At 38.5% G+C, this 56327-nt stretch overlaps 3 protein-coding genes and 1 non-coding gene across 5 annotated transcripts; 1 reads left to right on the top strand and 3 right to left on the bottom strand.

The window, feature by feature from the left end:
• Positions 1-8873: 8873 nt before the first annotated feature.
• Positions 8874-15400, bottom strand: LOC111581135 (ribonucleoside-diphosphate reductase subunit M2). 2 transcript variants are annotated; one of them, XM_035956749.2, is made up of 11 exons: positions 15281-15400; positions 14091-14189; positions 13887-13955; positions 12617-12763; positions 12419-12535; positions 12153-12286; positions 11970-12064; positions 11751-11884; positions 11378-11482; positions 11148-11261; positions 8874-9387 (listed from the first exon to the last, which is right to left on the bottom strand). In XM_035956749.2, exons 2-11 carry the CDS (start codon positions 14178-14180, stop codon positions 9235-9237), a joined length of 1158 nt encoding a protein of 385 aa, XP_035812642.1. In that variant the 5' UTR covers positions 14181-14189; positions 15281-15400; the 3' UTR covers positions 8874-9234. The 2 variants fall into 2 exon arrangements, with proteins under 2 accessions (XP_035812642.1, XP_023144929.1); XM_023289161.3 differs by lacking the exon at positions 15281-15400 and having other exon boundaries at positions 14091-14315.
• LOC111581138 (small nucleolar RNA SNORD94) lies at positions 9512-9648 on the bottom strand. Its single transcript, XR_002747229.1, has one exon. It is a non-coding gene; the product is annotated as a small nucleolar RNA SNORD94 (small nucleolar RNA).
• Positions 15401-19305: 3905 nt separating the features above from the next.
• Positions 19306-46598, bottom strand: zdhhc14 (zinc finger DHHC-type palmitoyltransferase 14). The gene is made up of 9 exons (XM_023289162.3): positions 45719-46598; positions 40122-40282; positions 37275-37418; positions 36880-37017; positions 31795-31843; positions 30891-30993; positions 30646-30755; positions 24773-24878; positions 19306-22723 (listed from the first exon to the last, which is right to left on the bottom strand). Exons 1-9 carry the CDS (start codon positions 46015-46017, stop codon positions 22280-22282), a joined length of 1554 nt encoding a protein of 517 aa, XP_023144930.2. The 5' UTR covers positions 46018-46598; the 3' UTR covers positions 19306-22279.
• Positions 46599-48307: 1709 nt separating this feature from the next.
• tmem242 (transmembrane protein 242) lies at positions 48308-56068 on the top strand. The gene is made up of 4 exons (XM_023289163.3): positions 48308-48440; positions 50620-50720; positions 54708-54845; positions 55227-56068. Exons 1-4 carry the CDS (start codon positions 48356-48358, stop codon positions 55356-55358), a joined length of 456 nt encoding a protein of 151 aa, XP_023144931.2. The 5' UTR covers positions 48308-48355; the 3' UTR covers positions 55359-56068.
• Positions 56069-56327: the final 259 nt, after the last annotated feature.

The raw sequence follows: 56327 nt of genomic DNA, 5'->3' as shown, positions 1-56327 counted from the left end.
CAACATGTTGTAAAAACGTGCCATATGATGAAATAATATAAAGGAGGCCGTGAAAAACACTATAGTATGGTTTTCTTTGAAAAAAAACAATCATCATGAATTTTGGCCCAAAAAAAAACGCCATAGTATACTATGTGGAAAAATGCGATTTTTCAACATGTTGTAAAAACGTGCCATATGATGAAATAATGTAAAGGAGGCGGTGAAAAACACTCCAGAAAGGTTTTCTTTGAAAAAAAAATCGTCATGAATTTTGGCGCAAAAAAACACCATAGTATAGTATGTCGAAAAAAAAATGCGATCTTTCAACATGTTGTAAAAACGTGCCATATGATGAAATAATGTAAAGGAGGCCGTGAAAAGCACTATGGTATGGTTTTCTTTGAAAAAAAATCATCGTGAATTTTGGCGCAAAAAAAAACGCCATAGTATACTATGTCGAAAAAAAATTTTGATTTTTCAACATGTTGTAAAAACGTGCCATATGATGAAATAATGTAAAGGAGGCTCTGAAAAACACTCCAGAAAGGTTTTGTTTGAAAAAAAAAATCGTCATGAATTTTGCCGCAAAAAAACGCCATAGTATACTATGTCGAAAAAAAAATGCGATTTTTCAACATGTTGTAAAAACGTGCCATATGATGAAATAATGTAAAGGAGGCCGTGAAAAACACTCCAGAAAGGTTTCTTTGAAAAAAAAATCATCATGAATTTTGGCGCAAAAAAACGCCATAGTATACTACGTCGAAAAAAAAATGGGATTTTTCAGCATGTTGTAAAAATGTGCCATATGATGAAATAATGTAAAGGAGGCCGTGAAAAATGCTCCAGAAAGGTTTTCTTTGAAAAAAAAAAAAAATCATCATGAATTTTGGCGCAAAAAAAACGCCATAGTATACTATGTGGAAAAATGTGATTTTTCAACATGTTGTAAAAATGTGCCATATGATGAAATAATGTAAAGGAGGCCGTGAAAAACACTATGGTATGGTATTCTTTGAAAAAAAATCATCATGAATTTTTGCGCCAAAAAAACGCCTTACTATACTATGTCGAAAAAAAAATGCGTTTTTTTAAACATGTTGTAAAAACGTGCCATATGATGAAATAATGTAAAGGAGGCCATGAAAAACACTCCAGAAAGTCTTTCTTTGAAAAAAAAAATCATCATGAATTTTGGCGCAAAAAAACGCCATAGTATACTACGTCGAAAAAAAAATGCGATTTTTCAGCATGTTGTAAAAATGTGCCATATGATGAAATAATGTAAAGGAGGCCGTGAAAAATGCTCCAGAAAGGTTTTCTTTGAAAAAAAAAAAAAATCATCATGAATTTTGGCGCAAAAAAACGCCATAGTATACTATGTGGAAAAATGTGATTTTTCAACATGTTGTAAAAATGTGCCATATGATGAAATAATGTAAAGGAGGCCGTGAAAAACACTATGGTATGGTATTCTTTGAAAAAAAATCATCATGAATTTTTGCGCCAAAAAACGCCTTACTATACTATGTCGAAAAAAAAATGCGTTTTTTTAAACATGTTGTAAAAACGTGCCATATGATGAAATAATGTAAAGGAGGCCATGAAAAACACTCCAGAAAGTCTTTCTTTGAAAAAAAAAATCATCATGAATTTTGGCGCAAAAAAACGCCACAGTATACTATGTCGAAAAATGTGATTTTTCAACATTGTGTAAAAACGTGCCATATGATGAAATAATGTAAAGGAGGCCGTGAAAAACACTATTGTAAGATTTTCTTTGAAAAAAAAAAATCATCATGAATTTTGGTGCAAAAAATACGCCATATATGTCGAAAAATGTGATTTTTCAACATGTTGTAAAAATGTGCCATATGATGAAATAATGTAAAGGAGGCCGTGAAAAATGCTCCAGAAAGGTTTTCTTTGAAAAAAAAAAAAATCATCATGAATTTTGGCGCAAAAAAAAACGCCATAGTATACTATGTGGAAAAATGTGATTTTTCAACATGTTGTAAAAACGTGCCATATGATGAAATAATGTAAAGGAGGCCGTGAGAAACACTATGGTATGGTTTTCTTTGAAAAAAAAAATCATCATGAATTTTGGCGCAAAAAAACGGCATAGTATACTATGTCGAAAAATGTGATTTTTCAACATGTTGTAAAAACGTGTCATATGATGAAATAATGTAAAGGAGGCTGTGAAAAACACTCCAGAAAGGTTTTCTTTGAAAAAAAAATCGTCATGAATTTTGCCGCAAAAAAACGCCATAGAAAAAAAAATGCGATTTTTCAACATGTTGTAAAAACGTGCCATATGATGAAATAATGTAAAGGAGGCTGTGAAAAACACTCCAGAAAGGTTTCTTTGAAAAAAAAAATCATCATGAATTTTGGCGCAAAAAAACGCCATAGTATACTATGTCGAAAAAAAAATGCGATTTTTCAACATGTTGTAAAAACGTGCCATATGATGAAATAATATAAAGGAGGCCGTGAAAAACACTATAGTATGGTTTTCTTTGAAAAAAAACAATCATCATGAATTTTGGCGCAAAAAAACGCCATAGTATACTATGTCGAAAAATGTGATTTTTCAACATGTTGTAAAAATGTGCCATATGATGAAATAATGTAAAGGAGGCCGTGAAAAACACTATGGTATGGTTTTCTTTGAAAAAAAATCATCATGAATTTTTGCGCAAAAAAAACGCCATAGTATACTATGTCGGAAAAAAAATGCGTTTTTTCAACATGTTGTAAAAACGTGCCATATGATGAAATAATGTAAAGGAGGCCGTGAGAAACACTATGGTATGGTTTTCTTTGAAAAAAAAAATCATCATGAATTTTGGCGCAAAAAAACGGCATAGTATACTATGTCGAAAAATGTGATTTTTCAACATGTTGTAAAAACGTGTCATATGATGAAATAATGTAAAGGAGGCTGTGAAAAACACTCCAGAAAGGTTTTCTTTGAAAAAAAAATCGTCATGAATTTTGCCGCAAAAAAACGCCATAGAAAAAAAAATGCGATTTTTCAACATGTTGTAAAAACGTGCCATATGATGAAATAATGTAAAGGAGGCTGTGAAAAACACTCCAGAAAGGTTTCTTTGAAAAAAAAAATCATCATGAATTTTGGCGCAAAAAAACGCCATAGTATACTACGTCGAAAAAAAAATGCGATTTTTCAACATGTTGTAAAAATGTGCCATATGATGAAATAATGTAAAGGAGGCCGTGAAAAATGCTCCAGAAAGGTTTTCTTTGAAAAAAAAAAAAATCATCATGAATTTTGGCGCAAAAAAAAACGCCATAGTATACTATGTGGAAAAATGTGATTTTTCAACATGTTGTAAAAATGTGCCATATGATGAAATAATGTAAAGGAGGCCGTGAAAAACACTATGATATGGTATTCTTTGAAAAAAAATCATCATGAATTTTTGCGCAAAAAAAACGCCTTACTATACTATGTCGAAAAAAAATGCGTTTTTTTTAAACATGTTGTAAAAACGTGCCATATGATGAAATAATGTAAAGGAGGCCGTGAAAAACACTATTGTAAGATTTTCTTTGAAAAAAAAAAAATCATCATGAATTTTGGTGCAAAAAATACGCCATATATGTCGAAAAATGTGATTTTTCAACATGTTGTAAAAACGTGCCATATGATGAAATAATGTAAAGGAGGCTCTGAAAAACACTCCAGAAAGGTTTTCTTTGAAAAAAAAATCGTCATGAATTTTGCCGCAAAAAAACGCCATAGTATACTATGTCGGAAAAAAAATGCGATTTTTCAACATGTTGTAAAAACGTGCCATATGATGAAATAATATAAAGGAGGCCGTGAAAAACACTATAGTATGGTTTTCTTTGAAAAAAAACAATCATCATGAATTTTGGCGCAAAAAAAAAAACGCCATAGTATACTATGTCGAAAAATGTGATTTTTCAACATGTTGTAAAAACGTGTCATATGATGAAATAATGTAAAGGAGGCTGTGAAAAACACTCCAGAAAGGTTTTCTTTGAAAAAAAAATCGTCATGAATTTTGCCGCAAAAAAACGCCATAGTATACTATGTCGAAAAAAAAATGCGATTTTTCAACATGTTGTAAAAACGTGCCATATGATGAAATAATATAAAGGAGGCCGTAAAAAACACTATAGTATGGTTTTCTTTGAAAAAAAACAAACATCATGAATTTCGGCGCAAAAAAAACGCCATAGTATACTATGTCGAAAAATGTGATTTTTCAACATGTTGTAAAAATGTGCCATATGATGAAATAATGTAAAGGAGGCCGTGAAAAACACTCCAGAAAGGTTTTCTTTGAAAAAAAATCGTCATGAATTTTGCCGCAAAAAAACGCCATAGTATACTATGTCGAAAAAAAATGCGATCTTTCTACATGTTGTAAAAACGTGCCATATGATGAAATAATGTAAAGGAGGCCGTGAAAAACACTATGGTATGGTTTTCTTTGAAAAAAAATCATCGTGAATTTTGGCGCAAAAAAAACGCCATAGTATACTATGTCGAAAAAAAATTTTGATTTTTCAACATGTTGTAAAAACGTGCCATATGATGAAATAATGTAAAGGAGGCCGTGAAAAACACTCCAGAAAGGTTTCTTTGAAAAAAAAATCATCATGAATTTTGGCGCAAAAAAACGCCATAGTATACTACGTCGAAAAAAAAATGCGATTTTTCAACATGTTGTAAAAATGTGCCATATGATGAAATAATGTAAAGGAGGCCGTGAAAAATGCTCCAGAAAGGTTTTCTTTGAAAAAAAAAAAATCATCATGAATTTTGGCGCAAAAAAACGCCACAGTATACTATGTCGAAAAATGTGATTTTTCAACATTGTGTAAAAACGTGCCATATGATGAAATAATGTAAAGGAGGCCGTGAAAAACACTATTGTAAGATTTTCTTTGAAAAAAAAAAATCATCATGAATTTTGGTGCAAAAAATACGCCATATATGTCGAAAAATGTGATTTTTCAACATGTTGTAAAAACGTGCCATATGATGAAATAATGTAAAGGAGGCTCTGAAAAACACTCCAGAAAGGTTTTCTTTGAAAAAAAAAAAAATCATCATGAATTTTGGCGCAAAAAAAACGCCATAGTATACTATGTGGAAAAATGTGATTTTTCAACATGTTGTAAAAATGTGCCATATGATGAAATAATGTAAAGGAGGCTGTGAAAAACACTATGGTATGGTATTCTTTGAAAAAAAATCATCATGAATTTTTGCGCAAAAAAAACGCCTTACTATACTATGTCGAAAAAAAATGCGTTTTTTTAAACATGTTGTAAAAACGTGCCATATGATGAAATAATGTAAAGGAGGCCGTGAAAAACACTCCAGAAAGTCTTTCTTTGAAAAAAAAAATCATCATGAATTTTGGCGCAAAAAAATGCCACAGTATACTATGTCGAAAAATGTGATTTTTCAACATTGTGTAAAAACGTGCCATATGATGAAATAATGTAAAGGAGGCCGTGAAAAACACTATTGTAAGATTTTCTTTGAAAAAAAAAAATCATCATGAATTTTGGTGCAAAAAATACGTCATATATGTCGAAAAATGTGATTTTTCAACATGTTGTAAAAACGTGCCATATGATGAAATAATGTAAAGGAGGCTCTGAAAACACTCCAGAAAGGTTTTCTTTGAAAAAAAAATTGTCATGAATTTTGCCGCAAAAAAACGCCATAGTATACTATGTCGAAAAAAAAATGCGATTTTTCAACATGTTGTAAAAACGTGCCATATGATGAAATAATGTAAAGGAGGCGGTGAAAAACACTCCAGAAAGGTTTTCTTTGAAAAAAAAAATCGTCATGAATTTTGGCGCAAAAAAACACCATAGTATAGTATGTCGAAAAAAAAATGCGATCTTTCAACATGTTGTAAAAACGTGCCATATGATGAAATAATGTAAAGGAGGCCGTGAAAAGCACTATGGTATGGTTTTCTTTGAAAAAAAATCATCGTGAATTTTGGCGCAAAAAAACCGCCATAGTATACTATGTCGAAAAAAAATTTTGATTTTTCAACATGTTGTAAAAACGTGCCATATGATGAAATAATATAAAGGAGGCCGTGAAAAACACTATAGTATGGTTTTCTTTGAAAAAAAACAATCATCATGAATTTTGGCGCAAAAAAAAAACGCCATAGTATACTATGTGGAAAAATGTGATTTTTCAACATGTTGTAAAAATGTGCCATATGATGAAATAATGTAAAGGAGGCCGTGAAAAACACTATGGTATGGTATTCTTTGAAAAAAAATCATCATGAATTTTTGCGCAAAAAAAACGCCTTACTATACTGTCGAAAAAAAAATGCGTTTTTTTAAACATGTTGTAAAAACGTGCCATATGATGAAATAATGTAAAGGAGGCCGTGAAAAACACTCCAGAAAGTCTTTCTTTGAAAAAAAAAATCATCATGAATTTTGGCGCAAAAAAACGCCACAGTATACTATGTCGAAAAATGTGATTTTTCAACATTGTGTAAAAACGTGCCATATGATGAAATAAAGTAAAGGAGGCCATGTAAAACACTATGGTAAGGTTCTCTTTGAAAAAAAAAAATCATCATGAATTTTGGCTCAAAAAAACGCCATAGTATACTATGTTGATAAAAAAATGCGATTTTTCAACATGTTGTAAAAACGTGCCATATGATCAAATAATGTAACGGAGGCCGTGAAAAACACTATGGTAAGGTTCTCCCCCCTATCACAATGGAAGCTCAGAGGTCTTTTCCACACACACACAAGGACACACACACATACATTCGCACTCACACATATATATACTATATATATATATATATATATATATATATATATATATATTTTTTTTTTTTTTTTTTTTTTTTTTAAATATATTAGAGGATTGTTTAGCTGAGAAGTTAGGCAAAGTATATATGTTCATTTGGACAGAATTCATTCAAAATTAGAATTAAACTCTCTTTTCTCCAGTTCCCTTTTGAGGAGGGCAAAATTTGAGGAATTTGGGAAGCGCTACAACATCACATAATACTCAAGAGCAGGTAGCAAGGTAGAAGGAAGAACAATCATGACGTTTTTTGGACGACATGCTATACTATGACATTTTTAGAGCCACATGGTATACTATGACGTTTTTTGGACGACATGCTATACTATCATGTTGTTTAGAGTGACATGCTATGCTGTGACGTTTTAAGAGCGACATGCTATACTATGACGTTTTTAGAGCAACATGCTAGACTATGATGTTTAAAGAGCGACATGCTATACTATGATGTTTTTAGAGCGACATGCTATACTATGATGTGTTTTGGATGACATGCTATACTGTGATGTTATTTACTAAACAAACTAAACTTCCTTTGTATATTTGGTTGTTTCTTATGTTGCCGCTGTTTCATTGCAATTATATCTTAATATCACTTTAAATACAGATAATTGAAAAGAAAAAAACTGGCTCTGAAATACTCAATGAATTGATACGTCATCTAGTGTTAACCTGAATAAGAATTCTTAATAATATAAAATGTAACTGACTGAGCTGTATTAATTAAATCGAGATATTTCAAATTGAAAGAAACACAATACTGACTGAAAGATTTCAGTCAATTAAACCTTAAATTCATTTACCTAAGAAAACCATCCTTTACTGTCTTACTTTAAAATGACCTATATTCTTAAAAAATATAGGTGCAAAGTAAAAGTTTCACACTTAAGATTAATCACTGATGAACATTTCATTGCTCAGCAGATATTCTGGACTACTGACAAACACAGAACCTTAACCTCACCGTTTTAATCACGTTTAGGTTTTCTAAACGTTACATTAATGTGAACCTGCGTCTTCATGAAACGTTTTATTAACTAAATGCACTACATTATAGTAACACACACATCATCGCCATCAACACACTTCAGCTGTTTACATGAAACACAGCACAAAAATCTTTAGCTTAATGCTACGTTAGCTTTAATCAGGCGAGCAGCTAGCTCGGATAGCATGGCTAACATTAAAACTAATATTTACTGGATGCTAACTTTCTTCTCTGGTCAACACACACAGAAATAAACTCCACCAACATCTGGAGTGCATGGCACACATTATATCTGACACTAAAGCTGCATATAAAGTGCATTAAAAGCGGCACCGATACGAAAATAAACATTAACTTACCAAACTATCAGAGTCCTTTCAGTGTCTGCTGGTAGAATCAGTCGAAGCCAGAAAACTGGTTTAAACAAGCCAACAGGCAGGAATACTGTCTGTGGAAAATGTTCTGCTGCTCCACCGATAAATAAACCAAAAGTTATTATATCAGAATTAATCCAAACGAGGAGAGCAGAGTCTCTGCTGCCTCCTCCATTGGACCTGTCAATCATTCCAAACCGGACTGTCAATCAAGTAACCCCGCCCCCTGGCTTCGCAAAACTTTAAGGTTCTATAAAAAAAAATCAATATTGATTTATTTTAAGATCAGCCACCTGATCTCTCATTTTGACCATGAAAACTAACGAAAAAAAATTATATACAGTCTATGCACCGTACTGTTTGGCTCGGCACTTGCTGATGACCACTTCCGGTCTCAGAAAATCAAAAAACGGACTTTTGTTTCGTTTCTGTCGCTTACTGATTTTACTTTTTTGTTATTCTAAATATAAAATTAAAATCAAAGCATTTTTAAAATTTCGTATATCCCGTTTGATCATGAAAAGGAAAAACGTCTTATATTTCAATTTTAGTATTTTAAAACGAAAATCAAATAGGCACTCGTTTTTTGTTTTTCAATACCCGTTTCAGAACGGAAAATTCAATTGCCAAAATATACACGGACCCTCAAGACTCTTAGAGGCAGTTATGATTTTATTACAAAAAACTACACAACTCTGTACAAATTTAATAGAAAAACCTAAAAACAGATTTGATAAAAAATTAACTCTACAAAGTTAGTTCATGTACAGAGGAATAAGTTGAACATGAACCAGGTACTGATCCAGGACTGACCACTTTATCTGTCAGCTGCTGCTTCAGTCTGTAGTTCGTGTCTCATGTCGTCTCCACATCAGTGTCGTTTTCTGGACTGTGGCGCTCTTCCTGTCTCTGCTCTGATTGGCTGCAGTCACAGCGGGTGGAATGAAAGGAGGCCAGCAGCAGCTCCTGGTTGGAGTTTTGCTCTAATGAGTGTCTGTGGTCCAGCTGTGAGCTCAGAAGTCGGCGTCCAGCCTGAAGGTGTTGTCTGTGGTGCCGGACATGACGCCCATCCTCTGGTACTCGCCCACCCTCTTCTCAAAGAAGTTGGTCTTTCCCTCCAGAGAGATGTTCTCCATGAAGTCGAAGGGGTTCTCCACCCGGTAGATCTGCAGAGACAACCCAGAGAAGAGACACTTTATTTTCCATCAGCATCAACCAACAAACCTGCTGCTTCCTGCTCAAGACCTTTGAAAGACCACAGTTGTGTTGCAGCAGTGTTGTGAGTCCAGGTGAGCTCAGTCAGGCGTCTGCGTCGTGCTGCTGCTGCTCTGTCAGTGAACCACTCGTCCTCTGATCACAGCCTGCAGCAGCACTCAGCCCCCATCATCGGCTGAGGTCCGTACCCCTGCGCCTCTCATCATCACACACCTGCTCATCGTCCACAACAAACACAACAGCTGGAAGTTCATCTGCAGCTCTGGTCTGAACGAGGAGCAGCACAGTGGAACCTCAACATCAACACTTCTGCTGCTCAGATGGACTTTATAACTTCTCTGATCAGGTCAGGTTTTAATAGCTGGTTCTTCATCACTAAAACACCTGGATTCATTAAAGTGTGACTCTAAAGAGTCCCTGCTGGTTGTTTCCATGTTGGACATCTGCAGGTTTCATCAGCAGATGGACCAGCTGCAGCTCACTGATGTTACTTCAGTGTGGACGTTTCAATCACATTTCCACACATTTTGCTTTTGGACATTTGTTTGTAATGTTTAACATTCAGCTGAGTTAGTTGAAAGAGTTTGTAAAGAATCAGCTCAAAGAGTCAGTTTAATCTATCAATCAATAATCATTAATTCAGCTCCTCCTTAGGTTGTAATTAATTAATTCATGTTAAAGATGATTAACTTAGTAGCTGCAAATGAAACCAGGACATCTTACTTCAGGCCAACAGCAGATCTCAGACCTGATCTTTGAATTATTACTTTAATTCTAATAAATGAGAATCAGTCAGTGATGTAATAAAACATCTTTGCTGTCAGGTAATAAAAAGCTTAATTTTGGTCTGTTGTGTTTGATAATAATAAAATTAAAGATTGCAGAGACATCAAAGTGTCAAACTTTGTACCAGCAGAGCTGAATTAACAACAATGCTTTTGGTTGTATATATTTTTTTAGTGTGTTAATATTGCCTCATAGTTTATTTTAATGCTGCTATACAGAGAGTGCTAAACAGTTTTATTGTTTTCTGTAACAGTGACAATAAAGACCTATTCTATTCTATTTTTTAATCTGACAACTGGACCTTTTTTCTGATGCTACATTTAATGAACACCAGTTTTTTAAAATAGCAGCTACAGAGTTAGAGTGAAGTCTCCAATATGTCTGATTATTAATAATACAGATGCTGTGGCTTTATGAGGAGTCGGTGAGAATGATGAGAATTCACAGCTCAGTCTGACATTAAACACTACCTGCTGGTTACTGCAGCTTTTAAGAGCCGAATGTTTGTGATCTGCAAACACTGCAATCATCATCATCATCATCATCACATGGACGATCTGCCTGCAGGCTGGAAGCAGCTGATCTGACTGCAGCTGACTGGGATCCAATAATAAATCTCGGTTTCTACACAACAAACAGCTCCAACAATCTGCGATCAGTCGCCTCCTCCACCTCTAAAAACATCACACTGAGCTGAGATCATCCTGCAGATGTGACGCTGGAACTCCTGGTGTCTCCGTCTGGATGAATGTGAGCGTTTAAAGAAGCGAATCTGTGCAGACGCTGTAACTCATCCAGCTGCTGCAGATGAAACCCTGCAGCTGTCAGTGGAGCCACAGCTCAGTGACTCAGCTAAAAACTAAAACTCCTGTTTCTCCACCAGAAACGTTTCAGCTGAATTCAACAGCTGTGGTTTTGTTTGTACCTTTGAGAAGCCGAGCTCCAGCAGCAGTCTGTCGGCCACAAACTCGATGTACTGCTTCATCAGCTCACAGTTCATCCCGATGAGCTTCACCGGCAGAGCCTCAGTCAGGAACTCCTGAACACACACAGAGCACCAAAACCATTCAAACCATTAAAACCATTAAAACCATGAAACTAGCAGCAGAGAAACCAGAGCAACACATGGAGGATCAACCTGCTGCTGCAACTCACCTGTTCGATCTCAACAGCGTTTCTGATGATGGTGGTGACGGTTTCAGTGGATGGTTTGTTCAGCAGGTGTTTGAACATGAGACAGGCGAAGTCGCAGTGCAGACCCTGAATGCAACACACACACATACAGTTTTAGAGCAACAGTCTGAGTCTGAGCAGCTTCAACACTCAAAGAAAAGCTGAGCGACGTGTTTTCATGATTAATGTTTAAAGTCAGCGCTGTGAGGAAATTAAGAGCCGAATATGAGATGAGCTGCAACAAACTGACAAATTCATCAAACACCTCACGTTACAAAAAATAGACATTTATGGCCTGAAAAGTCAACTGAGCTGATCAGTTATTGATGCGTCTGGTGTTTGTGTGGGGCGTCACCTCGTCTCTGCTGATGAGCTCGTTAGAGAAGGTCAGGCCGGGCATCAGGCCTCTCTTCTTCAGCCAGAAGATGGCAGCGAAGGAACCAGAGAAGAAGATTCCCTCCACGGCAGCGAAGGCCACAACACGCTCTCCTGGGTGATCAGTAAGAAATAAATGATCAATATCAGCCCCTGGTAAAGCAGGAGCATCATGTGGAGTCTCAGTCGGCAGGTTTACCGTAGGTGGCGTTCTTGTTGCCGATCCAGTTGAGCGCCCAGTCGGCCTTCTTCTTCACACACGGCAGAGTCTCGATGGCGTTGAACAGGTATTCCCTGAGGGTCAGTAAACGCATCGTCAGACACCAGGACACACCAGCAGGGACCAGTACAGACCAGTATAAACCAGCAGAGAGCAGCTCACCTCTCTTTGGGCTCCTTGATGTAGGTGTCGATCAGGAGGCTGTACATCTCTGAGTGGATGTTCTCCATGGCGATCTGGAAACCATAGAAACAGCGGGCCTCTGTCACCTGCACTTCCTGTGTGAAACGCTCCACCTGGTGGTCAAAGTCAAAAAGAAGATGAGGAAACAGATCAGCGTTTAATGGCAGCAGATGAGTGTAAAACGTCCACACTGACCCTGAACCTACCACACACAACTAACCAGTGATCAATAATCAGGTTCTCACCAGATTCTCGTTGACGATGCCATCGCTGGCAGCAAAGAAAGCCAGCACATGTGAGATGAAGTACTTCTCTTCTTCCTTCAGAGTCTCCCAGTGCTGCAGGTCTTTGGACAGATCCACCTGAACAGAGACACAAACTTAAACATCACGTCGTCCGCCTGTTTCTAATCTGACGTGTCTGAGAGCAGCGGCTGCTGTTACCTCCTCTGCCGTCCAGAAAGAGGCCTCGGCCTTCTTGTACATCTGCCAGATGTCGTGGTACTGGATGGGGAAGATGACGAAGCGACGAGGATTATCTTTCAGCAGCGGCTCCTCCTCCGAGCTGCTGCTCTTCTTCACGGCTTTGGGCTGAACAAAAAACAAACAACATCTTTAAGCTTTTTCTAATCAGCAGAACACATTCAGGGACCCAGACTTAAGATTTCAAAAATCCTGCTACAGCCCTGAAAACCTCTGGCAGCTCAGTGTCTGTTTTACAGTGAAAATTTACAGTCGTTTACTATTAATCTGCAGATTATTTTCTGGATCTATTTAGCAAAAAATGAAAAATGTTTCTTACAGTTGTCTGACAACAGAGAAAGCTCATGAGATACTTTTGTTGTTCCATTACTGCACAAAAACAACAAAATTTCCACTTTCGAGCAGTCAAAAACTAAATATCTGGACATTTTCTCTAAAATGTGTCCAATTAACTAATAAGTGATCAAAACAATTCCTCATTTCCTTTCTGTCATCAACTGATTAAGTGCAGCAGCTCTTCTTTATTTTCATTTAATAACAGTTTACTGTAAATTAATGTAGAAATCAATTAACTACTGATCATATCACAGTGAACCACATCTAATGAATGTTTCAGTAATAGAATACAACAACAGGATCAATCTAAATACACATCATGTTTGACTGTCTTCTATTTCAAAACTCAGAATAAACCTCTGGATGAAGAAATACGGAGACGAGAACTGAAGTAGCAGGAAAATAATCAGCAAACTGAGACATGAATTTAGCCGAAATTCTGGTAAAACTAAGAAATATATCTGCAGATTTTAATGTTTTAAAAGAAGATTTCATGCTTTTCTTTGTCTTATATCAGTTTAAACTGAACATTTTCAGATTTTGGACTTTTAGTGAACCAAACTAAAGATCTGTATAAAGTATTAAATGTAACTGATCAGTGAAGTAAATATTAATCAGCTGCAGCCATGTCTGACTAAAGTGTACATACAATAATCGATGATGTATTGATCATAGATTAAATCCTCTCTCATGGAGGAAAGTAAAGGCAGTAACAGCAGTGAGCAGCAGAGGCAGCACTGACAGCTGACTGTTGGCGCCACATCCGCAGTTTAGGCGCCACATCGCCGCATTAAAGGACACAAAATTGCAATCAGGTGATCGATCTGCCACATTAATCGTTTATTATCCGAATCCGCTGAAACTCTGAAGCTTCAGCAGCTTTTCTCTCACTCACCGCAGCATCGTCGAAGATTCTCCGCGCGGTTTTGGACGCCAGGATGCGGCTGCTGCTCAGACTCGGAGGCTGGAAGGAAACAAAGACTGTCAGCAAACTGAACAGAACACTTATCATGGATCGTTTAAAAGGCTCCTGGAGCATCAGTTATCGACATTCATTGATTCCCGCTATCTTCAATTATTGATATTTGTTGATTCTCACCGTGTTTTCTTTGTCCAGCGACATGTTGTTCATCTGACTGCTGACGGTTTTCTCGTTGAGTTCGGAGAGAGGAGAACGAGCAGAGAGCATGGTGGCTGCCTGGTTCACACGGAAAAATAAATTAAAGAAGTAAAGGAACTAAAAGTAGGTTAAAAGCAGCAGAAAGCTAAACTAACTAACTAGCAGCAGACAGACGGAAAGCAGAGACTGAAGCGGCTTCTTCTGGCTGCTCGCCTTTTATTGAAATCTTGGCGCTAGAACGCAGCCAGCCAATAGGACCGCAGCTCGTGCAGTCCCTTTAAAGCGACGCCGCGACGCAGCCAATCACAGGGAGAGATGTCGTCACGTGACTAGAACGGGACTGCGGGAAATTCAAACGGCTTTGTTTGTGCGGGGTTACAAAACTGAGCGCAACCGCTGTTACAAAACTATTAACAATGAGCGCTTATAAAACGTTCAGATTGTATGTAAAACACATATTAGTTTGCACTGAAACTGTGATTCAAAAATGCTGACGTACAGTTGAGATAAATATTGAAATCACCTAAAGTCAACTGACTTTCTTAATGAGCTATTAGCTTGTAAATCGCTGAAATTTGCATTTAAATTATTGTGGAAGACTTGAACTGTTATATAAACACAAAGTAGTCTGGATACTTAATGATTCGGGGCTTCACAGCTGTTTACATTCAATAAAACTCAACTGAATTACTCATCAACACAGAATAACACCAGTAAGTACAACGGCTAATATCTTGTCTAATTGCTTTTATATTAGGACTTTAGTGTGTCTGACAGCAACATGCTTTTATTTAACTTCTTATTTAAGCGGCCTAATAAATATGAGATGCTGTTTAAGCGGTTCTTATCTGTTTTGCTTCCCTACCGCGCTTTTTGTTGTTTACTTTGATAAAAAAAAGGCGTTGTCCCCATGGTAATTTAGCACCAAGCCAATTTTTTACAAAATATAATGATTACTGTGCATTTCAAGCTGTCGTGCATATTTGCATATGTGAGAGCTAAAGCTGACATTTGCGGTTTTAAAATGAATCTGGCAAGATGTCAGAAAAAAAAGAATACATGCCCGGTAATTTTCCCGTTTATATATTGTCATCTCGATTTAAAAGATAATACATTTGAAGACTAAATCATTGCGTTTTTCTGTATCTAATAATCTGAACGTGTTGTACCTTTGATCTGATCACGGTTCAGCCTCTGAAGCAAAAATTTTGGCTTCATTTTTCCCTCTAAAATCAGATGTTATTTAAAGGACTTCGTCTTTCACAGCTGTCGAGGGTCACAGAGGAACTGTTCCAGGTTACTGCCGAGGCGAGCACTCTGATTGGCTGCTGAGGAAGACAACGACAACAAACGTGGATGCGTCACAATCAACCACGCCCCCTGGCGGCTGGGATGATTTGGTTTTATTACAACACTGATTACAACACCGTTGTTTTTTTTTTTTCAAAACCTTGATTACACGAGTTAAACTTTCGGCAGTTTTATATAACCAAAAATCTCCTCCCTCATTTCCTTGTGAAGAATGAGGCGAATATATTTTTCTTTTTGGTTATGCTTCTCGGGCTGCACAGTGGTGTAGTGGTTAGCACTTTCGCCTTGCAGCAAGAAGATCCCTGGTTAGCGTCCCGGCTTTCCCGGGATCTTTCTGCATGGAGTTTGCATGTTCTCCCTGTGCATGCGTGGGTTTTCTCCGGGTACTCCGGCTTCCTCCCACAGTCCAAAAATATGCTGAGGTTAATTGATTATTCTAAATTGCCCGTAGGTGTGAATGTGAGAGTGCTTGTTTGTCTGTATATGTAGCCCTGCGACAGACTGGCGATCTGTCCAGGGTGTCCCCTGCCTTCGCCCGAGTCAGCTGGGATAGGCTCCAGCCCCCCCCCGCGACCCTAGTGAGGATTAAGCGGTGTATAGATAATGGATGGATGGATGGATGGTTATGCTTCTCATTTCTGCTTATGTACAAGTGTCCTACATAACAATTGGGAACCAGATTAGTTAAAAATGATTTTTTTAATCTGCATGATTTCATTTGTCACACAGTCAGAATCACTATTCTAATCCGTTTCTCACTTTGCAACAGCTGAAAATGTAAAACCTGTTCATAACAATCAGTAAACAGCCTAAAATATACGCTTTCCTTTGTGCTAATTTCCCATGTTTTCATTTCAGTGCTTTTAGTTTTATATCTTACATTGTACTGCATTTGTTGTACAATGCGCTCATCTGCAGTGTGCACTATGTTCTTGTAAAATAACAATATTCAAGTAGTTTATTTAATCATTATATTCATCTTTGATTTTCTGATTGAATTTCTTTTCATTAGATTGTATTTAAACAACAACCACAAGCTTTGTAATGTTTTTGACTACAAACAAGAGATGATTTCATTTTTCAAAAGTGTTTTTTAATTGAAATCTGCAATTGTTAATGCAGCATTTGGAGCTGGATGATAATCTGCACGTTTTTAAAATTATTATTATTATTTTTGGACTGAATGCAAAGTGACATACAATCATTCAATCAGCCAGTTCAAAGAGAATAAAAGTCCAGCAGTTGCCTGGCCTCCCATCGACATCTGTACACAGAGTTGATCTCTGCTGCCTTCTGATCCACTGGAGCTTTAAAGCTGCACTGTCATTCTTATTTTCTTCTTGAGAAGGCAGCACTCAGTTTTGCATCTGAGACCCATCAACAAAAACAATGACCATATCCATCATTTTGTCTTCCCGTCGTTGCTTTTAGATGATCTGATCTCCATGTGTCACAGTTGTGCCGACACACAGATGGTACATTAAAATAACTAATAAGGCATTTATAGTTTTGGATTGAACCTCCTCACTGGCAGCTGCTGGAGGGCTTCTGCTGGGTTCACATAAATAAAGTCAAGGCCTTTTCAGAACCACATTGAATGCAATATGATACCCGGAGAACACATGGGGATGATTAAAACCTGCGATTATTTTCATACACATATTTATTCACATTCATGTCACATGTTTATTTCTAACTTCATTTAGTAATAAAAATCATTTCTGGTAATATAATTTGTCAACGTACATGATGCAGATAAGCATCACATAACTGATTGAGAAATTAACTAATTAAAAAAGAATGAATTCATTTGTTGCTGCTGAAATCAATACTTCACCCTCACTGAGAGTCACAGTTCATTATTTCTACAACAGGGAAGACAAATTATTTAAGACCTAAGTAAAATCCAAGTGTTTTTTAAGTGCCATCCCAGATATTTTCTTTTCTTTTGTTGAGGAACTGGATTTGCTTCATAAGAACATTTTCCAGATCTGCAGAAACCTGATTTTCTCCTGGAACTTCCTTGCAGTTTCACACATTTAATGATTAGTCATTACTGACTCATCTGTCAGTTTCTGCTTCATTTTAAAAAAAAAATTTAAAAATTTCAGCGTTATGTATTTAAAAAAAAAAACTTTAGTGCTGAGACACTCATAGGTTAGTCTCAGCTGGTGATCACATCAGTATGCAAATTTAATGCCAGTCGTACAGTTTCAAAATAAGTGACAACATCTGTGTGCAAATCAACTTCATATAAACCTGGACAATCAAAAACATTCAGACACACAAGAAGTTCTGACATGTAAACTGAAGAAAAATGTTACTGATTCTGATCTACTTCTCTGATAACATTCGCAGTATTATACCATGTTAACTCTTTGTACAAAGGTGAGATTTCCTTGAACTGTATCCTTCCATTGATGCAGCGTTCAGATGGCATTTAGTTGGATTTAACTGACTAATCAAGGCTTGTTTACTAAGTCAACCTGCAGCCGTCGTTTATCTGGTATAAATCAATCTGTTCGTCAAATTTCCAGCAGAATTTTGCTTATTAAGTAGCACAGTGATGGTGGGAAACATGGCATGAGAACTAAATTCGACTGATTGTTATTCTGAGCAAAGAGGAGCTTTATCAGTGTCACATTGTGGCTGGACTGAAGGTTTCCAAAAGGTCACTGCATGGAGCTCTGAAACACTTTGTGGAAACTGGATCAGTTACATCCAGACAAGATCAGACAGAACAAGAGTGAGAAAATCATCAAAAGGATCAGGTTTCATCAAGCTACATCAAGCTTTTTTCACTGAGCGGTAGAACTGCAGCTTCATGATAGACACAGAATTGACTAAATAAAGAACACAAGACTCCAATCAGCTAAAGTCCTGTCAAAAGAAAGATGTCTAGTAATGTTCTCAGAGGATCAGGAGCGTCTCTAAACCACTTCTCAGGAGGTGAAACAAGGCCAAATGCTTGGGATTGGCAAAGACGAAGCAGCATTTCACTGTGGATGATGGAGAAAAAAAAGTCCTATTTACTGATGAATCCCAGTTGGAAATTAGTGACAATAACAGAAATCTGTATGTAAAGAGACCAATAGGAGAGAGAATGATACCACAGTGGATCAAACTAACAGTGAAAGTCTGGGTAGATTTGGAGACCTGCAGCGAATAGACTTCAGTGTTGTCAAACCAGCAGAAGCTTACATTCGAGCTAATCTTAACATAACTGTGGTTGACTTAGCCATTAAAGTCAGTCTAATCAATCATTAAGTCATTCAGAACTAAAGTAGGCATATGTAATATGTATTACTTACAATCAATGTTTTATATTTAATCAATCATGTGGTTGTTCCTCAATGATCAAACAGTGTAATGCAATTTGAGTTCCATGAATTCAAATAATACGTTTACAGCTGCTTGGGTGGAAGCTGTAATACACGTTTCTGCTGTATTGACAACGATTTAATATTACTTCACATAAAATATATTGAAATGACATCTTTGGCATTAAAATTACATACTGTTGTGACAGTCGGAGCCCAGAGTGGTCTACTAGTATAAAACTGGTCCTGCTGTTGGAAAGCGGTTCATGTTGGTGGAACAGTAGCTGATGTTACCGATTGTTATTCTAAGAAACGGCGAAAAAATAATCATCACAAGCACAACTGTAATCAGGATAATAGAAATATTGAGGTTGATACTTCTAATATCGCCCCAAAAGTTGTCTTTGATCTTTAAAATTTTAATTTTATATCCCAACGTGAAAATGAAAACCTAAAGCAGCTTCAAAACTTTTTCAAAATTGCCACCAACAAAATTCTATTAAATGAACCCCAAATCTTTTTTTTTTCCCCAGTGTAAAAGTCCAGTTAACTTTGACACAGCCTCCTGAGGATCTTTTATTGCAAACAATGTCGGCATGAAATCAACAAACTGCTTACAAACTGTGAAATTTGAAGGACAGGATCTGGAATATGCATGTGACCTTCAGAATAAAAGCACAGACCTGGTTTTGGGAATGATTATACAAATTCACCTGTAAACAGCCATTTAACTGGTTTCCATCCAGTTGCCTTATGTCTAAGTAGTAAAGATGTGCACACACAAACTATTATGATATTGTGAAAACGTTTCTAAATTATGCTGTGTGAAATAAAGACAGATTTAGTTCATCTCGCTGGCTCCTTCTTCAACCAGAAACCTGTCTATAAAAGAGGACAGTGACATATAACAAAAAAAGTAAGTCAGATTATTTAAAGAGGTGAACTCCAGCTGAACATCTGGCAGTGTTGCTGCTTTGCTCGACACAAACTGATCCATTCAGGTTTTTGGAAAACTCACTCCTGCTTCGTGTTTTTATCCACAGAATCCAACAAACACCTGAAGACCGATGCCGTTTCCGTCAGCTCCCACAGGAAACAATCAAACGTCCTGGATCAATCACTTGATTTGTAATAGCAAAAAACAAAAAAGTCAGTGGTTTTGGTCCCAATCCGACTGCAGCTGGAGGCGGACGTCCATTTGGCACTGAAGTAGCTTATTGTGGATTAAATGTTCACTGTTTTAGCAGAAATTTGACTTCATCAGGACCAAAGAGGGACATGAACAAAAGCAGAGTCAAAACATTAAGGTAAAAAAAAAAAAACAGACTAACTGGGAGTGAACGAGGCTGAAAAGGTAAAGCGATTCAGACTAAATGAATATATGTCAGAACATTTATAATACTGTATTATTTCTGTTTAAAACCCTCTGGAGTCCATAAACATTATGTAGAGACGAGCTAAGAAAAGGAAAGAAATGTTTAAAGCCGTAAACTGTTAATATTTTTAGTGATTTGCAGGCACAAAACTGTGAGGGAAGAAATCACTTTACATGTAAACAGACAGTTTCTACTGTGTATTTGTGTGTAAAAACCACAGACTGTATGTATAGATGGACAACAGAACAAAGGGGAAGACAAAATGTCAGAAACTGGCGGCTATTTTGTTTTGGTATGCATCGAGTAGAGCTGCATGAAACATCGCTTCAGCATTGACGGCGATATGCTGGATACAAAAGGAAAACTTGACTAACCTACAAGAGAAGTCTGTCTGATAGAACATTTACTCTGATTTAAGACTTTTTAAACTTTAAACAGAGTTTGTTGACATGCAGGCTCCAGAGCAAAATGAATGAGCAACAGGAGAGAAACCCTGAAAAGGAGGATTTGGTTGCAAAAATAGATGCAACACAGAAAAGACGAAGTTGACCACAACTACGTAGTCTGTCTTGCAATTGCTGCCTAATATGTTCGATCATTTAAACCCGCAACACAAAGCTCAGTATGATGAATGTAAAGCCAGACCACAATGTTATTCAAAGCAAAAAACTAATCTGAATTGAGAACGGTTCAAAACAGCAGAAATCACTGATGAGGCAACTTTTCATCTTGCAATACATGATACCAATTAACGGTTACCAAAAATTGTTTTAAAGCGTGATCCGGTCGCTCGACATGCAGTAGGATCACCACACACCTGTCTTTCTCAAGTTTCCGTCTCAGAGCTGTTTGAAAAATGCAAGGCACAAGTTGAAACAGAGCTGTCACAAGTGGATATAATGCAGCCACAACAGGCTTCTGGTCCAGCTGGACATAAGAGTGACGCAACAGTCTTACTGCTCCCCGCACTAAGAAGGACTAACAACTGAAAAGTCACAGTTTGCAAACTGGTATTTCCCTGGATGATCATACATGTGACAAAACCACAACGGTAACGAGTGAAGCATTGGATGACTGAGAGACGTTAAGCCTGTATAAAGACAATGTTGCAGTCCTGAACAAGTGGACCAGACTGTACCTTGCAGTTGGTAAGTTGCTATATTTACTAAAAACAAAACATCACAATGCCAGTTTTTTCCAATAATCTGCAGCTATAGTATGAGATCCTGCCTCCGACTTCACCATCAACACCAAACTATGACCTCAACCAGTCTATGGGTGAAAAGAGGCAATATGTAGCTAGCTAGACAGCCAGCAGTCACTAATATATTGTCCAGAAGATGATCAGGTGTTCAATCTTCATATCACCCTCCAGTCACTGGCTGAAAGTAGCATGGCCTGTTTCTGTCAAATTGTGGCTTCACTTTTGTGCAATATGGCAGCCATTTTTATATGCCGGTACAGTCTGTGGAAATAATTTGGAAAACTGTATTTTAGTAGACTAAGGATTTGTGAATTTTTTGAGGCGCCCGTGTAATTTTTTTGTATCAAAGTTTTACAGTTGTGTTTAAAATAAAGATATCATACATTTTTGTTTGTTTAAAAGCTGACAAAAATGAACCAAGATGAACTCCATGGGGTTTTAAAAAAGCAAATAAAATCCAAAACTTTGTCATGAAGAAAATAATGATTCTGTTCCTGAACACAATTCTTGGCTTGTCAAAGTAATTTGGAGATTTTCTTCATTTATATTTCAGAGAGATGCACTGTTACTGCATAACATGGGTGATTTGCAGTTAAAAAGAAGAACTAGCCAATTGACACATTAAGTTTCCATCAAAACAAAACTCAGATGTTACTCGGAGCTTATTTGACATTTTGTCTGTTCACTGGAAGCGTCAGAGTACGTTTAAAAGTGTCAGGCTTCATTTATTCACTGATGACATTTCCATTTGTTCTGTTTTTTTAATCCGCACAACAGCGTGTGCTACTGAGTCATTTATTTTTCTACAATATAATGACTTTGCTTTTTAAATTCCCAGGATTTTTTCTTCAAAACTGAGGGTGTATATAAAATCGGACAAATGGAAAACTATTAAAATCAAAGGTCACATTGAAGTCAGATGAGTCGAACTGAAATCGAATGAAAGAAGTGGTTTGTTCAGACGGAGCTGAGCTTCACCAGCCCTCTCACCGAGTCCTCATGCAGAGCGTCCTGACTGGCGGGGTCGTACAGGGCGGCAGGGGAGGGGACAGGCGGGTGAGGTTGGGGGTGGAGGTGCAGGTGGGCGGGGCAGGGCAGGGCGCCCTGCGGCGTGGTGCAGGGCGTCTCCTCTGGACTGACAAAGTGGTGGTGGTGATGGTGGTGATGGTGGTGGAGGTGGTGGTGGCAGTGGGAGTCGACGGCGGCGTCCCTCAGGGTCAGGACGTCTCCACCGCAGGACGGCAGGGATGGCTGGGTGGGGGCCAGGTAGGCGCAGGGGCCCCCCAGCGTGGTGGTCTTCCCCGGCAGAGGGGCCAGAACCACAGGGTCACTGTGCAGCAGAGGGGTGGCTGCAGCCTGGAGGACGAACTTGGTGCTCTGGATACACTGATCCTGATCACACTGAGGGTTCAGAAAACATTCAGAACGTTGAAGCTTCAGTTATGCAGCTAATTTACAACAGCAGACACATTCTGATGGAAAGACCGGATCGTGTTTTCTACCAACATAACGATAAAATATTGTTCATTTATGTATTTAGCAACTTGTGAACTGCCCAAACATTTGATCTTTCACTTCAATATCCACCTGAAGAGGTTAACACTCAAAGCGCTACTGAGGAACAAATGTAGAACAACCTGATAATTGATGGATCACAAATGAGAAGCTCTGTACAGCAGGAAAAAGACAATAGCAACAACACCATGGGTCCTGTATGGACATATTTAGTGCTTAAGTTGAGGATCGGAGGTTATAAGTTACAGTTGACTAAAAGTCAGATAACAAAAAATGTCGTTCAAGAACATTAAAGAAGGAAACACCTTAAATTGATCAATGCTTCTCTAAAAAAAAAGACAGCCAAACTCGTGTACAGCTAATTCAAGCTGAGTTTCAGTTGTTACTTTACACTGACAACATGTTCAGAGTTCGCATGCTGAAATCTTTCTGGTCCACCACACGCAATGTTAACAAAGGCTAACATTAGCTTGTTCAGGCTAATGTAGTGACTAATGTCATCCTGGGTAGATTAACCAACCAGCTAATATTAGCTTGTTCAGGCTAATGTAGTGGCTAAAGTAATCCTGGGTAGATTAACCAACCAGCTAACATTAGCTTGTTCAGGCTAATGTAGTGGCTAATGTCATCCTGGGTAGACTAACCAACCAGCTAATATTAGCTTGTTCAGGCTAATGTAGTGGCTAAAGTCATCCTGGGTAGATTAACCAACCAGCTAATATTAGCTTGTTCAGGCTAATGTAGTGGCTAAAGTCATCCTGGGTAGATTAACCAACCAGCTAACATTAGCTTGTTCAGGCTAACGTAGTGGCTAATGTCATCCTGGGTAGACTAACCAACCAGCTAATATTAGCTTGTTCAGGCTAAGGTCATCCTGGGTAGACTAACCAACCAGCTAATATTAGCTTGTTCAGGCTAATGTCATCCTGGGTAGACTAACCAACCAGCTAATATTAGCTTGTTCAGGTTAATGTATCAGGTAACTTTGTCTTGTTTCGGCTAATAGCGTTTAGTAGTGCTTTCCTGTTTAAGGCAATGGTGCATGTAATGTTATCTTGTTTTTGCTAATGTCGTGGCTAACGTGAGCCTGTTTAATGCACATTCTTATTTTATCTTTATAGGCTAACACACCAACTAATGTTATCTAATTTAGGCTAATGCCCCAGCCAACATTGTCTTGTTAGGCTAAGCAACAAGTTAATGTTATCTTGTTTGGCCTAACATTACAGTTTATGCTATCTTCTTTAGGATAAAGCAGTGATAGCTCATAAAATTAGCTTGGTGCTACTCGATTGGACACCATCATTACTGTTCAAGTCTGTCAACATATAACTTTGTGAGCAGCAGGTCATTTTAATGAAGTTATGTTTCTAATACATCAATCTGACATTTTTATTTGCTTTTTGGTATCAAATTTGGTGTCAAAAACGATGGACTTTCAGTAGTTTTGGAAGCAACTAGCACCTTGCTGGTATCAAGACAATGCAGCAGAAAATGATTAGTTAACAGAGAACATACAAAGTGTCAGATACTGTGTCAATTTCATTAGGTACTGATTAATTCATAAATATCTTTAAAACTGAAAAACAATCACTCTCTTCATAAGTTGTTTCGTATCAACTCTAAATCAGCTGCCGAACAACACAATCTAGTTTTAAATATAACTATAGATATTTTTTTTTTTCAATCTAACACCACTGGAACCAGTTGTATCTTTTTATTATATCGAATGTTTTTGATTTTATTATGAAGAGTGGTAAAAAGCAGCGTTGACTTAACTTGCTGCATTACAAAAAGCATTTTTTTGTTGCAATCCTGATGCTGCATCAACGCAGACTTCAGACAGATGTGATGTGACTGCAGCTTCCCTCCATGCTCCGATGATTCACATGATGTCTGATGTGTCGGTATCGATCGGCAGTGTCCTCCACCTACCATGTGACTGTGGAGCTGAGTGGAGGCGTAGCTGCTGCTGGTCCCATTAGACTGGGAGACGGTGTGTGGTGTGTCACACTGAATCAGACCTCTCCTGTCAATCAAACTGGGACACAGAAGAGAGAGATGGAGATGAGTCACTTCGCTTCAGATTCCAGCCTCACCGGCAAAAAAAGGAAACAGATACACAATATAAAAGCAGATATACACAGTGCAGGGACCCAAACACCTAGTTACTGATATAACTTGGTACTGTGCATTAAAGGACAGAAGCTAAAGTTAGCGTAGCTTAGCATAGATTCAAGCTATTAGCGTAGTTTTATACAGTGTTCAAAAACACACCTCTGATGAAGGTGCATTCCAAATCACATATTTTTTTCTTTTTACTTGCAGTACATGCTACAGCTGCCCTAAAAAAAATCTACTGCTTTACACAGTTTGCATACAACTAAAACATAATACTTCTTTTAAAATAATATGCGTTAAACTTTGGCTATTGCAGTCTGCTGTGTGAAATGAGCTGTCACCTGCGTGGGAACTTTAATTGGCTCAGGCTTGTTGATACTCACATGAGATTTAACTTCGCAAAAGATTGTGGCTTGGAATATGCAAGAAAGCATGCTGGTTTACATACTGCAAAACCTACACGGGTGTCGGGTGTTTTTGGCATACTGTATTTGACATGCTGTACATTGGGATATACCTAATCTTCTTTCTGGCATATTATATGATATGAAAGTGTTGATTATGAAATATACACTCAGATACTGTCATCATACATGTATTTCAAGAGCACATCTCAGCCCTGCTGTTAATTTTTCCAGAGGTCAATCATGGTATTGCAAGAAAAAGAGAGAAACTGATCATGTAGTGGAATTAAACAACTACAAAGATGCGCAAAATGACGCTAAAGATGGACAAAAAGACAACAAACATGGATCTTTAAGCCTCGTGAGGGGTCTCATTCATTCACTGCTAACTGGATGCCCAAACCAGCTCCTGTTACTGTTTCAGATACTGAGGTAGAACTCGTCTCCAGCTACAGATACCTATGAGTAAAGCTGGATAACAAACTGAACTGGCCCACCCATATAGAGGCGCTATGTAAGGAGGAGTAAAAGTGTCTTTTCTGTTATTTATAAGATGGCTGAGGTCTGTTAACACCCGCAGACCTCTTGTATGCACCCTCTACTCGATTGTAGTGGCCAGTACTATGTTCTTTGATACTGGGGAGACAGTGGTCCCTTAGCAGACAAAAACAGGATTAATAAACTAATCAGGAAGGCCAGTTCCATCATCAGGACTGAAACAAACACTATTCAGAAAGTTACAGAGGTGAGGTTGTTCTCAAAACAGAAGTGAGTTTTGAGAAATCGTTCACACCTACTTTACACCTTAGAGGTGATTCAGCAGAGCACCATCAGTTAAAGACTAAATAATATATGTATACATCTTAACATTTTTAAATATGCAAGTCATCTTTTCTACACTGTATTTTGTTTTTCACATGAATGTTTTTTTTTCTTAGAGTTTGCACACTGCATATTTTATCTCCTGAATATTTTAACACTACATGTCACAAATATTTTTATTACCTCGCTCTTCAGTACGTTAGAATAGTTTTTGTGCCAGAAATGTTTTATTCATGTTCAGTGTGGGAAACTGCTGCTGTGACAAAGTCGTTTCCTGCAAAGGATCAATAAAGTATCTTAATCATTTTCTGCTTGTGTGGGTGAATTAATGGCACATTGTGCTCAAAAGTTAAAACCGTTACGACAAGCATTTCCATTTCTGTTCAAACTGAACTCTGAATAAAAGTCAATCAGTTGAGATAAAAGACGTGCATTTTGCCAGCAGGAACCCCCGACGTCTGCGATTCCTTTGCTGCTTGACCTAAAAAGCCTTTTCCTGTGTGTGGGTGCATGCAGATGGATGCTACCACCTGTCGAAGTGTCAGCAGGTGCAGCCGACATGTTAATAAGCTGCCACCAGCCAGCCATGAACTAACAAGCAGACTGTGTAATGGATCTCCATATGTTCAGCCCTGGAAAACAAACCTCCCCTCTTCGACTGACACCAAGCTTTTACTTTCAAAACACAGCTCTCATATCGAGCCCCCGGCAGCACCCTCTCTGACCAGCATCATTTTCAAAAATCACTCAAGAGGTTTGTTCTATCTGTGTCACCCCCAGAAGGCCACAGCTGACCCATCAATCAATCAATAATCAAACAAGCAATCTGCTGTAACAGTCAGGCAATCATAAGTGAGTGGGGTGAACACAATGCAATCACAATTACAGTATAACTAAATATTACATTTTTTATTAGAAACAGTAATAAAATACAAATTTAACTCCCTATTTCAGCGTTTTTTTTTCACATTTAATGCTCTGTTCTCATATAAGCATCACAGAACCACAGTTAATGGCCTAAGTGAATTAAATTGACAGACTGTTGAAGACTGTTGTACTATTAAGTTTATTACCATAAATTACTGCATTTATAAATCTCCCTAAAAGCCTTGGACAATGAATATCAATATAAAGAAGAACAAAGTGACCTTACTAAAGAATGAAAAAGAATGCTTGGCTCCAAAATCTCTTAAAAAAGGCTAAAATACATCCTAAGTTTTTCACAAAATAAGCTCTTGGATCTAATGTCAAAAATGAGGGAGTCTGAAATTGCATCAGTGCAAGAAGAAATAAATGTGCAAATTTAATGGAATTTAAGCGTAAAACTGTTCAGAACAGACAATAAAAACAGAAACACAATCACAATATAAGAACCAATATATACATACTATATAGCTATAAGTATGAAGCCACCCCAGTCGACACATTTATGTGCAGATTTGGTCGGTTTCTCCTGGTTTATCTGAAGCTTCTTAGTTAAAATGCAGGGAAATATTGACAACAGTGTCTTTACTGCTTTGTGTCAACAGAGACAGATGCGTAAAGAACTTAGTCTGGCGACCACATGGTCCCAACCTCGACTGGATCCAACAGCTGTGGGATGAACTGGAACCCCGACTGTGAGCCGGATCGTGTCAGCCAGAATCACTGATGCTTTTTTGGATGGAAATTGGAAGATGGGAGGCTGTTACAATTAATGCCCACGGTGATGTAGTCACCATGACAGAATATTCAGCTGTCAGCGTGCGGCTGGCATGCCATCATGCAACTAAAAAATGTACCCCAAATCCATTGCTTTGCTCAGCTGTTCGAACCAAACCTCGTTTAATTAAAGCGTCACTTTGTTCCCATTTCATTTTAGGCCCATTAGTGAAACACTACTAATCGTCTGCTTTGACAAAGCAGTAAATAAACTTGCCCTGAGTCCTGATCTCGACCCTCAAACCCAATCCAACACCTTGAGGATGAATAAAATCTCTGATTGTGATCCAGAACCTGTCACCCAGTCTCGGTGCTAGACTTCATGAATGCTCTTCAATCTGTGGAAAAGACTGACACCAAAAAATTGGAGGCTGTTTCAGCAGCACATTAACGCATCATGGTGGTACAGCGGCATGTTAATCCGTCACATACGGAGAGAATATTAAACTGTCCGCATATTTTTGGCATGCACATATGCATACTATGACAAAAACTGCAAAAAAAAAAAAAAATCCAACCGAAAACCACACTTTCGCTCAGTTTTCACAACCAAACCTCATTTAATTAAAGCTCAACCTGGCTGCCATTTAATTTGAGGCCCAGTGGGTGAAACAGTATTAATCAGCTGCTTTGACAAAGCAATAAAGACTATCGGCAAACTGTCTCAGAATCACCACCCAGGTCTACAGACGGACTGGTCCTCCCTCAGCCTCTGTAATGATGATATATGACACAGGAGTCGTGTGCAGAGAAACATAAGAGCTGATGAAAGCAAAGAGCAGGAGGCTTACATGATCAACTGTAGAAACTGCTGCAATCCATACCCTGACTTTGATCGCTTTTTTGATAGATTTTTCAGGGTAAATGGTAGAGAAGTAAAGCTGAGAGATAAGAAACTCTGAAGGCGAGGATAAGGGAAAAGAAGAAGCGTAATTACTTCAAGGAAGGTCTCAGCTGAAAACTGTCCTCATTAAACACAGGAACGTACCGTCTGCTGAGAGTGGGGGTGGCAGAAAGGAAGAATGAAGGTGATGATGGAAAGAGTGAGAGAAAATAAACACAGAGGAAGACAGGAGTGAAATAAGAATGGTTTAGACAGTTTTATGGCCTGAGGCACATTTGAAGTTTGACATTTTATATATTTTGATACTCAGAAGCCAGTCGAAAGAAACATAAAGCAGATGTGACAAAAGGAGCAGCAACGAAGCCAAAGTTTTCAGGCACACACTAGGAAGTGAAAGATAAACGTGTTTGTTCTGGATTGTTTGCAGTTTGAAATATAATCTGCGGTTCAGCCAGAGATTATTTCTCAACACTATGCTATTAATGAGTTAATTCAATTAGTGTCTACTTAATATTTTAAACACTTCAGGTTTCAGCACCATGCTGTCAAAAAGGACAAGATAAACAGCATGCTGGCTGTCTGTAAACTAATTAAATATTAGGTAATATATTAATATTTTAAGCAGAAAAGCTGTGAGTCATGTGATATAACTTGGATTCAGTCGACTGAGTTTCAGCCCTGCAGCTGGAAGAACAAATGAATCTGAATTAACTGTGAATACAAGTAAAACATGTTTAAGACTCCTGAAATACATTTTCTGTGTCTTCTTTGATCTATTAAACGTGAAATTGCGATTTTATGGTGATGTTGATGTAAACTTTAAGAGAGAATAAGAGGTTGTAGAAGATTGTAAATCCCCTAAATTCATGGCTGACTTGACCTGATTTCAGTCCTGATTTCAGTACTGAAGTTTGTCTTGAGTGTAGTGCTGAGTTTAGTCCTGAGTCTAGTCCTGAGTTTAGTCCTGTCTGTCAGCTTTAGTCCTGGGTGTATGGATGACTTTGGCTTGAGTTCAGTGCTGACTTTAGTCCTGAGTTTGTGTTGATTTTAATGCTACTTAAATCTGAATTTAGTCCTGTTTAATCCTGACTTCAGTACTGATTTTAGCTCTATTTAGTCTCGACCTCAGACCTGAGTTTAGGGTTTATTTTAGTCCTGATTTCAGTCCTGAGTTTAGTCCTGTTTTCACTGCTGACTTTACTCCTTCAGTCCTGAGTTTAGTACTGAATTTTGTCCTAGTTTCATTGCTGACTTCATTCCTGAGTTTGTGCTGATATTGGTGCTGCTTAAATCTGAATTTAGTCTTGTTTAATCCTGACTTCAGTGCTTACTTTAGTCCCATTTAGTCTCAAGTTCAGTGCTGACTTTAGTCCTGAGTTTGTGTTGATTTTAATGCTACTTAAATCTGAATTTAGTCCTGTTTAATCCTGACTTCAGTACTGATTTTAGCTCTATTTAGTCTCGACCTCAGACCTGAGTTTAGGGTTTATTTTAGTCCTGATTTCAGTCCTGAGTTTAGTCCTGTTTTCACTGCTGACTTTACTCCTTCAGTCCTGAGTTTAGTACTGAATTTTGTCCTAGTTTCATTGCTGACTTCATTCCTGAGTTTGTGCTGATATTGGTGCTGCTTAAATCTGAATTTAGTCTTGTTTAATCCTGACTTCAGTGCTTACTTTAGTCCCATTTAGTCTCAAGTTCAGTGCTGACTTTAGTCTTGTGTTTAGTTCTGAATTTAGTCCTAAATTTAGTCTAGTTTAATCCTGACTTCACTGCCAACTTAAGCTGTGTTTAGTCCTGATGTCAGCGCTGACTTTTTTAATGTTTAGTGCTAAACTTAGTCCTAATTTCACAGCAGACTTTAGTCCGGTTTAGTCCTGATTTTAGACCCATATAGTGGTGCAGATGATGTTACTGACCTGGGCGGCAGAGGTCCACACAGGGCAGCACAGCAGTTGGTCAGGATATTTCCATAGCTGTAGGGGTTGTAGTTATCCTTCCCTCGCTTGGTGGACCAGGACCCTTTAATCTGGACCAGATCAGACCAGGACAACATCAGGACAGACATAACGAGGAGTGTTTGTCCACTGCATTAGAACCAACAATATTTTTCTCTTTTTTTTGTCCTTCGACTACAGTTTTAGGCCCAAATAAATATACTTACATCCTCATTGGTGGTCTGGTTGGAGCTGATCAGGTAGGTGTGGAAGCCTGACAGGCCCACAATGGACCAAACAGAGAAGAAACACACCACCACCTCCAGGACGGTGCAAAACAGAGTCAAGGACAAACTCCGCTCTTTGATTCTAAGGATATTTTGAACCACCGACTCTACAGTCCACTACAGTGTTTTCATTTAATGTGAATACTGTGATTCATATCTGGTGCCTGGATCCATGGACACTGAGATGGATGAGCCCTGACTGTCACTAACAATTTGCTTGTAGTAGAAACAAGTAGAAGACAGAAGAATTTGCGTGGAGCTGAATGTAAATACGTGCGTGAGTGTGTGACAAGGGCAGTTAGTTTGACCTTGGTGGTGCATTATGGGACATATTGACCTGTGGCTGGTGACAGCGTGAGTAATGGATTTATCAGAAACACACTACAGAGAGGGGGTGCATGAGGGGAATTAGTGCTTCTGTTTGATTTTCTCTGTATGCTGCGGACTGTATTTAAAGGCAGTTTAACATACTGCTTTTGCTTTTTTTCTTTTTGTCTGCCCATCAGTCAAAGAATGCCAGAGTCTGAATTTATAACAATAAAAAACTGGAACTTGAGCAAAGATTCACATCTGAAGAGTTGGAGGATGGGGAGGGATGACAGTTTTGCTTAAAAAAAACTACTTAACTTACTATCAATAGTGTTCCATGTGAGCTCTAGAGGATTGTCTAGTTTCTGGATGACGGGGGAAATAATGAAAATCACTTGTATAATGGGGTCCAACAACAAAGTTTTTCCCAGAGGGGATCTTTTGAGGTTAATCTAACCATAGTTGTGGTGAAATACTGTGGGGTGATTAAGTCATTCTAGCTTTTTAACCGTGAATTCTCCACAGTAAAGGATATCTGGCAGGGCTGTCTTTGAGCGCGCTCAGGAAACCTGTCCGGTTTGATCCTGCAAGACACACAGACAAGAAACAGAGTTAGATTACTCAGTTTAGCTTTTTATTCGTCAGGACAAGATATATAAAAGTAGGATTAAGTTTTACAGCAGCAGCACAGAAAGGTTATATAAACCAGCTCTGACCTATAAGATATTTACCCCTACTAGGATGAAAAATTAAATCTGTGCTCAAGGTGGGACCAGATAAACTGTGTAAATCATATACTGCATAAGAAAAAAAGACTTAGCGACTGTGACATCACCTGCTGTTTTGTGGACTACCACTTTAAAGCTTTGAGTTGATATCTGACCATCACCATCTTGGTCGTTTGAAACCGATGTGCGGAGTGAATCTGACTCAGAACATCACACACAGCCATCTATTGTATTCTAAACAGGGCCAAAATTTACAAAGTGAACATCATGTTTAATTAAAGGAGACTTGAAACTAGCGATTGAGATCATAACCTCATCAGGAATATATCTACTGAGATAACAAATCAAGTAAGGAGTGCTTTTATGCAATCAGAATTTATTTTGCACCCAGAGTAGTTGCCCCTCTGCTTGCTCTTAGAAAGAAAGCAGATTTAAGGCATTTCCACATTGGCCTCACCTTTCAAACCCAGCCTTTGATCTAAATGCTAATGACAGCATATTAACAAGCTAGAACTTAGTTTGTAATGTTAAGCATGGTTAGTGCGTTCATATGCTATAATCCATCCATCCACTATCAATGCACTGCTTAATCCTCACTAGGGTCGGGGGGGGGGGGCTGGAGCCTGACTTAGGGCAAAGGCAGGGGTCAAGCTGGACAGGTCACCAGTCTATTGCAGGGCCACATGCTAAAATGTTTAGCAATAATTTTGCATACAATGTTAAACTACTAAGCCAACATTAAGTGTCTGACTGTTAATATGCCAAGTTTTACACGTCCCAATTTGTCATATAATGATTAACATATTTGCTGGCTAGCATTTTGCGTGACGATATCAGCACCATTTCTCATTTGAGCATGTTGACCTGCAGCTGTTTAGTGTGTATCAGTACGGAACATTACCATTTATGAGATAGTAATGACATAGCGTGCTAGTATAAACAATGATTAGGCAGCGCTAAGTATTTAGCATTTCACTATGATGTTATTAGCATGGTGACATAAACTGTTTAACAAGCTAGCTTAATATGTTACAGCATAACTTTTTATCATTTCGCTTTTAGCTCATTAGCATGCTGACATGCAACATTTACTAGTTAAATGTGAATGCTAACGTTTCGATGATGGCATGCCAATGTCAGCATTAATCTGAGTGTACAGCAACTTCAATGTAAACATTTCACAACATCTGTTTTTATTTATTCTCTCAGCTCTGAAGATGCTGAGATATAAATTGAAAACAAATACAAGAACACAGCATCAAAAAGGGGAGTAAAGCAAAAATGGCTCAATTAAGAAAATCACAGCTAAAGTTTGTGGTGGTGAATGAATCGGTTCCAATTATAACTCCACATCTGACTGGGCCATGTTATCCTAAAGACACGCTAAGATAAACCAGAAAACTTCCTGACGAGTAAACATTACCAGCAACAAGAGTAAACAAACAATAATGAGCTGAAGTCTTCAGAGTAGACAGTTACTGCTCTCTAAATTTACATCCTGTAGATCAAAGTCATGACACCGCCAGATCTTTTTATAGCTCCGCTGCTAAAAACAGCAAACAAGCAGCGTAGTGTTCAGAGGAAGGCACGGGTTTATCTCAGACAGTCTGCTGGTTGTTAAGAGTTTTAGTTTAAAGCAGCTCAAGGCTCCAGTTTTCTGACAGTTTGGACCTGCAGGGCAGGAAAACAACATCAGCAGCCTGAGCAGAGAACTAGGTCAATGAGCATGACAGGAAAGAATCGGCAGGCGGCTTTAGATCCTGAAATATATAATCAATGATCAGTGTTAAATTTCCTTACAGGCAGCCACGCTCAAGCTAATTTCAACGAAATGCAACTTGAGGAGAGACCTGAGGAGAGTCAACATGTGATCGTGCTGCTCTTTAAGACCAAGTTAAAAAGCAAAAGTTCAACCAAAAACACCCAGAACACCATGACAAATTAGCGTCAAAAGAGCTTTAAAATCATGAAATTTAGACACCCATGATGCAGAGACACATTTAAACAAATCCATTGACTTGATAAATTCCGGTTCATACATCCACAAGACCAAAACAAGCACGAGTCAAAGCAGTCACGAGTCCAAGACAAGTCAAATTGAGAGCGTATACTGAGTATAATCCACAACTCCCATGGCTCAGGCAAATCATGTAACAAGCCGAGAGAAGGACAAGTCAAAATACAAACCAGACTGAGTCAATGTGAAGCGCCCCATGTTCAAGACAAGTTTGAGTCAAAGCACCAAGACAAGTAAAAACATTTAAGATAGGCAGAGAAGTCTGAATCACAAGTCAAAGACAAGTCAAACATACCCAAGGAAAACCACCCATGACATAGATAAGTCAATGGAGCCCATTTGTCCATGAGATCAATAAGTACCAGTCAAAACACCCCTGAAAATTCAAGTCCAGGACAAGACAGACAAAACATTCATGAGTGAGTCCAATCAGACAAGGAAAGGTTTGATCACAGGACTGAGATAACTCGAAACTCCCAAGAAACCAAGACATGTCAAGGTCACAATACCAACCAGACTGAGTCAAGTTCCAGTTAAATACAAATCAGATGAGACAAGTCAAATCATCCACAAAGCTGAGACATGTCCAAGCAAAGTCAGTCATCGGACAGAAAACAGTACATATGCCCACAAGACCAAAACAAGTCAAAGCACCCACAAGTCCAAGAAAACACAGACTGAGAGAATGCAAAACATTTACAAGTGAGTCAGATCAGAGACCGAACAGTCTGACCAACAGAAATCCATGATAAGTCTGAGTCAAGTCATCTTTAAAGCTGAGACAAGGAGGCAAACAACACTTCAGGTTGAGACAAGTCCGAGACCCAACAATCAAAAAGCCTGACAGAAGTTAAAACACCCACGAGGTCAAACGAAAACACTAATGAGACTGAAAAAGCCCAAAACTGAGGCCATCTGTATGTAAAGTAGTCAAACCGAATCATACGTGATATAATTTCAGTGTGATTGCTTGATTTCTCTCAGCTATCGGGTTTTTGTTTTAAGTCTCATTCAGCAGAGTTCATATGACGTGCAGCTCTCTGTCTCGCTCTGGTCTGATTGATCGATGACAGGAAGTAGGAACAGACTGCAGCCTCAGCCTCCCTCTGACAGCCTGTCAATCAAATGACAGTGGGTGGGGCTGCGGACGATCAATGGCCGAGCGTTGCTTCATCCATTACACAGATTAGGAAGCTGCCGCAAAGCTACAATGCACAGACTTCAAAGCAGAGACCCAAACAGGCCTGAAGTAGAACAAGTTTACCCACCAGGTTATTCAGCCTCAATTTACCAAATGCCCAAAGCCTGAGGATCTTCAGAATGACTGATTATTTTTTAAAGTGGTGAAAATTGATTGAGTTGACCTTGTGTAAAATCTGGGGTCAAAGGTAACATCAATGTTGGAGGTAAAAATTGTTAAAGAGGAATGGGGTTGTGTTGTTTTCGTTGCATTAATCTATGGAGGAATGTGCCATAACTTGAGAAATAAGGTAGTCCTGAAATTTCGTAGGCTCATCAATATAAACGAACAATCTTGGACAGCTGTGAACATATATTCGGAGATCTAAAATGAGTCAACAGGGAAGTTGGTTCCTGGATTTAAAAATTGGTCTATGAAGGAGCAAATTATGAGAAAATGGGTCCCTCAGCACAGATGTGAAAAAGGTCCTGCAGCCATTCTTCATAGTCACTTAATGTTTGATGTTTTGTCTTTTTATGTTGGTCTGCTATCCCACAGTTGCTTTGTGGGCTCTATAAGGTTCCTCACTCAGCCCCGTTCTATTTTCAATACTTATCTAGAGAACCTCTTTTAGAAAGGACAACTTTAGTTTTCACTTTTATGTAAACAATACCCATCTCTATTTCAGCTGTGATCCTCAATGATTTCAATTATATTTTCGTGCGTTAAGGATTTCGTTTACAATGAAACCTGCAAATAACTGATCCTTTTAACTGGCGCAAATGTTACCAACCCCTAACTTAAGACTGACACCAACCTCAGTTTTATTAATGTTGTCAACTTAACAGTGCAGTCATTCCTGTCCACCATGAACCTGCTAGTCATGACATCATTTCATAAATCCTCAAACTTCATCAATTCTGCAGATGCTAATTTTGAATGACTTGGATCGTATTGGCAGTAAAAAAAAACAAACAAACAAAAAAAAAAAAAACAACTTGATAGGGATATCCCAACATCATCCAAGTGAGGTGGCCTAAGGTACATCTCAGACCTTTCAACAACATATCTGCCAGTCGGGTAAAATTTTAACTTAAGGAGTCAGAGCTTGCAGACTTTGCAACTGCCTCCTTGGAATTTGTTTTCATTTTCATTTTTTTCCTGTGTGTGTGTGTGTGTGAAGCACTTTGTGCTAAATTCTACTTGGATAAAAAGTTTCTTACACTTTAAGTCTGACTGATAAAGTCAGAATACATTCTTCACCTCTTTTTGAATCTCATGAACACTGCCGTCGACAATCTGTTTCCATCTAAAAACAAGGTGCTCGTTAACCAAAACCAACGTCTGTATCGCACAAATGTGGGTCTAAGAATTATCAGCTTATAAAGAATTTTAAGTTCTAAGTGTTGCTGTTGTATTTTAATCTGTGTCTTTATTTTGTTTCACAGCATTTTCTACTTTTATTCTTTCTTTCTTTTGTATGTCAATAGTCTTTTGTCTGTTTTTACTCTGAAAAACCAGCAGAGTAAGACCTGAAGGTGTGTACCAGTGTTTCACAGGAAAGACTCGAGTGTATTGCAATTTCAAAATGACTTAGAGAGGTAAAGAATGAGTGCGGCAGGGAAGTCTTAGAAAGGAAGCAATAAGTGAATCACAGCAGAAACAGTGTGTGGAGGCGGCAGCAGTGTTACTCACTGAGGATGACATGTGTGATGACAAAGGCGAAGATGAAGATGGTGAGGAAGGAGAGGGAGAGGATGAACAGGTAGAAGAAACGATAGTTCCTCCGTCCGACGCAGTTCCCCACCCAGGGACAGTGATGGTCGAAACGCTCTAAGGGAGAAAAAAAAGGATCAGAGCTTCATTGTATTAAAACAAAAACTTCCAATCACTTTGAAACCAAACAGTCAAAGCTTTTGTTAATGTTTTACTGCTATCGTGTCCATCTAAAGGTGTAATTATAACTGGTGACAATTGTGAATTTGCAGAACTGTGCAAGTTGAGTGAGTGATGCTAGCAACATTAGCTTTGTCCTAAGGGATGTCCTGCAACAGCAATACACCTCAAGGTTCACGGAGACACACACTGACCCACACAATTGTCACACAGGCTGCAGTGTGACGCTCGAGGCGGCCTGAAGATTTTGCAGGTGAAGCAATACTTCAGTTTGACTGTCTGTCCGTTGATGAGGACCTCTCTGGTACGAGGCGGAGGTCTGGAACAGCCCGCTGAGTCTGGAAACACACAACTGATAGTTAATGTTCTAACAGTTGCTGGATTGGCTAATACATGCTAACGATAGCATAAAGCAAAGCTTATCCTCAAAAAAAAAAAAAAAAAAAATTGTTGATCGTATGGCAGAACACAGGAAATAAAAACAGCTGACAGGCAATAAAGTTAGTATTTTTGTCCATTTTAGAAAAACAAGAATGCAACCTGACTTCCTTTAATATGATTTATAATTATTTCATTATAATTTACGCTCTGATTAGCACTAATGGGCAAGCTTTTGCTAAAATTGAACCCTATTAGTTCTTGTATTCTTGCTTACCCATTGGTCAGTGGAAAACTGCAGTTCATTTCAGATATAAAAATCAAGTAATCTGCACTTGTGGAAAAAAGTTTTCGGATACCCCATACATTTGTATGTATATCGCATTAAGAATCAATCTTAGTGCACTCTTCAAGTGCAATGTCTTTTAGTACAATCACAGTCATAAAACTAAACAAATCCTAAAAAAGCCATTAAATACTTAAAATTGATTGGTTCCATAAAAATTTGACATTTTTAGTATTGGGTCATTTTGGTAGAATTTAGTTTTGTTAGTTTTTCTTGTAAACATTACACACAAAAAAAATAATATCATTTGTATTTGTTTGTCTAATGCAGCCACACCTCTTGAAACACAAAAAAGATTTTTCCACAAACATTCCACGGTAATAGTTGAGATTGTGTAAAATTTTAAGGGTGTCTGAAAACTTTTTTCACCACTGTGGTTTACCCCCACCCCGAACTGGTTGAGGTAGATTACTGCCCTCCCTGAGTCTCGTTCAAGTGCCCTGACTTATGCTGTGAGTTGGCGCAATATAAATAAAACAGTGTTAAACTAAACTGAACTGAACTGTGTTAATCTGGTAAAGCTTTCACATTTGTCATTACATTTATCATTTTATGGTATTACAGAATTTACAAAAATGCAAATGTGACTTTGGGATTGCTTTTCTTTTTTTTTTGTTTGTCAGACAGGAAGTTAGGATGTTATTTCAAGCTGTGCGTCACAGAATAAATTCCTGACCACCATCAGACAAAACAAACAAAACACAGTAAAAAATAACTGCCTGCCATTTCTATTTCTATCTTTCCTCCACATGTCACACACACTGAGCTCAGCGTGTTTAACATCCACAGCGATGCCCAAATTTGGTCATTCTCTTGTCACTCCACAGATTCGGCATCCAGGATGAAAATTAATTAATTAATCAGAGGAGCAGAAAAGATAATAATGGGGTTCTGAAAATATATCAGAGCTTCAATCAGTCAGTTTCTGTGGAAACGACTGATTCGCCAAGGCAGATAGAGGAAGCCTGAAAGTGAAGAGATGACATGTGACCGAGCACACACACTTATAAAAACACACACACAGCGACTGGAGGAGGTGGTGAACGGCTTTCTGTGATGACTCAGTATAATTAGCGAGCATTAGTCTGCAGCTGATTTACAGTTTCTTAACTCTGATTAGAGGAAAACCTGCACAGACAAAATGGAAACGAAGAGTGGGCAGATGTGAGTAAAGCCAGCAGTAATGACAGCCATATAATATTACAAGTCATAATGACAAAAATAATAATGATAAAACGTTGATGAAATAACACAATAAATTTGGCTTTTGGCTGTATTTTCAGCTGACACTAGCTATAAATGGTGAAAATTAGCTTGCAGCAAAGGTTACTGGCTTCAATAAACCTTGCTATTACCATTCTCATTGTCATACAATCAGAATTTTTTACAATTTTTTATTATATATACTTTTTGCCACTTCTATTTTTGACATGTATTTCATCAGGGTAACTGTTTACATCAAATGCTTTCAGAAACTATTTTTAATCAAATGTATTGATTAATTATTTTCTAATAATTATTTTTCAAACAACACATTTCTAAAATATACTACTGTAACAGTATATTGTTTATATTACTGGAATATTGGACATTTTTTTAAAATTAAAGTTGCTTTTAATTTTTTACGTTACGTTTCACATCAGCACATATTGGCATTGTTTCTTTTATGCAGTATTTTTTCAATCAATATCTTATCATCCTTATTTTTTTTAACATGTTTTCAAGTAAATATAACTTTTCACTCACTATTTTTAATGAATGATATTTTTTTACACCGCACGTTTTACTTTTCAAATGCAGTTTTTCAGTGTTACTATATATATACATATACACACACAAACACATATATACACACATACATACATATATATACATACATATATATACATAGAAAGCCACACACACACACACACAAACACACACACACACACACACACACACACACACACACACACACACACACACACACACACACACACACACACACACACACACACACACACACACACACACACACATTAAAAAATCAGTTATACATACTGTTTCATACAATATTTATATTTTGTCATTATTTGTCACTAATATTATTTTCTGACTGGCACACGCCACTATTAGATAATCACCAACCTTATAAATATTATGTACTTTTTTGTTTTTATTCAGTATTCTTGCATGCTCTTTCAGCGTCAAATTTCTATTCAAGTCTGCATAACAGATGTTATTCCTTGAAACACGGCTTCCAGAGCAACAAAACCACACAAAAAACCTCACAGAAGAATTGATTTCTAATCTCTAATGTGTGTCTCTCCATGGTTACCAATCTGCCTCTCCAGGTCAGCAGCCTCGTCTGGCGTGGCTCGGGGTAGAACGCCGGGGTCGCTGAAACTTGCCCTGAACAGCATCCCCATGACAAAGACAAAGAGGACGCCGCCCACTGCTGGGATGGCCGGGGTCAGGTTGGACGCCAGGAAGGGACAGCTGAAGACACAGAGAGAGAGAGAGAGAGGACAGTAGAAACAAACTGAAGGTCTCAGCCAATCACAGGAGTCTGCATGTGTTTGTTCAGGGAAATAAAAATACAGCAGGCGGCCAAAAACAACAGGGCTGCACATCAGGCACTCTTTCTTCATATGTTAACTTGTTTTTCAAATGTCCAGATTTAAAGAGTTGTTGCTGTCACGCTGTTTGACTTTGACACACAGTGTCTGAGGGGATTTTAAAAAGTCTTTTTAGTACTTTGTCATGTTACCTATTAATAAAATTATTTTAGTTTCAGTTTCAGAGAATTGTTAAGCAGGTAAAGTTAGGTGTCATCTGCATAATTATGTCTGTTGATAGTTTTTTTTTTTTTTTTTTAAACATAATTTACTATGTAAATTATAAAAACCAGAGGACCTGGCATTGAGCCTTGAGGAACTCCGAGTAATATTTGATTAGACTGGAGACAAAGTAGCTTCTGTTCTGGAGATAATTTTATTTAACTGGTGAAGATTTGCCAAGGCCAGCTTTAAAAATAAAAAAAAAATTATGTGATCTACTGACCATTCCTTATTTGTACTGAAGCAATCATTTATCTGGCGCTGCCCAGTTTGTTTGGACTGGAGCTTAATACCTCTCAAAAATAATTGGTCAATAAGCCCAATGTGCAATAAAGTAAAAAGTACTTGAAAATATGCAACATTTCATAATAATCAGTTTTGCAATTTATGTTTTTCAAATAAACAAACTATTCAATAAGATTTGTCTCAGCTTGCAATGAAAACCAAATTGAAAATGAAATTAAAACCAAATAAATCTAAAAAATATTTCTAGGCTGTTTGCTGATTATCACCTTTTGAAATGAAGTTACTGGTTTTAAAAGAGCTTTATGAGTGTAATAAGTAGAATAATGCTTTTTTTTTTTTTTTAAATCCATAATGGAGAAATAAACGTTGCTACTTAGTTTCCACCCAGCTGCCTTGTCATACACATTTCTATCACCTTAAAAATGTGGGAAACTGAGTCACAGGTTTACCTACCCTCCTCTGTTTCAATCTCCTGCTGTTACCGTAGTGACATGAACTGCAGGAAACAGTTACCGTGGAAACGGGAAATACTGGGGTGCTGTGTTTAGGAAGTTGCAGTGAAGAATGTGGAAGGAGAAAAAAAAAACTAAATAAACCCTCCAGATGTCCCTTTGGGCTCTGAGAACTTGTTTGGGGACTTTTTTTGACATATAAAAAGAACTATGCTATGAAAAAATACATAATGAAAGATTCTGAACAACAGTTTTTAGTGCAATTAAATTAATGTCTCATTTAAAAAATGTCTGTTTTTATTTGTCCTTTTAGTTTAGTTTTTTCTTAACAGTTTGCCATTAAAACATATCTGAATGACACATCTGAGGAAAAAAGAAAAGTAAATTTGGACCCAGATAACGCTGTAGCATCTTGTGGGGCTAATTGAGGCAATTCTCAGGTAGGGATCTTTATTCACTTCTACTGCAGTGAAGCTTTTATTTTGTGCACTTCATTCATCTGAAACCCCTTTAACACAAACTGAAGGACTTAGACGACATGGATGTTTCCAGGACAATTTAAAAGAATCCGACGATGTGTCAAAACCCAAATATGTTCAGATTCACAGCCAAAACTGTGACTCACTGAATCGATTAGTAAAAATAATAAAATAATCTGAAACTTCACTCAAGAAAACATTCATTGTTTGAGACATTTTATAATAAATACACAAAAAATGCCCACAGAGACACAAAAGAACCACAAAGCCACACAAAATAACCACAAAGACACACAAAACAACCACACAGACACACAAAACAACCACAAAGCCACACAAAATAACCACAAAGACACACAAAATAACCACAAAGACACACAAAATAACAGGCGACACTTCAAGTCCTACAATTGATAAAAAACATTTTTATAACGATTATTAAAACCAAACACCTTTTGGACTGTTGGCTGTGAACTGAAACAAGACATGAATAAATCACAGGAAACTCAATCTACCATTTTAACAACTAACTCATTCGACTAATCTGTCCACAGCGTCGTCTCAGGTACAGAAGTGGTCTATAGAGAGCAGGAGTGAAGTTCAGGACAAGCAGAAATAACCTGAACCTGATCACAGCCAACACAGATTCACCTGGTTTCTGTGTCGCTGCGTTGGTTGGGAGTAAATCCACTGAAACGAACCAGAGGGCGGAAAATCGGCGAGCAGGAAAATCCAGCAGAAAACAACAATTTACATTCCTGTCAGAGCTGCAGCCACAACACAGAGACGGTGTAGTTAGATTTAGAGGTTTCTGTGACTCAGGAGGTTGAATGACATCAGGTACATCCAGTAACTCCGCACACAAAGCAGTGACTTCATTCAGTTTAAGGACGTCTCCAGAGATCAGAACATAAAACCTTATAGAGAAATGCAGGTGGAATCCAGTCAGAGATTTATAATACAATCAAATCAATGTGTAACGATGATTTCTTTCCACAGAAGGAAATGTTTTTGTACAGACACAAGCTCAGAGGCCACAAGAGTCACAACGTACGCCACAAAATTTCACTAACAGAGACACAAAATGAACCCCAAGACACACAAAGCAATAACAAAGAGACACGAGAACCACTGACAGTCAGAAAATGGCCACAAAGACACACAAAGCGGCTACTTGGAGACACGAAAGCACAGCGAGACACAAACTGACCACGAAGATACAAAAAGCAAGCACACAGCCACACAAAATGATCACAATGACATACAAAATAACCACAAAGACACAAAATAAGCACAGTGACATGAAAAACAACCACAAAGACACAAAAAACAACAACAGATACACAAAAGAACCACAAAGAAACACAAAAGAACCACAAAGACATACAAAACGTCCACGAAGACACACAAAATGACCGCAAAGACACGCAAAACAACCACGAAGACAAAATGATCATAAAGACACACAAAACGACCACGAAGACATACAAAATAACCACAAAGACACACACAGTGACCACAAAGACACACAAAATGACCACAAAGACACACAAAACGACCACAAAGACACAAAATTATCATAAAGACACACAAAATGACCACATAGACATGCAAAATAACAACAAAGACACACAAATTAGCTACAACAGAGAAAATAACTACAGTGACACACAAAACAACCACAAAGACACAAAAAAATACCCACAGAGACACAAAAGAACCACTAAGAAGTATAAAAAGACCACAAAGACACGCAAAGCGACTACTTGGAGACCAAACCACAGCTAGACCATGAGATCAGGACAATAACTGAGCTCAGATGTACAAGATGAAAGTCCTTCGATGCTTCACAGATGGATTCAGGAGAGAAACTCTCAGTGTTTGCTAAAATAAAAGCATCGGGAACAGAAACGCTCGTGAGTCCTGATGCAGCAGTGTGTAAAAATAAACCTATTACAGTCAGTTAATGTCTTCCTCTAAAGCTGAAATCAAATTCCACTTTATTTGGATTAAATTACTGGAAACAGCTCACAAAGCAAAAACTAAAACTCTGGAAACAGTTTAATGAAATTCTAAAATTTGGCTCCAATAACGTCACTCTAAACTCAATCTGAGTATATTTTACTCTCAGCCCTCAAGCTGAGTCATGCATTAATCAATCAACAGAAAAATAACTGGCAACTATTTGAATAATAATTTATTTTTTAATCATTTGAAGAAAATTGTATATTTATTAATACAGTCAGACTGAATGAAGAATACATAATGCATAAATCAAGACTTTTAAAGACGCAAAGAGACACAAAAAGACACTAAACAAACACAAAGACACACAAAGTGATCAGAGAGACACACAAGAACTGTAAAGAGACGCAAAACGCTGACTGGCAGACACAAACAAACCACCAAGAGTCCCAAAACAAACAGAAAGACACAGCAAACAGCCAGTAAGACACACAAAACAGCAACAGATGGACACAAAAATAACAAAATGATACACAAAGCAACCAGAGAGACACAAAACAACCACAAAGACACACAAAATAACCACAAAGACACAGCAAACAATCATAAAAACACACAACACAACCACAGACAGACACAGAATAAGCCAAAAGACACACAAAGCAACCAGACAGAAAACAACCACAACACAAAGATATACAAAACGACCACAGAGACACAAAATGAATACAAAGACACAAGACACACCAGATGACAACAAAGACACACAAAATGACCACAAATGGATACAAAACAGCCATAAAGACACAGAAAATAACAACAAAGACGCACAAATGATCTACAACAGACAAAACAACCACAGAGACACCAAAAATACCCATAGAGACACAAAAGAACCACAAAGAAACTCAAATTAACCACAAAGACACGCAAATTAACCACAGACACAAAATCAGCTCAAAGACACACAAAACAACCATGAAGACACCCAAAATGGCCACAAAGACACACAAAAGAACCACAAAGACACACAAAACAGCCATGAAGACACACAAAATAACCACAAAGACACACAAAATAACCACAGACACACAAAATAACCACAAAGACACACAAAATAACCACAAAGACACACAAAAACAGCTACAAAGACACACAAAAACAACTATAAAGACACACGAAATAACCACAGACACACAAAATAACCACAAAAACACAAAATAACCATAAAGACACACAAAACAACCACAAAGACACACAAAACAACCACAAAGACACACAAAATAACCACAAAAATGCGCAAAATGACCACAAAGACACACAAAATAACCACAAAGACACACAAAACAACTACAAAGACACACAAAATAACCACAGACACACAAAATAACCACAAACGGACACAAAACGACCACAAAGACACATGAAATAACCACAGACACAAAATAACTACAAAGAGAAACAAAGTAACCACAAAGACACACAAAATAACCACAAAAACACAAAATAACCACAGAGACACAAAATAACCCAAAAACACACAAAATAACCAAAAAGACATACAAAATAACCACAAAGACACACAAAACAATCACAAAGACACATGAAATAACCACAGACACAAAATAACCACAAAAATACACAAAACAACCATGAAGACACACAAAATAACCACAAAGAGACAAAAAATAACCACAAAGAGACAAAATAACCATAAAAACACACAAAACGACCACAACACAAAGTGACCACAAAGAGACACAAATGGACCACAAAAACATAAAACAGGACCTTTTTCCTGTTTCGTTGCAGCTGCAGTGGGAGTATTTCAGTTTCTTTGTCTGGTCATCTGGGGTCACATGTTATTGCTGTTTGTTTGTTTGTTTGTTTGTTTGTTTTAACAAAAGCTGCATGTAAATGTGAGACTACAGCCTGAAGTGTGTTTGGACTCACTCGAAGGTGAAGAAGAGGCCGCTGGTGAGCAGGATGAGCACCAGGGTCAGGTAGAAGACCCCGGTCTGCCTCGCCATCATGATCCTCCCGTTGCAGTAGAAGCGGTTCCTCCCCGGGAACACCTGCCACTTCCTGCGGGGGGTCCGGCTCCTGTGGCCCGGGTAGGAGGACGGCTCGCTGCCCTCTGCGGGGGCCGGTGACCCGCAGCTGCTGGTTCGGGTGCAGATCTGGTTGTACTGACCCGGCTGCTGCTGCTGCTGCTGCTGCTGGTCCAGAGCCGCATGGTGCATCTGAGACATGTGTCCTCTCAGGTGAGCGCGCAGGTGAACGACGACACGGTGATTAGAGATAAAAACGGATCCGGAGCTGTGCGCGCTGCCGGTGCTGCGTTCAGGCGCTCCGGAGCTTCAGTCCGCCTCCAGCCTCAATCTTCGGGAGCCACAACCAGAACAGATCCGACATTTTTATTCTTCTTTTTTATTTATTTATTTTTTTAGCGCTTTTATTTCGTAAACAAACACGAACTCGTGGTCAGACGCACGAGCGCTGGCTGCTCCACGTCCAGACCCCCTCCACGACCACCCCCGCCTGGCGCCCCGATCAGCGCCCCGATCACATGCTAATCCGGCGTCTCTCTCCCGGGATGCTGGATCCGGTTCTGCGGGTGAGCCGGGTCCGGATCTGCAGACAGGAGCGGCTCCGGGGCTTCAGATGGTGTGTGTCGGTGAGAAGGAGGAGGAGGAGGACGTGAAGAGCATCCTGATCCTCCGCAGAGCCGCTGGAGCTCCGACTGCACAGATCGTCTCTGAGGGAGGCGCCACTCTGTCGGAGGAACACAAACCTGCCTGCGGCCTTACAGTCAAAGCTGTGGGCTTAACGGGCTGCAAGGTGGTAAAACCGTGAATAATAACTTCCCCCCGAGTTTTACCTCTCAGGTCATGTCCATGTTGTCTCCTCTGTGGTTTCTTCGTTTTAAAATCCTTGTTTTTCATTAATTAATAAAATAATAATTTAATAAAAATAGCTTTTGAGCACCTTTCCTGTGCACAAGATTGACTTTCTTCCCAAATTTTGACATTGCTCTGACTTTAAACGTTAGCTAACACGTATAGCATATACATAACTTTCAATATGTTTGGATTTTTACCAATTAATTTACAACTGAGGGGCCGAGTATTAACGTTATATCTTTACTTTATTATCATTGACATTTAAATTCATGAAAAAATAATGATAAATCAACAGGGAAGTCTAGCCGACAGTAGCAAAGTTTTTAAGCTAGCTAGCTAGCTAGTGCTAGCTAATATAGCAAAATGTTTAGTTTAACACAAAGTCAGCTAGTTAGCCTTTTAGACAGATGATAATACTTATTCATATACGATAATACCTGACTCTAATGCCAAGAGTAAATGAAAGTTTACATATCTATATTCTGGTACAAAAAACAAACAAAAAAACCCAAAAGGGCCTTATTTTGTCTGTCAGAATAACACAGCAGCTTACCTGAAAACTACTGCTTATTTTCCTCAGATCTATCTATCTATCTTGAAATGCAGTCATGATGTGCAGACGTTGCTCTCTTCTTGCTTACATTAATTTCTAGAATGGTGTAAAGGTGTGATTAAGGACGGAGTCTCAGCAACTGTCAATAGGTTTTCCTGAAGAAAAAATAACTAAAATTTGAAAATATTAAGAGATAGTTCATCAGGAGTTTCAACTTTACAGACACCTGGGGGAAAATGAGAAAAATCCCATCTATGTACAGCTCCTGAAATGCTTTAATTGCCCTTTGAGACCAGAGATTAAAGACATTATCATTTAATGAGGGAGGAAATGCTGGCATTCAAGTACAGGCAGAGAACGGTGAAATCGACTACCTGAATATAGTTTGGGAATAAAAGTTAGTTGTGGGCAGAATATCATCATCCTAGATGTTGGTTTGCAGAACATTTCTTCCATTTGTACCCAGGTTGGACCCACCAGTCACTAAGACTAAATTGACAGAGTGACCAGCAGCTAATACATGAAACAATAATTTAGCTAAATATATCACATATTTTAATAGATCAAATGCTTTGACCCGTAATTCTACTGTGTAGCTTGTTTTTCCTCACAGAATTATATTTTCAGCTAATTATATTTCCCCAAGAACTGTACTTAAATAGCTTTTTAGGTCCTTCTCACTTAATTTTTTTAATTTTATGCTTTTAATTTGCCACAGTAAGCAGAATAAAACGCACATTATCTTCATTTGAAGTATTTGACAGCTTTAATCGTTAGTTACAGAGCAGATCAACATTTTACACGCTAAACATGCTACAGATAATCAGATTTAATCTCATTTCACACTCGGATAATTCGTTGAAACGGAGTGAGACCTCCTGATTGCTGCCTCAGTGAATCAGCTGCATCTACGCAACAATAGACGATCTCTGTTTCAGGATTTCACCCTCTGTAAACAAAATACATATACTTGATTTACAGTTACAAAAATAAAAAGTATGCAGTATTTTTGTACCTAAATTCTGATTTTATACAGCACAGTTTCTAAAGGTACAAATTAAACACACTTTGTCTTTGCGTTCCTAGCGAGGGTTGTTTCCGTCCGGTCGTTTTGCGGAGACGGACCGCAGCAACATGACAGCGGCTGGTGGTACAAGAGTTGTGGATGCAGCAGAAGGAGCAGAAAGAGATGAAGAGGAGAAACTACAGATCATGAAAGGCAAGACAGTAGTCAGCGGCTTAGTTTATCGGGTTTGTTACCAGAATCTGTTCCCCGGTTCTGTTGTTTGTTTTCCGTCTGAGGTCACAGCAATGTCGACCTGCGGCACCAAACTCCAGTCAAAAACCTGGCATTTTAACGACCATCCAGTCACCTAGAAACCAGGAAACAGGACATGTGACAGTTTGAGGTTCATGGCTAATTAAAAATTCTGCTTCAGATGTGAAATGCGATTAAAGTTTGTTCCTGAAACATGAAGTTCTTCTGCTCAGTTAGGCTAAGTAAATTCCACCAAACAACGTATTTATGTTGGTTTTTGTTTACTCAGTTCTATTTACACCAAAATCCACTATGGTGGACTGAGCACCTTCATGGATTTTAGTCAAATTCAAACTAATTAAACAATAAAATAAAGAATTTTTTCTTCTGCATACAACACAAGGCACTGTTTGCTGTTTTTCCAGTATTACCAGGGACTGTTCCATCAGAGTCCATTTAAAATAAGTTTAATGTTGTTGTAGTTCCAGAAAACCCTCTGAAGCTGTAAAATATTACTTAAGACACAACTGTTAAGTTCCACTGTTCAGTTTGGTGTGAACTAATCCTTCACACAACTGTCACAGTAATGCATTTATAAAGCTGCTTTGGTTTCTACTGATTAAAGTCTTGTTCCTCCAAAAAAAAAAAAAAACCCAAAAGGTTTCAAACCATTTTTTTTGCAGGAACTTCCAGGGTTATTTTAATGGAGTTTAAACAGCAGCCTGGACTTGGTTGTTTTCACCTGTTGACATATATACACATATCTGTGCTCTGAGGTTTCCCGTTGTTTAAAAGCAGCTGGATTCAATCTAACAGAGAAGTTTCTGAAGTTTCCAGAAAACACTGGTTGTCTTTGTGTAACTGACAGCAGCTTTTGACACCATTGATCACCATATCCTCGTCCATCGCTTCCACTTTGACATAGGACTTTCTGGTACTGCTTTGAACTGGTTTATGTCATCCCTCTCTGGAAGGACCGAGTATGTCAGGCTGGGAGGTGCTAAGTCCCAGACACTTCCTGTCACCTGTGATGTCCCCCAAGGCTCTGTCCTCGGTCCAACCTTATTCATTTTCTATGTGCTCCCCCTCGGCCGTGTCATCAGCCGGCATGGAATCTCTTTTCTTTGCTACGCTGATGACACACATGTTTATCTCAGGACTGTCCCAAACCCATCTACTCCTCCTCCATCTTCATCATCACCATCATCATCAACTCCATCAGCACTGTCCACCTTGACCAAGGCCTGGATGAGTCACAACTTCCTCCAGCTAAACAGCTCCAAAACTGAAGCCATTCTTGTCGGCACCCATCATCAGGTCCAATCATCTTCCTTAACCACCATCACCATTTCCGGACAAGACATTCCCCTTTCATCGGCAGCTACCAACCTTGCTGTGAGACTGGACCCTCACCTGACATTGAGCAGCCACTTCAAACATCTGTGCAAGTCTTTGTTTTTCCACCTCAAAAGTATCGCCAAACTCCATCCGACCCTCACCCTTTTTGATGGAGAGAAACTCATCCACGCCTTTGTATCCTCCAGGCTGGACTGTTGCAACGCACTGCTCATCATGGTCCCTAGCAAGAGCCTGCAAAAGGCTCCAGTATACTCAAAACAGTGCTGCTAGGATCCTGATGAGAGTGCGGAAGCAAGACCACATCACACCCATCTTCTGTTCACTTCACTGGCTCCCCATATCCTTCAGAATCCAGTACAAAATCGCTCTCCTCACCCATCAGTGCATTCATGGCAATGCCCCGGAATACCTCAAAGAATTCCTCTGCCACCAATCATCCAAAAGAAACCTCTGCACTAAAAATTGTCACCTCCTCCGCCTGCCCAGAACCAAACTCCGGACCATGGGAGACAGAGCCTTTAAGTCAGCCGCCCCTCACATCTGGATCTCCCTCCCTGACCACCTGAGAGCTCCACAGACAGTACATGTTTTTAAAAAAGGCCTAAAGACCTTTATTTGAAACAAAGCTTTTAATTAAACTTGTCCCTGAAATATTTACTTTTATTTTACCTGCTTGTTTTTATCCTTTTATATCTTTAATGTAGCACTTTGAGATTTTGCCCAAATGAAAAGTGCGTTGCAAATAAAATATATTATTAATTATTACTATTTGCGTGCGCAGGCGCAGCGTTTCTGACCACGGTGGCGTCTGCAGGGATGATCGCAGGATTTGGCTCCACATTAGCGCTGGCCAAGAAGAAAAGCCCAGACTGGTTTAGTAAGGTACATGTGTCCTGAATGTTTCAACTGTTAATAAAGTTGTTTTTCTTGGTCGCTTCCAGTGGAACTCTCTCTCCTTCTCTGAATATTAACTCTGTGATATCTTAACACAGCGACATGAAAAATCAATTTTTAGATTTCCTATGATTTAATCTGTCTGATGATGTCAATATCTCTGATGTTTCTTATGAGGAAATGTCCATAAATCTGATTAGAAAAAAACAAAAAATAGCTCCTTGGAACTGCAGAAGTTCCCAGAGTGTCACAGTAATCCAGTGATAGTTGTCTGTATAGCCATGGTTGCACCACAAACAGAAGCTGCTAATATCTAATTATGTCGCTTTTAAATGATGTGATGGTGACTCACAACTCATAGAGTGGATTAAGGTGCTACTTAGAATGTAATTGCCATAGTTTGTATCAGAAAACACACTCTTCTTGGAGCTGTAACTCAGTTATATCTAAACACACAGTCATGGAACACCCCTTTCTACATTCTGTATGACTCTGTCTGAGGGTATCAGTGTCTCTGAGTAAATAGCTATAAATCCACTCAGAAATAATAGCAAAAATAAGGAGATCCTTAAACCTGTAAAACCTGCAAAAAAACAAGATACCTGAAGCTCAGAGTTTGTCTGAAGGAGGATTCATACTGTTAAACACCTGCATTCACTATACACTAGCAGTCAAAAGTTTGGACACACCTTCTCATTTAATGTTTTTTCTTTATTTTCATGACTATTTACATTGTAGATTCTCACTGAAGGCACCAGAACTATGAATGAACATAAATTGAATTATGGAGTAAACAAAAAAAATGTGAAATAAGTCAAAACATATTTTATATTTTAGATTCTTCAAAATAGGCACCCTTTGCTTTGTTAACAGCTTTGCAAACCCTTGGCATTCTCTCGATGAACTTCATGAGGTAGTCACCTGAAATGGTTTTCACTTCACAGGTGTGTCTTGTCAAGGTTCATTTGTGGAATTTCTTGCCTTCTTAATGGGGTTGGGACCATCAGTTGTGTTGTGCAGAAGTCAGGTTGGTACACAGTTGACAGCCCTACTTGACAACTGTTAGAATCCATAGTATGGCAAGAACCAATCTTCCAAGTAAAGAGAAACCACAGTCCATCATTACTTTAAGAACTGAAGGTCATTCAGTCTGGAAAATTGCAAAAACTTCAAATTATTCCCAAGTGCAGTCACAAAAACCATCAAGCGCTACGAGGAAACTGGCTCACATGAGGACCAGATCAGGAAAGGACGACCAAGAGTCACGTCTGCTGCTGAGGAGAAATTCATCTGAGTCTCCAGCCTCAGAAATGGAAAGTTAACAGCACCTCAGATTAGAGCCCAGATAAATGCCACACAGAGTTCTAGTAGCAGACACATCTCTACATGAACAGTTCAGAGGAGACTGAACCAATCAGGACTTTGTGGTGAAATAGCGGCTAAGAAACCACTGTTAAGGAAAAGCAACAAGCAGAAGAGATTAGTTTGGACCAAAAAACACAAGGAATGAACATTAGACCAGTGGAAATCTGTGCTTTGGTCTGATGAGTCCAAATTTGAGATCTTTGGTTCCACCCACCATGTCTATGTGCGACGCAGAAAAGGTGAACAGATGGTCTCTACATGTATGGTTCCCACTGTGAAGCATGGAGGAGGAGGTGTGATGGTGTGGGGAGGCTTTGCTTTGCTGGTGAAACTGTTGGGGATTTATTTAAAACTGAAGCCACGCTGACCCAACATGGCTACCATAGCATCCTGCAGCAACATGCCATCCCATCCAGTTTGTGTTTAGTTGGACCATCATTTATTTTTCAACAGGACAATGACCCCAAACACACCTCCAGGCTGTGGAAGGACTATTTGACCAAGAAGGAGAGTGATGGAGTGCTGCGTCAGATGACCTGGCCTCCACAGTCACCTGACCTGAACCCAGTCGAGATGGTTTGGGATGAGATGGACCACAGACTGAAGACAAAAGGGCCAACAAGTGCTCAGCATCTCTGGGAACTCCTTCAAGACTGTTGGAAAACCATTTCAGGTGACTACCTCATGAAGCTCATGGAGAGAATGCCAAGAGTATTCCAAGCAGTAATCAAAGCAAAGGGTGGCTATTTTGAAGAATCTAAAAAATAAATTAGGTTTTGACTTATGTCACACTTTTTTGTTTGTTATATAATTCTGTATGTGTTCATTCATAGTTTTGATGCCTTCAGGGAGAATCTGCAATGTAAATAGTCATGAAAATAAAGAAAAACCATTAAATGAGAAGGTGTGTCCAAACTTTTGACCGCTAGAAAAGTTTGGGTATTTCGAAAACCGACTTTCATCAGAACTGATAATGGCGATAGTCGACTATCAGTCCGTTTGGGTTCAGTACAGGGACTCCAGTGGGGAGAAAGTTATGATTGACATCAGGTTGTTTACAGTCACGGACAGATGAAAACAGTGTAATGCTGTTATTGGGACCTCCGTGATGACGTCTGGTTTCCCGCCTGACTCGTCTCCACACATTCCTGCAGGAAGATGACCTGAAAAAGTCCAGAGAAAAAAGACTTTCCATGAAATCTCAGTGGCATAGCACATGTTGAGTTGAGGACTTGATCATGGCCCGTTCACTGGAACTGTGCTGTTATTGGTGCCTCACCGGACCCGATTAAACATGACGCACATGAACGTTCGTGTCAAGATGAACTTAGCGTGGAGGCACAATCGACTCTTGTAGCTGGACTCTATTTCTGTCACAGGCTTGTCTTTGTTGTCTGCATCGAGCCTCAGAGCCTCAGACCGAACAGAAATTAACAACGTGAAATTTGATTAAAGCCGCAACAGCATGTGGTTGAGGGTCGCTGTGATTTCTCCTGGATTCACATGTTAAACTGCTGCTTTCACTCAGTCTGGACTGTAAAGCTTCCTGAATATTATATTATTACACTATTTGATCAATCTGTCCATATTATCCCATTGTCTGACAAATCATTTAGTCCATGAAATGAACAAAAAAAAAACTATTGTGTGAAATTTGTTCTAAAAACGTGGAAGCTTGGAAAACATGCAGTCGAATTGAGGATAAATGATGTCAGACAGTTGACTATAATTGAGGCTGTTGTCCAGAGTTCAGAGTGAACCACCAGCTCAAAGGTCAGAGGTCAAAGACAGATGACAGAATCAGGTGACTCTGCAGGAAAACAGAAGCAGCAGAGAACATTTCTCAGCAGTTTATGTGATGGACGTTCAGTATTAAGCATCTTCAACCTACTGATAGTAAAACAGGTTTCTGCTCGACTCAGGAATTGTACCTTTAACCCCTAAGAGAAAGAGTTACCAATGTAAGGTCTTCAAGAAGTTTTTACCATTATTCAATCAGGTTTTTGAGGACTTCAAGAAGGTTTTGGAGATTCAGGGGGTTTTCTAAGTCTTCAAAAGTTTTAGGGCCCTTTGTGGAGGTTTTCAAGAAACTTTTAGCAGTCTTTGTGAAGGTTTGAGAGATCTTTAACAAGATTTTACGCTTCATCAAAGAGGTTTTAGAAACCTTAAGGTCTTTGTGGAGGCTTTAGAGCTCTTCAAAAAGGTTTTATAGTTCTTCAAGAAAGTTTTAGATATCTTAGAGATTTAAGAGGTCTTCAGGGAAGGTTTACATGTCCTTGATGCGGTTCAAGGAGTTCATGTAGAGGTTTTAGAAGTCTTCAGTGAAGTTTTAGAGCTCTTCAGAAAGATTTTACACTTCTTCAAGGAGGTTTTAGATATCTTGCGAGATTCAAGAGGTCTTCAGGGAAGGTTTACATGTCCTTGATGTGGTTCAAGGAGTTTATGTAGAAGTTTTAGAGGTCTTCAGTGAGGTTTTAGAGGTCTACGCTGAGCTTCTGCAGGTTTTGAAGGAAGATTTAGGGGTTCTTTTGAAGGTCTTAGAGGTCCTTGTTAAGGTTTTAGAGGTCCTTCCATCTTCATGTAACATCTTAACGTCTGTTACCTCCGCAGGGCGTCGCAGCAACAGCATCGGTACCAGAGAGTGGAGCATCTCTGGCTCTCAGAGCTCTGGGTTGGGGCTCCCTGTACGCCTGGTGTGGAGTCGGTCTGCTCAGTTTCACTGTGTGGAAAGCCCTCGGTGTCCACAGTGTAAGTATCTGTAAACCTACAATTTACTGCATGGACTCGATGACAAGTTTAATCCGTGTTTCAGACAGCCACAGTTTCCCCTTGTGAGATCTTTAGGTCACTTCAGTCTAAATCTAGAAACATCCTGTAACTGAGCAATGTTACGACCACTATATGAGATTGAGGTGAAAATGCTGTGAGGGGTACAGTGGACCAACAGTTGTATACTTTAATGGACAAAACTGAATTGTTTTCATTAAAAGGTCATATAATTTCAATTTAGAATAGACATTTAATGGAGAACACATGCAGTCAAAAAGCTGACTGAGAACTATTGTTGAAGACAACTGGTTCTTCTGTTGTCATGTTTTGATTTGTGTTCTCCATGATGATCTTTTTCAGTTACCTGAGTTCAGACAGAAGATGCAGTCATTCTTCCCGTCCATACCAAAGAGCGCAGAGGATGCTGGATCAGAACCTCTGGACTGGGAGTCTGTATTCAAGTCAAAGTCACCTGAATCAACAAGAGACTGAAAATGCACGAGGACACTAACAATGCCTCTGCTGACGTGTTTCTCAGCAGCTGTTTCTGTTTTGTTCTGGAGGCAGCTGAGAAACTGGACAATTCTATGGACCAGTTTGTTCCCAGTCTGGCGCCCAGCAGCTCTTCTGGTTGACAATGGTTGTGTAATTGTGAAGAAGTGAAATGAGTGAGCTGTGAGTTTTGGAATGATGACGTTAAATGTTGAGGTGTATGGCAAGATTTTGCATCGTTCTCTCCACAGAGGATGTTGCAGTTGGTTATAGTAATATATATAGATATATGTATAATGAAATAACATGCACCATGTTATTAAGCATCTATTTTCAATTCTGAATGCGATCTTATGATTTCAGCCTCTCTGAGCTGCTTTGGTTTTTTTCTCAGCTTTCTGTCACATTTGTCCTGACAACAGTTTAGCTTCACATTCATAATTTTCTACTGTGGTGGTTTTTACAGTTGTGAAATGAATATAAAGGAAGCAGAACTCCACTGAAAATGTGTTAAATTCTGTGTGAAAGGATGAAAAGCATGACAAAAAGGCCAGGAAATAGTGCTGAAGTGATGCAGTAACAAAGAAAAAAAGAAATATTTAAAGAACTGAACTAATTCAGAAGAGTTGCAAACTTTGATTAAAAAAGGTTTAATTTTGTTGAGGAAAAAATAGTTGTGAAAAAATTGTGAATAAAAATATTTAAAGAAAGTCATGCAATTTCTCATTTATAATTTATCTTCTATTATTGTACATTTTACAACACAAACCCTTGTTCAAGCAGCCACAGCCGACTAAATTACAGCTCTGTTAACTAAACCACAACCTGCATGAAACAACATGTTAGCATATAATTAGTTAGCTAGCTAGTATGTTAACTTCAGAATGCTATTATACATTTAAGTGTTATCATGTAATAATAAAAAAACTATCCTGCTAACATAAATTGTGCTTTCAACACTTTCCTGTA

This window comes from Amphiprion ocellaris, chromosome 12, assembly GCF_022539595.1.
Source record: "Amphiprion ocellaris isolate individual 3 ecotype Okinawa chromosome 12, ASM2253959v1, whole genome shotgun sequence".
Lineage (NCBI taxonomy): Eukaryota > Metazoa > Chordata > Actinopteri > Pomacentridae > Amphiprion > Amphiprion ocellaris.
Note: the sequence above shows the minus strand (reverse complement) of the source record. Positions and strands in the feature narration are given on the sequence as shown.

Bases quoted from the DNA above. Each gene is read 5' to 3' on its own strand.
- LOC111581135 (XM_035956749.2), bottom strand. From the start codon at position 14,180: ATGCTCTCTGCTCGTTCTCCTCTCTCCGAACTCAACGAGAAAACCGTC. The intron at 12,764-13,886 runs GTGAGTGAGAGA...TTTTTTGTTCAG, and splicing joins GAATCTTCGACGATGCTGCG to CCCAAAGCCGTGAAGAAGAG. The intron at 11,885-11,969 runs GTAAACCTGCCG...CTGATCACCCAG, and splicing joins CAACAAGAACGCCACCTACG to GAGAGCGTGTTGTGGCCTTC.
- tmem242 (XM_023289163.3), top strand. From the start codon at position 48,356: ATGACAGCGGCTGGTGGTACAAGAGTTGTGGATGCAGCAGAAGGAGCA. The intron at 48,441-50,619 runs GCAAGACAGTAG...TTGCGTGCGCAG, and splicing joins GAAACTACAGATCATGAAAG to GCGCAGCGTTTCTGACCACG. The intron at 50,721-54,707 runs GTACATGTGTCC...TTACCTCCGCAG, and splicing joins GCCCAGACTGGTTTAGTAAG to GGCGTCGCAGCAACAGCATC.
- zdhhc14 (XM_023289162.3), bottom strand. From the start codon at position 46,017: ATGTCTCAGATGCACCATGCGGCTCTGGACCAGCAGCAGCAGCAGCAG. The intron at 37,018-37,274 runs GTCAGTGTGTGT...TTTCTCCCTTAG, and splicing joins CCTGTGTGACAATTGTGTGG to AGCGTTTCGACCATCACTGT. The intron at 22,724-24,772 runs GTAGGTGGAGGA...CTGAACCCTCAG, and splicing joins CTCAGCTCCACAGTCACATG to TGTGATCAGGATCAGTGTAT.